The following is a 72,089-nucleotide window of genomic DNA, read 5'->3' as shown; positions in this document are numbered from 1 at the left end:
TCAATAGAATTGGGGGTTGGATTAAAAATGTTCAACTTCACTTTCATGTGGCCAAAAGAGATCTTCATTATCCCCGTCCTACAATTGATGTTGGCATTAGCAGTAGCCAAGAAGGGACGGCCAAGGATAACGGGAATTTGGCTCTTAGGATTTGGGACTGGTTCTGTGTCAATGACAACGAAATCGACTGAGAAGAAGAATTTATCAATTTTAATCAAAACATCTTCAATGATACCTCAGGGCTACTTAATTGATCGGTCGGTTAGTTACAAAACTACCGACGTCGGTTTCAAATCACATAAACCCAATTGAACATAAACCAAATAGGGGAGAAGATTCAAAAGAGCCCGATTGATGACATGATCACCTATAGTGCATAAAGTAGTGGGTGAACCGGGGTCCTTGAATTTTGGGAGGGTGTTGTGTTGTAAGATAGAGCTCACTTGCTCGGTTAGAACAACTTTTCTTTGTGCTTGGCTTTTATTTTTCCTCTTAAGGGTGTAAAGATCTTTCAAAAATTTGGCATAAGCTGAAATTTGTCGAATTGCATCCAAGAGAGGAAGATTGATTTTTACTTACCTAAACACATTAATGATTTCATTGGCTTTGCTTTGTTGTTTTTCAAAAGAGGTGGATGCTTTTAAAGTATCCAAAAATGGAGCTTTAGGCTCAAAAGATCTTTCAAAAATATTCTTTGAAGCATTTTCAACAATGGGATCTTTTACATTCAATGAAGAAGGAGTGGGTGTGAGACGGAATGGGTGTCAACACTAGGTTGCACCGGTTCACTCTCTTCATTGGACGTACCAACTTGGTTATCAATAACCTTTCCACTTCTCAAAGTGGTCACCGCATTCACATGTTCAAGTGTATGACCTTCCGAAAGGGAATTGGTCTCCACAACAAATTGTTGCTTTGGTGGGGGATTTAAAGGCATTTTTCCCTTCTCCCTCGCATTCAACGTGCTAGTTATTTGCCTGACTTGGGTTTCTAGCTTTGCAATCAATTGGGAGTGAGAGTAAAGCAATTGAGTATTTGTCTCCAAAGTACCCAAAGCGGATAAAACTTTATTTTCAAATGCGAGACTTCTTGAATTACCTTGAGAATATGATGATTGGTTTGGAAAATGAGAGTTTGAAAATTGATTTCCATTTGATGCTTGATAAAATGAACGATAACCTTGGAAACCTTGGCCTTGCATAGGGGTGAACATACTTGCTTTGGAAACCACTTTGGGGAGGGTTTGAGCTTTCCCCTTGTCTTTTCCAAGAGAAATTTGGATGATTCCTCCATCCGGGATTATAGTGAATGCCATAGGGATTATTCCACTGGTTAACAAAAGTAACATTTACTTGTTCATGGTGTTCACAATGCACATGTCCATGAGGACAATTGGAAGTAAAATGCAACACACTAGAACAAGTCATGCAAGATTCATTGGAATGATGATGATTATGGTTAGGTGAGAAAGACACTTGATGGGCTGAATTTTGGTTAATCAAAATTGATCAAACCTTTGAGATAGGGACTTCACTTCGGCAACTATATCATTAGAATTATCAACTTGATATAAGCTTAGATTCTTCTTTCCACCTACATTTCTACCATTTTTAGATGACAATGATCGATGCATTGAGTTTTCAGTCATGCTTTCATATAAGCGTCACACATCATCTTCATGCTTATTAAGATAAAAACCACCCATATAAGCATCAACCATACCTTTATGGTTGTCCGACAAACTTTCAAAGAAATATTGAACCAATTACCATTTAGGAATGTCGTGATGAGGACATTTCCTAAGAAAATCGTTCAACCATTCCCATACGTCGTGAAATATTTCCCTATCCCCTTGTGAGAATTCACAAATTGAAGTTCTCATTGCATTGGTTTTAGACACCGGATAGTACTTTATCAAGAACTCTTATTACATCTTTGCCTAAGAAGTTACAGAAAAAAGGTCTCAAATTGTTAAACCAATATTTTGCTTTATCTTTTAGGGTGAAAGGGAAGAGTTTTAACCTCAAAACCTCTTCCGGTATATCCGTGTATTTCACGACGGAACAAACTTCAAGAAATTCATCCAAATGCTTATATGGTTCTTCATTAGGTAGCCCATGATAATTGAGAAGCATTTGAATTGTTTGTGGTTTAATCTCATAATGATGTGCTCTAAATGGAGGGAGTTGAATGCATGTTGGTGCATTATACTCATTAGGCACATAATGGTCTCCTAAAGCAAGAGGAGGATTCACAACGGGGGGTGGAGGTTGTGATACCCCCTAATTTCAGAGACATGGGTTGATCAAGTCCACGCTCACAAAACCAAGGGATATCAAAATAATAAATATTTAGCAAGCACAGAATACAACAATGAATAATAACGAATAAATAAAAGGCTGAAGAAACTAATAAATAATAATTCCATTAATTAAAAATCCTACAAAGGTTACAACTCGGGAATCCAATAGTTTAAGGACCCCTTAACCAATATCCATTAATCCAAAAATCATAAGTAAAACTAAAGTCAAATAACTTAACAACATCCTACTTTGAAATAAATGAGAGTGGATGATGGATAAACCTCCAAGCTGCAAATTCTCAACCTTGAGACTTGAACTTCTACGAACCTGAAAAATAAAATAAGGTGGGTCAAAACCCATGAACAAGTTCCCTCTAACAAGCCCCTGAAAACTGATTAATAACACATCTCTAACCACAACCATCCTAATTCCAATTTTAGCCTTTAATAAATAGTGATAAATAATAATACATAAAATCACAAATAATAATTACTCCCTCTATAATCTCAAACCGTGAATTAATAAATATATATATAGATATATATATATATATACACATGACCATCCTTAACATACACCGTTTCCATCACATGGAACTCCACTTTCCCAAAATTAATCCAAATGGTTAATTAACCATTAACCGTGCTTTGGCAACTCGTCCAAGCCTCCACAAGTATAATATATATAAACTTAACCAATTGACATTCCAATTATATCCTGGCAAATAACCCATGCCTGTAATAGTATGTTCTTGTCCATACTTAGTTAATGACAACTTATTCATAACTTTGGCAAATAATCCATGCCTCCAATAGTATGTTCTTGTCCATACTTAGTTAATGATGATTTATTTATATCTCTGACAAATAATTCATGCCTCCAATACTATGTTCTCTACATACAAAATTGATAACAAAATATTTATACCTTGGCAAATAATACATGCCTCCAAATCAACCATATCCCATAAGTATAAATTAAAATCACAATAAAGCATACGATAAACAACATAGGTACAATACAAGCATACACAAAAAGATGTAAAATAATCCTCTAAGATTTTCATCCCAATTACAACATGTCAACACATGATAAATCTCATAGAACAATTTAATAAATTGTTTAAACATGTTTCCAAAACCAATAGTCGTATAAGCATTCAAAACTTCCCTTTAAATTATTGTTAAATTAATCATTCTTATTTAGATTAGTTAAAATAAGTTTAAAAATAATCCTGGGCAATTAAAACCAACATCCAGGTCGTGATCCAACTGAGCAGGCTAAGTTCCCAACTGAACAAGCTGAGTTCCCAACTTAGCAAGCTGAGTTCCCAACTGAGCAAGCTAAATTCCTAACTTAGTCGGCTGAGTTGGGTTGAAGTGTCTTCTTCGTCGCGACAGCAACATCCAACCTCTGTAACTTGTCCGTCTCACCTCCGATTTGTATAAGAACAATCCTAATTAAATTCTACGACGATCTAATACATAGTTATGCATCCATATACGTATTCTAAACATGATCTAACATGATTTCATTCAAATCAAAACAACCAAAAACATTATAATATAAATACATATATATACAACCAGTTTCCTTCCATGCTTTTAACCCTATGTCTAGGTGATTAACATGCAATTTACAGTCTAAATTATGACACCCAAGGTGTAGAACTCATGGGTTCTAAGAGGAGAGGTAGAGAAAAACTTGCCTGAAGTTTCAAAACGAAACTAACGCACCGCAAGCTCCTCAATTCTGATCTGCAACTCTGGCTTCTCTATACGTTACCGTTGTCTCCTTTCTTGGTCCAGCCTTCCCTTTGGTTCGGCTTTCCCTCTCGGTTTCTCTCTCTCTCGGCAAACCCTATTTCTGCCTCCTTCTTTCTCACGTAATAACCCTTTCTAAGGGTTACACAGTAGGTATATCTATATATATATACACATATACCTAGCCTCCTAACCCTAATCTGATAACTCCCTATATGTATCTACGTAATATACATATAAACATATATATATAAGTAATTTATATATATATATATATATAATCTTTCGAAATAAACAAGTATATATATATGATGTATATATACTTACTATAATTATCTATATATTTCAATTAATATATATATATATATATATATATATATATATATAATAAATCCCACAATAATGATAATCATATGTAATTACATCATATTATATATATATATATATATATTTATATAGGGGGATTATATATATATAGTAATATATATAGGGGGATTATATATATATAGTAATAGGGGGATTATATATATATATAGTAATATATATATATATACGTATATATATTTATATAATCCAATCCGTCTATTATGCATAATATATTTTATATAAACATTCATGCATAAATCCATGGGTCTCTAAGCCTTATAAATCCTCCAAGGCTTCCCATATAGTCCACTATCAAATCCTTTAATCCATTTCCAAGTCCAGTCCATTTAATAAAATAAATAAATCCATAAAACAACTAATTACATGCATCACATACACAAACAATCAACAAAGTCATTCCATATAACCAAAGTCAACACAACAACAAATCAATCAAAAATCAAGTATCTAACACACAGACAATCATCATTCCAATAAATCAAATAACAAAATAAATTAAATTAAACTAGTAAATTCATTTAAACCAATTTAAAGGCAATTTATTTAATTAAATATTTCCTTTAAAATCTAGGGGTATTACATTCTTCCCCCCTAACAAAAGGAATTCCGTGCTCGGAATTCACGAATCCTTGAAATGAAAACTTTTATTATTTATACCAAAATTTTCATTTCTCATTTTTCCATTTCCCTTTTCCGCGTGGAAATTACTCCATCCACACATACGTAACACATAATCTATTACATTATGAACGTGTTAAGCGAATCCGTATTTGTTGCATTTAATTGCAACCTAACCTTGCCAACTTATCTGCGTTGGTAACTATCCCCATTGTTACATCATCTGGCAACAAAAAATATAAAAATCCCGTTTACACACATGAGGTGAATATACAGTAGCGCCAAAAATAGGTTATTACCTATTTAAAACAAAATATGAGATAATTAGTGACTGAGGTAACAATCATCCCTCCTTACCAAATTACCTTATTCTAAAAAGGAAAGATAATATGGAGTAATAATGCACTTCCTATCCCTTGAACTCGAATATACGAGTTTATGCTAAATATAACCATTCCGCTTATGCTAGCAGCGCACATAAGATCTCTAAGAAGAGTATCTCACAACAATGGGTCCTTAAAATGTATATAGAACCAAAACTTCAGTAATACCCAACCATGTACATGATCAATCATCCAAATCCGTAAACCTTGTTATAACAATAATCTTTTAACGACCATTGCTATAGTCCAACTATAAGAGCTTATTTATTGCTCTCATTTTCCTTGCCATTGATGGCCCGTTCCAGTCACATCCACTTATTGTAGCGGTGGATATCCTAACTTGGTCATACTATCAACCTTTACCAATACAGAAGTAGAATCCCAATGAAATGTCAGTAATTCGCTAATAAAAGTTACGGAAGTACCTTCCCATATCCATGTTAATGTTAATAAAGTGGCAATAATGTTACCTTGTGATCCCCTCACATCCTCCTGAGTAGTTAAGACTGAGAGTTGATACCCCAGTTCTTACCACCTCCCTCATACTTGTCGATACATTCGACATCCCTGTATCTCATTACTTATCAGATTTCACTAACGAAAGTGAAATGCTTCTGAAAGTCAACATTAGATCTAGTGCGACCTCAAAATTCCCCGACAAATAATCATGAGACAAAAAGTTATAACTTCCCATATCTCTTATATCCCTCCTTGATCCATTTCATATGTATGGACGTATACCATAGGCCTTTATATTCTAGCCCCCACAATATGATACTACAGTAATTACCTTTATTTATTAGACAAAACACTACTCAAACTCCATTTCGTGGATTTATACAAAATGGTTATGGTAATTAAACTTCCAAAATCCACCAGAAAGGAAAGTCGTTCCTTTCGTCATTCCTATCCGACCGTTGCAGAGATTTATCGATTAATACCGATTTATGTCAATACTAAGTGTCAACCAACCCTTTAATTTATTATAAATTATCCAACCAAAAATCCTCCCTCACCACAATACACTCTATTTGTCATTAGAGTGATCGATCCCACATTATCATAAATTCATTTGCCAGATAATTCGAAACTACATTCCCCTTTTATTAGGGTTATACCAAAGTCTTGAATGAAAACATTAAAACCTGACTTATACAAGTAAAATGTTTTTTGAGATAATTGCATGTTCCCATCCGTTGAAATATTTATTTCAACAATCTCCTTAAAGTTAGAGTCAAAATTCATCTTTGACGCAAAAGCAACCCTAAAAAAAATTTCTCGTAATTAACGAGACATTAGTACCTAATCCTTTGTCCTTTTCGTGGACTCCTTATCTATAACGAACTATATACCAACCCTGGGAATGAAAATTTTTTTTTATTACATCCCAATCCTCCTTTATCAAAACATTTACCCAATCTCGATTTCCAATGTGCAAATATATATGGTAATGTGCCTACTATTCATGCGTAGATTGCACTAACACCCACTGGTGTAACATACTAACTGTCCATGGTTTATATAAATTACCACCATCAATCCAAAATAATCCAAATAAAAATGAATGTGATGCACTTGTACCGAAATAAACATGTCTATGTATAACATGAATAAAAACATACCCTCAATTAGTGCGAGGTGCCCATGCATCATATGGTGTAACATTATACACCCTTCCCTGATGCACCTGTTGTATTGGTTGCCCCTGTGGTGGCAGTGGTGCTGGCAAAGCTGGATAAGCCTGAGCCGACACATGCGAGAACAGTGGAGCCGATAATGATTGCTCACGTCCCTGTTGCCCATATTGTCTCGAAGCCATCCTAGGACAACATTTGGATGAATGCCCATATTCTCCACACTTATAGCAATGACCTCTAAAAAGGTCTATCTGCCCCTGTACTTGACCCTGTCCAGTCTGTGGTGCCCCAATCTGCTGTTTCTGAGTAGGAACCCCCTCTCTCTAAACCTCTGAAGTACCCTTGTGCTTCTTCCAAGATTGATGTCCCTGGAATCCGCTCGTATCCTTATTTCTGGCTCCATCGCCTTCAGCAGAGTGATTAATAAAGTCTTTATCATTCCGATTCTCATCCCTATATCGCTTGCAGTCTTTCCTAGCTTAGCAATGTTGCAAAGCTGCATCAACCACCTGTGAATATGTGGTGTATGCAGGACTTCCCAAAATAGCCTTCTTAATGGGCCAAGCTAACCCATTTAAAAAGCATGCCCTCTTCTTTACCTCTGTATTTACTTCCTCTAATGCAAATAGAGACAGGTTTGTGAATTCCTGCTCATATTCTGCAACTGTCCTATCCCCTTGCTGTAGGTTAAGGAACTCCTTTTTTCTTCACTTCTCTAACCGCAAACGAAAAATATTTGTCGTCAAAACGATCCTGGAACTGATTATATGTCAGTGTGGTCCTTTCCTCCATAGTGGTGATAGACTCCCACCACTGCAGCGCATTTCCCACCAGCTTGAAAGTGGCGAGCATCTGTTTCTAAGTTTTTGTGCACTCCACCATACGAAGATGACGCTTGATATCCTTCTTCCACTGATGTGCAGTCTTTACATCTGTAGACCCTGAAAACTCCGGTGGACTCCCTTCAATAAAGGAATTCCTCGATTTCTCCCAAGCACTAGGTTGTCCCACTGGTATAGGAGCGGGTGCCTGTGGAAGAAATTGCTGATTCTGAATTGCAGCCGCCATTGCTGCAGTAACAGCCTGAGTGATGATATGAACCATATTAGGAGAAATCTCTTGCTCTCTCCCTTGGTCATCATCCTGATCCTGCTGCTCCAGCACAACACTTTGGTGTTGCAGACGATTCTGACGCCTACGTTCTTACCTCCTCTGATACCTTCCAAAATGGTGTCCTACCATTTTCTGATAAGACAATAACGATTTTACGTTAGAACGCACTAACGGACCGAGTATAGAATACAAAGAATCCTATTACTTAGGCTCTAAGCAAAACACGCAACGCGAAAGTCACATAACGAAAGATACTCCTAAGGACACTTGAACTTGGAGTACTCTGATACCAACTGTGATACCCCCTAATTTCAGAGACATGGGTTGATCAAGTCCACGCTCACAAAACCAAGGGATATCAAAACAATTAATATTTAGTAAGCACAGAATACAAAGACGAACAATAACGAATAAATAATAATCCCATTAATTAAAAATCCTCTAAAGGTAACAACTCGGGAATCCAATAGTTTAAGGACCACTTAACCAATATCCATTAATCCAAAAATCATAAGTAAAACTAAAGTCAAATAACTTAACAACATCCTACTTTGAAATAAATAAGAGTGGATGATGGATAAACCTCCAAGCTGCGGATCCTCAACCTTGAGACTTGAACTTCTACGAACCTGAAAAATAAAATAAGGTGGGTCAAAACCCATGAACAAGTTCCCTCTAACAAGTCCCTGAAAACCGATGAATAACACATCTCTAACCACAACCATCATAATTCCAATCTTAACCTTTAATAAATAGTGATAAATAATAATACATAAAATCACCAATAATAATTACTACCTCTATAATCCCAAACCGTGAATTAATAAATATATATATAGATTTATATATATATACACACGACCATCCTTAACATACACCGTTTCCATCACATGGAACTCCACTTTCCCAAAATTAATCCAAATGGTTAATTAACCATTAACCGTTAATTAACCATTATTTCCTCCTATTCACATAACCATAACCATAGATGTTTATTTAATTATCTAATTCCTATAGCTTTATATTTATGCTTTGACAACTCGTCCAAGCCTCCAAGAGTATAATATATATACTTAACCAATTAACATTCCAGTTATATCCTGGCAAATAACCCATGCCTCTAATAGTATGTTCTTGTCCATACTTAGTTAATGACAACTTATTCATAACTTTGACAAATAATCCATGCCTCCAATAGCATATTCTTGTCCATACTTAGTTAATGATAATTTATTTATATCTCTGGCAAATAATCCATGCCTCTAATAGTATGTTCTCTACATACAAAATTGATAACAAAATATTTATACCTTGGCAAATAATCCATGCCTCCAAATCAACCATATCCCATAAGCATAAATTAAAATCACAATAAAGCATATAATAAACAACATAGGTACAATACAAGCATACACAAAAAGATGTAAAATAATCCTCTAAGATTTTCATCCCAATTACAACATGTCAACACATGATAAATCTCATAGAACAATTTAATAAATTGTTTAAACATGTTTCCAAAACCAATAGCCGTATAAGCATTCAAAACTTCCCTTTAAATTATTATTCAATTAATCATTCTTATTTAGATTAGTTAAAATAAGTTTAAAAATAATCCTGCGCAATTAAAACCAACATCCAGGTCGTGGTCCAACTTAGCAGGCTGAGTTCCCAACTTAGCAAGCTGAGTTCCTAACTTAGTCGGCTGAGTTGGGCTGAAGTGTCTTCTTCGTCGCGACAGCAACATCCAACCTCTGTAACTTGTCCGTCTCACCTCCGATTCGTATAAGAACAATCCTAATTAAATTCTAGGACGATTTAATACATAGTTCTGCATCCATATACGTATTCTAAACATGATTTAACATGATTTCATTCAAATCAAAACAACCAAAAACATTATAATATAAATACAAATACATACAACCAGTTTCCTTCCATGCTTTTAACCCTATGTCTAGGTGATTAGCATGCAATTTACAGTCTAAATTATGATACCCAAGGTATAGAACTCATAGGTTCTAAGAGGAGAGGTAGAAAAAAACTTGCCTAAAGTTTCAAAACGAAACTAACACACCGCAAGCTTCTCAATTCTGATCTGCAACTCCGGCTTCTCTTCCTTGGTCCAGCCTTCCCTTTGGTTCGGCTTTCCCTCTCGGTTTCTCTCTCTCTTGGCAAACCCTATTTCTGCCTCATTCTTTCTCACGTAATAACCCTTTCTAAGGGTTACACAGTAGATATATATATATATATATATATATATATATATTTACATATACCTAGCCTCCTAACCTTAATCTGATAACTCCCCATATGTATCTACGTAATATACATATAAACATATATATATAAGTAATTTATATATATATAATCCTCCGAAATAAATAAGTATATATATATGATGTATATATACTTACTATAATTATCTATATATTTCAATTAATATATATATATAATAAATCCCACAATAATGATAATCATATGTATTTACGTCATATATATATATAATCCCCTTATATAAATATATATATATACGTATATATATTTATATAATCCAATCCATCTATTATGCATAATATATTTTATATAAACATTCATGCATAAATCCATGGGTCTCTAAGCCTTATAAATCCTCCAAGGCTTCCCATATAGCCCACTATCAAATCCTTTAATCCATTTCCAAGTCCAGTCCATTTAATAAAATAAATAAATTCATAAAACAACTAATTACATGCATCACATACACAAACAATCAACAAAGTCATTCAATATAACCAAAGTCAACACAACAACAAATCAATCAAAAATCAAGTATCTAACACACAGACAATCATCATTCCAATAAATCAAATAACAAAATAAATAAATTTAAACCAGTAAATCCATTTAAACCCATTTAAAGGCAATTTATTTAATTAAATATTTTCTTTAAAATCTAGGAGTATTACAGAGGTGGCACAAAAAATGGCCTTGGCATTCCCATTGGAACTTGGCCTTGTGGTTGTGGAACGAAAAGTCTAGGCATGCCTAATGGTACTTGCATATTATCATGTTGTTGCACATTATGTTGAAGAATGTCTTCTTGGTCTATGTAACCAAGGTCTTCCACACGGTCCTCAAAATGGTCATCCATTAATGAAATGGATTCACTTGAATTACCCCTTTTCCCTTGGATTACGAACAATTGATTCAAGATTAAAATTTAATCGGACAGGAGTAGGATTCAAGAACCTACAACTATGCATGCATAATACAAATCAAAACAAACAACAACTCAACAAATAGCAAGTAACAAACGCTTCTCCTCCGCAACAAGTCAATCAACAACAAGCCTCCACATACATTGATCCCATACTCTCATGCTTTTTTATAACTACAAGAAATAAATTGCCTTCACGCGGGCCGACGATTTAACTAAGCAAGAGGAGTTAGAATAGCTCATAAAAGGTCCTTAAGCAACTTCAAAATATTTTTAACTTTTTGTTTTGCTTTGCTCTGTAATTTTTTATTTTTGCTTTTTTATGCTTTTCGCTTAGCTTAGCTTACTTCTTTACTTTGAAGTCCCTTTTGCTTTGCTTTCCTTGGCTCTAAGTACCTAGCCAATCAAGAACAAACATAATAAGTAATCAAAGTAAAATAAAGTAAAAACAAGATCAAAAGAGTATTAATTCCTAATTAATTCCAAATATGGCGTTGCTAATTCCCGACAACAACGCCAAAACTTGGTTGTGACTAGCCGTTATGATGTCCCAAAATTGAGAATTGTGATAGTGTGACCAAGTTTAAATTTGTAAAATGCCACTACCACTACTAACTACTACTAACGTAGTAAAAGTGAGTAGGGATTGCCCCAAGGGAAAAACAAGGTATTTTGGAATCAATGTTGGATTAGTAGGTCGAATGATCAAAAGAGGGGTTTGTTGGTTGAGTTAGACTACCATTTAAGCAAAAGTAATGCAATGTAAAACAACTAAATAAATGAGGTGTAGAGAATGAGAGAGGGTTATTGGGACATAGAGTTCACCACTAAGCCTTGCCTTACTATACATTCAATATTTGATAGATTAGGGGGATTATATGTTGTAAAAGAAGTGTGTGCCATTAATTGAAATATTAAATATGGATAGCCAAGTAAGCATACACTGTCTCATCAATTTAGTGAATAGCACAACATATCAAATTAAGCCATTAACCCTTCCATAAGCCCACAATTAATACACACACTAGAATCTAGATAAATATACTACTTGTACTCATAAGCATGGATCATCAAACAATAAGAATGGATTGTCCACCTATCTAGGAAATTAAAGCAATTACACTACAACTATGCTAATGACATGAAAATTAAACTAATTAAGCTAAGGAGTTAGCATAATCCATCAAGAAATAAGTATAATCCATCAAATAAACCACAAGAGTAATCTATTAAGCACCATGCATGCATTAACCAACACTAGATTTATAATTCCAACACATATAGACATGCGTCAAACTCATAAAATCTAGAGATAAGCACATGACCATTCATTCTAACATCTAACATACATAGACATATGAATAGAATTAAAAGATCATTTGGAAGTATTAAACTATACAAACCATGTAGAAACAAGATTTATATAAACATGAGGTCAAAACAAGAATTACAACACAAATCCCCACTAATTACAAAGTATCAAAGTCTATGAGGCATGCTTAGGGCTATCTCTAGCCCCAAGAGAATAGTCTAGCCACTCATAGTTGTTGTCATCTAACCTTCAAGGGCTCTCTTCATGGTTGAACCTAGAAAATGGAAGAACTTTCCCAAAATGTGTGTTCGCTCTCTAATCTCAAACAAATTATCTCTCTAACTAACCACCCTCTTTACTAAAACTAGTCAAATTCCTTATATAGGTAGCTCAAATGTCACACCCAATGGTCAGACCTCGTGCACTAGGACCTCTAAATGATTGCACCATGAGCACACCTTCAATTCGGCTTGAAATCTATTTTGTACGCATTTTGAGGCAGTTCGATCGATCGAAGTATGGTGGCACAATTATTTAGATAAGGACAAAGGCTGAGATATTTATGGGAAAAGGACAAAAGTGGTTATGAGGATAAAATCAAAAAGGTTCGATCGAATGAAGAAAAGGTTGGATCGATCGAATAGGAAATTTTCCTAAGGATAAGGACAAGGGTTCGATCCATCATGGCAGGGTAGGAACGATCACAATGTGATCAATCATAGCTTGGTTTGATTAATCGAAGAGGAATTTTTTACCACTTTACTTCCACTTTGCTCCTTCTTCCACTAGACTTTAGATTGCTTCTTCTAATTCTTTAATTCAGTTGATTTGACTTATTTTGGGGATAAGTGCCTGAAAAGGATAATAACATGAAATTAGACTAAAATGGAGAATGAAGATAGAATAATGTCCTAGAACACTCAAGATTAAGGGGTTTAAATGCGCACTTTTCAGTGCTTATCAATGGTGACAAGGGGTTACCTTGCCTCAACCCTTTGACACTGTTAAAGAAACCATTGAGTTCACCATTTATTGATATGGTAAAGGAAGGTGTGGTGACACAAGTTCTAACACATCTGATAAACACTTGCAGGAATCCCATCAGCATCATAGATTGGAAGAGAAAGTCCCAAGACACTGAGTCAAAGGCTTTTTTGAGGTCTATTTTTAGAGCACATATTGGAGAGGTTGTATGCCTATGATACCTGTTCAGAAGCTCCTGAGCCAGTAGAATACTATCATCAATCTGTCTTCTAAGGATAAAGGTTGATTGGGCTTGGTCTATGATTAGGGGAAGGGTAGGTTTAAGTTTGTTTGCAAGGAGCTTGGATATGCACTTATAAATGGTGGAGCAGCATGAGATTGGTCTGAAGTCGCTTGTAGTGGAAGGGTTTGGAACTTTAGGGACGAGTGATATGTAGGTATTGTTGGCCTCTTTGAGTAACTTCCCAGTAGAGAAGAATTGACTAATTTTCCTTGTAACATCCTCTCCAATTACTGCCCAAGTCTTCTTGAAGAAGTGTGTATTGTAACCATCAGGCCCTGGTGCCTTGTCACAACTGAGAGAGAACATGCAATGCTTTATCTCAGCATCAGAAGGTATGGAACAGAGTGATTCAATGAATGTTGCAGAAACAGAAGGCTGTATGAAGGATTGAAGGTACTCCAGCCCAATGCAATGGTGTGGAATCCTCCCAAGTAACTCATGGAAGTGGGAAACAATTTTATTTTTGATGCATGGTTGTTTCAGATTCAAGAAGAGTGCCAGTAGGTGTGGTAATGGAAACAATTTTGTTTCTGTTGCATCTGGAAGCAATAGATTTATAGAAGAAGGAAGTATTTGAGTCCCCTCCCTTCAGCCATTGAATTCTAGACTTCTGCCTGCAAATTTGTTCATCAGTGAGTTTGAGTGATGTGTAGGTTTCAAGAAGTTGTTTCTCTTGGTCTCTCAATGGCTGGTTATCAGGTGCATTGTCAAGGGCTAGTTGGCAAGTAGAGAGGTCTGCTTTGGCACTATGGACCTCCTTCTGAAAGGTGGAAAGTTGTCTTGCAAAATTAGATTTCAGTGGCTGCTTGAGGCTTTTCAGCTTGGACACAACTTGAACATTAGATGTCCTTCACAATGTTTGCTCCAGTGAGACTGAACTAGTGGTAGGAAATCATCATGATCACTCTAACTGTTGAAGCACGTGAATGGAACTTTCCGCTGTGGTTTGAGGCTGCCAAGATTAATAATCGTGGGGCTGTGATAAGAGATGGACAGTTTATAAAAATCTACGTTCAGAGAATGGACAGTTTAAGAAAATACAATTTTACACACCTTTAAAAAAATCATATTTATTTTGGACGAAGTTTATAAGTCATTTAAATTTTTGTGTTCCATGTGACGTGTGCATGGTTTTTAGTATTGTTTATTGCATATTTTCGTAATATCACGATTGTATGCTTTGCTGTGATTTGTCGTAACATTGTCGATCGAATTGAAGAATTTTTCTAAGGAAAGGAGTTAGAAATATATCTCTTTATATAGGTATGACAATCATACAAACTAAATTCTTACATACACAGTTAATTTATAGTTAATAACGAGGGGTGATAGATAGAAGTTTAAGTAATCATCTATTCTAAAGTTTTAATTTCAGCGTCGCCATCAGATTGCATTCTAAAGCTAGTTAGAGAATACTTTTTCAAGAATTCAAATTTAATTATGAATTCCATTTTCTTTTCTCTCTTTCATTCATATTTTTGAAAAGGTTAAGTGCACAAATTCACACCTATACCTCCACGAGATTCAAATCCTCGACCTTCTTTTTTTAAAAAGGTGGGTTTAATAATTCTTTTCTTCTGGTGATTTAAACCTTTTCTTGGACCTGTTGCTGTTGTACTCAGCATGGATAACCAAGCATTGAGTTCACGTTTACTTTTGGACTAAGTAATATGATAATAATCATATGTAAGGTTGAGTGTTCTAATTTTCCTTCATATAATAGTAAGAAAAAGAAGAAAATAAATTAGTAATAATTCTTATTTATTTATTTTTTTTAAAGTTAGATATTTAGTCATTATCCTCAAACTAAATGAACTCGCACATCAGTTTGTTTATTATAAATTTATAGTCTACATAAAATCTACTGCTGCAATGAGTGTGATGCATGCATGCATTAGCATGAGGATCCCACTCTAGCTTTTCAATTTTCCTTCACTTGTCCCTTTAATATACTTCTTTGCTGTTGTACTCGGCATGAATCACGAAGCATTGAGTTCACATTTACTTTCGGATTAAGCAAAGTAATACGATATTAACCATTCTAGTTCTCGTTCGGATAATAATTAGAAAAAGAAGAAAAGAAATTAGTGATAATTCTTTATTATTATTTTTTTTTTGAAAAACACTTGGATATTTAATGATTATACTCAAACTAAATGAACTCACAAATCATTAGTTACAGAATACGATAAAACGGTTTGCTCAATGTACGAGGTTTGTGTCATTATAGAGTATAAGAAGAGTCAAATTAATTTATATAGTCTTATCATCCATTGTAGAGAAGTGTTTTCTATTTCAAATTCCAAACTTCAAAATCGCAATAAAGCAATCTTATTAATATGTCGGAGACGCGTACTCTAAAATGAAATAAAACATCTGATGCCAAGCAAGTCTTGATAAGCAAAGACTTTAATTTTAAGAGTTAAGTTAATGTAATAAATTAAAGAAAATCCAAGTACATGAATCTAGATGTTAATTTGTCTTCAGTATAAAATTAACATTTGGATGGAGTAAGAATCAAGCAAACTTATCTTACTTTTTCTCTCATTTGGACATGTCACAACACTCTCTTACCCCTCTCTCCTTTAGTGGTGATTCTTTTCTAAAGGGTCACCTTTTTTCTTTTTTTTTTTCTTTTAAATCTGGTTTTGTTGAGCTTACTTTATATGCTGTAAGAATTTTTATTTTTACTTTTATCTTGACAAAACACATACACTTACTTTACTTTATTTTTAATGTGGCTTAAACTTTAATATTATAAGGGGCGGCTCGACCGCTAGGCGAGTTAGACGGTCGCCTAAGGCCCCGACTAATAAAAATGCTCCAAAATATTATACTTGCCAAGCATATGATATATTGTAATTGTTTCCTTATTGAACGCTAATTTTAAAAAATTTATCTGGTAAAATAACTTCTTCTTTTTTTCTTTTCTCCTTATCATCATTCACGTCTTTCATTAAACTTTAACCAATAGAGAAATTATTTATCTCCTAAAATATCTCTTTTTTTTTTTATCTCCTAAAATATCTCATTAATATTTTATTTCTTTGTCTCCTAAAATATCTCTTTAATATTTTATTATATATTTAATATTTTTTCGGGAAGTTGTAGTACAATAAATATTTAGCCGTTGTATGGGAAAGTAAAGAAACTTTCCATATTCTCTTTTTCTAGATTTTTATTTTTTATTTATTTATTTTTTATTATTCTTAATCATCACGTTCATTTTGAATTCTGATTTCTCCTCTTCCAACAAACTCAACAAGTTACTTACAAGTTACAAGTCATCTCCCTTCTCAGTCTTCTTTCATTACAATTTTACAATTTTTTTTCTTCTTGACTCAATATTCATTAATCTCGAATCTAAATTTGAATACATTTTTCTTTTATTGAAGAATTTGTAACAATATTAAATTGGGGGCTTTCTAAATCAGGTTATATTGCATCTCAAAAAATAAAAAGGTTATTTTTTAATTAATTATTATATAATAATTAATATATTATATATTATGATATGAAAAGATTATTTTTTATTTTTTGTGTAAGACTCGGATTTACATCGAGCCGCTCATCACATTATACTATATATTTTTGAAGTTGGTAGTCATGTACCTCTTAAGAAATTGCCACCACGCAATAAGAGTCGAATTACAAGCATCAAAACATTGCAGGAGAAATATAGTTCATTGCATGACGTAAATCAATCTTTATCTTCTTAGCTAATAATACTACTGGTAGGTACTTGCTAGGTTTTCCTTGACCAGTGTGAATGATCTAGGCTTTCTTGATATTAGTACTCTTTATTTATGGTACTAGTTACATCTTTTATACTACTGGTAGGTACTTGCTAGGTTTTCCTTGACCAGTGTGAATGATCTAGGCTTTCTTGATATTAGTACTCTTTATTTATAGTACTAGTTACATCTTTTAGACTTTTTAGTCTACTAACACGACAAAGCATGAAATATGAGCATCACCTAACTAAGTGGGACCTAAATTACACAATTTTTTTTAATAAATGTCATTCTTATATTTTAATCATTTTCACTTTCACGCTCCACGCGTGCTCTTGTTCAAATTCTCAATCACTATTCATTATTTAATTCTATCATTCTCAGACTTTCGCTCTCAAATTCGCTCTTACTCCTATTCCCGCTTTATGTGGTTTAGTATAAAACTTTAATAAGAGTTTGACGGATTAAAATAACATAATTCATTCGCGTTAATTCTAAAAGAAGAATTAATTTTACTAACACCTTTTTAATTTCGGTCAAATATCGCATTGAAATATCTCTCAAAAATTACATTACAAATGTTTAGTTAGTTTTTCGCTAACACTCCAAAACTTACTTTTCAAATGTATCAGGCCACTTTTTACATATAAAAAGACATTGTTACCCTTCTTTAACTCTATATTGACTTAAAAAAATGATTAAAATGACTTAAATATCCTTTACTTTGTAAGTATAATACCATAATTAGTTATTATTTTTTTTTTATGTATGTGAGCCTTGCCTTAAGTGGAAAATTATTTAAACACATGCTATGAAATATTGTTTTACATTAATAGATTTTCATTCTGTATAATTGACTCTCAAATGCTACCTTTATTTTTTGAGGTTGATGTAATTCTAATTACACCTCACTGAAGCTCATGATCTTGTGTTTTTTAACTATAATTTGACATACACTGTTTTTCCTCTAATAAATTTGGTTCTTGAAAATATCTCCCCTCATTTGTGAAATTCTGATTCCTTAGTTCTAAAAATTTGGAATGTCCATTGCTATGAATTTCTTCCTGAACAGTCATGCTCAAAATATATATTAATGACCTCTTCTAGAGAATTTGTGTGAACTGTTTCTTCCTTTGTCTTTTTCGCTAGTCAGGCTCAAATTTCATGTCGCTGCTCCACCTAAATTGTTCTCCCAAAGTGCAAGGAAGTTTCTTTACTTGACCAAAGGATCAATTGGTCCAGCTCTATTATCCCTTCTTTTTCAAAAAATAAAGGTTGGGAGTTCGAACTTCGGTGAAAGTAAGATATATTATCCCTTCTTTTTAAAAAAAAAAAAAGATCGGGAGTTCAAACTTCGGTAAAAACATGGTGTATGCGTAATTGGTTTAACTTTCAAAACAAAAACAATTTCTTTACTTGGACTTCTGCGTCTCCTCAAGGGGAGGAATTAAAATTAAATAGTGAGCCATTTCTTTCATAATAGATTTAGAAAGAATGGTGGCAAGAGTGTCGATAAGAATAAGAGTTAATTAGTACCAACTATCAAGTAAAATGAAATAAGAAAAAATATATATATGCGTCACTGAGATTGCTAGAGTTTCCACCACCACAACGGTCGCCGACTTCCACCATCACTGCCACCGCCACCTCCACCTCCACCACCATTTCCACCATCACCGACTTCCACCATCGCCATCGTCTTCCACTAGTACTACCGCCACCTCTACTACCTTCTACCACCATTGTCACCTCCACTGCCTTTCATTACCACTGCTATCACCACCCCACCACCACCACCTTTCATCATCATCATCTACACCACTGATGCCTTCCACCACTACCACCGTCACTATCACTGCCTTCCACCAACACCACTACGGCTTTCCACCTCCGCCATCACTATCCACCACCATGCCATTATAGAATAATCAATAATATTATTTTGGTTAATATAATTTATTTTTCACTAAGAAGGGTATTTTAGATAATTCAATTTGAAATTCATTCCATTCTAAATTTTAAATTGATCCAACTAAACACTAAAATAGTTATTATCATTTCATATTCTGTTCTATTCCCACTTATATTCTATTTCATTTCATTCTATTCTATTACAGCGCACCAAACACAACACTAAAAAGTCATATTGGATTACGCTTGGGTTAAAAAGTTGTAAAACTTACTTGGCAAACCTTTCCGAATTTACCAACCATTTCAGATAATGAACCCCACTATGGCCATCAACAAGGAGTGCAAGGCACTCTTGCTTGTCTGAAATGGATTCCACAACGTTCTCATCATTCAAGAGGGCAAAGAATAAGTGCTTACTCGTTTTCGTTATATTCAAGAATCTATATCTACATGTGTAATATATGATCAGAAAAAATAAGTCGAGAAATCAAACAATCAACAAATAAAGTAAGAGAATCAGGTTCTGATATAATAATAATAATAATTAATAAGAGAATCAGGAAATAAATATGGAACGAATATATAAAGAAGAAAAATTCCAAGCCAAATGAATCAACTAAGAAGCTCACAACTTTAAAAGTCTTACACCAAAGGGTCTTTGGTCCAATGGTATAATCTCTCCCTCTTCAAAGAAGAGGGGAGGGGGTCGAGCCCTGGCGTGGGCAACAAAAGTGTTGTGTGTTTGTTTTACCATCCAAAAAAAAAAAACTTTAAAAGTCTTACTTTGTTGCGAAAATTCAATTATTCATTGGATAATCATGTAGGAAAAGGCATAATTGCAAATCCCATATTAGGAAATAAATTTAATTTGATACATCGGGGATTTTAATGCTATGGAAATGGAAATCAAAATGGAATAATTTCATTTTCTTGTTGGACAATTTTGGGAATAAGAATGAGAGCGCGTGCAAAACATGAAAGCGCATCCGCTGAGAAGGATCATGTGACTTGGTTACCACTTGCATTGCACTTACCTAGCAATTACACATGTTTGCCAAACTGGGAATCCTAAGGCGACTTGCCTGTGATAAGAAGAAAGTGATGTATTCTTGTTCCTTTACAAAAAAAAGTTGTTTTCCAAGTCCACAAAAGAAGCTACAGTGAAATTTCATAAAAACGCGTTTCTAATTAAAGCTCCTATATAAAGCAAACCAAAATAACTCAGTTACATAACATACAAAATTACAAACCTTTTCTCTAATCATACGTACCACCAAAAAACAACTCACTCTAGACTCTCTCCTCCTCTCTATTCAGCCTTTCCTCCACATCTTGCTCTTGTTCTTCTTCACCTTTCATGCCACATAACTCTTCTCAACAACTTCATACAATCATGTTCAAGGACAAACATTGCTCCATTGTCAGACCCCACAACCGATTAAGATTGGCTTTCAGAGCCACATATTTCATAGTTGCTTTGTCCAAGAAGGTTCTCAAGAACACCCGATTTCTCAACAGTATCATTCATAGCCCACCCTACGTTGCAATTGATATTCAACCCATCAATGATGACGACAATAGCGATGATCATGTACCCTTTCTTGCCATCGACCGGAAGGCACTCGCCAACCTGGTTAAAGAGAGAGACATTGATGGTCTCCAACAATATGGAGGGGTGAAAGAAGTTGCAGCCGTTCTTGAAACGGACCAGAAGTTCGGTATCAGTGGCAGCAATGATGATACCAAGCACAGAATCGATGTGTTCGGTTCCAACACATACAAGAAGCCTCCTGCGAAAAGCTTCATCAGTTTTGTGCTTGAAGCATTCAAAGATGCAACAATCATCATACTTCTGGTATGTGCAGTTCTCTCTCTTGGCTTTGGAATTAAGCAGCATGGCCTCGAGGAAGGCTGGTACGACGGAGGGAGCATCATTGTTGCTGTTGTGTTGGTTGTTGCAGTCTCTGCTATCAGTAACTTCAAGCAGAACAGACAGTTTGAGGAGCTGTCAGAGGAGAGCAGTGACATCAAAGTGGAAGTGGTGAGAGATGGACGGCGACAACCCATATCGGTCTTTGAAGTTGTGGTGGGTGACATTGTGTGCTTGAACATTGGTGATCAGATTCCTGCAGACGGATTGTTCTTGGATGGTCACTCGTTGAAGGTGGACGAATCTAGCATGACAGGTGAAAGTGATCACGTTGAAGTCAATGAGGCTGCGAATCCGTTTCTGCTTTCTGGAACAAAGGTGACAGATGGCTATGGTCACATGCTTGTCACTGCAGTAGGTATGAACACGGCGTGGGGCCAGATGATGAGCTCCATCAGCGGTGACTTGGATGAGCAGACACCATTGCAAGCCCGCCTCAACAAGCTGACTTCTTACATTGGGAAGATTGGTTTGTTGGTGGCTTTTCTCGTTCTCGCGGTCTTGCTGATTCGTTACTTCACAGGACACACAAAAGACCAAAGCGGGCACCGGGAATTCAATGGCAGCAAGACCAAAGCTGATGAGATCATGAATGCCATGGTGCGTATCATTGCTGCAGCAGTGACAATAGTTGTGGTGGCAATCCCAGAGGGTTTGCCTTTGGCTGTTACTTTGACTCTGGCTTATTCGATGAAGAAAATGATGGCTGACAACGCCATGGTCAGGAAGCTCTCTGCCTGTGAGACGATGGGTTCAGCTACAACAATCTGCACAGACAAAACAGGCACGCTTACATTAAATCAGATGAAAGTCACTGAATTTTGGCAGGGAAAAGAGGAACTGAAGGAGACATCATCATCAGAACTCGCCCCTAATTTTCTTGAATTGCTACAAGAAGGTATTGGTTTAAATACAACAGGAGAAGTGTATAGACCAGTATCTACATCAACTCCTGAAATTTCTGGTAGTCCAACTGAGACTGCCATTCTCTCTTGGGCCGTGTTTGATTTGAATATGGATCTTGATGAGCTAAAGCAAGTTAATGAAATTCTCCATGTAGAAGCTTTCAATTCAGAGAAGAAACGAAGTGGAGTGCTGGTGAGTAGAAAAGGTGGAAAGACAATTCATACACACTGGAAGGGAGCTGCGGAGATGATTCTGGCAATGTGCTCAAATTATTACGTAAAAAGTGGGATGATCTTGGCAATGGATGATTCAGAGAGAGTGCAGTTTGAAACAATTATTAAAGACATGGCAGCTAAAAGCCTGCGATGCATCGCTTTTGCATGCAAAAAGGTCGCAGCAGAAAGTTTACAGGGCAATGGAAAGCTCGAAGAAAGAGGACTGACATTATTGGGGCTGGTGGGTTTGAAGGACCCATGCCGGCCAGGTGTTGGAGCAGCAGTACAGTCATGCAGGGATGCTGGAATTGACATCAAAATGATCACTGGAGACAATATGTTCACTGCAAAAGCTATAGCTATTGAATGTGGTATTCTCAAACCCTATGAAGATTCAAATGATGCAGTAGTAGAAGGTGTAAATTTCAGAAATTACTCACAAGAAGAGAGAATGTTAAAGGTCGAGTCTATCCGTGTAATGGCCAGATCATCCCCGTTTGACAAGCTTCTGATGGTGCAGTGTTTGAAGCAGAAAGGGCATGTGGTAGCAGTCACAGGCGATGGAAACAACGATGCACCTGCCCTCAAAGAAGCAGATATTGGGCTCTCCATGGGGATCCAAGGCACAGAAGTGGCAAAAGAGAGCTCAGATATAATCATCTTGGATGATAATTTCTCCACTTTGGTGACGGTTCTGAGGTGGGGCAGGTGCGTGTACAACAACATTCAAAAGTTCATCCAATTTCAACTCACAGTCAATGTCGCTGCCCTAGTCATCAACTTCGTTGCTGCACTATCATCTGGTGAAGTCCCACTTACTGCAGTCCAGCTGTTGTGGGTGAATCTCATAATGGATACTTTGGGGGCTTTAGCCTTGGCCACTGAGCAACCCACAAATGATCTCATGAAAAAGCCACCTGTCGGTCGAACTGAACCACTTATAACAAGAGTCATGTGGAGGAACTTAATTGCTCAGGCATTGTATCAAGTCACTGTTCTACTGATCTTAGAGTTCAAGGGAAGCTCTATCTTTCATGTGACCGATAGGGTTAAGGACACCCTCATTTTCAATAGTTTTGTTCTCTGCCAAGTTTTTAATGAGTTTAATGCAAGGAAGCTGGAGAAGAAGAACGTATTTAAGGGAATACTGAAGAACAAACTATTTCTAGGGATTGTTGGGATGACAGTAGTTCTTCAAGTGGTTATGGTGGAGCTTCTTAAGAGGTTTGCTAATACAGAGAAGCTGAATTGGGGTCAATGGGGTGCATGCATTGGAATTGGTGCATTTTCATGGCCGATTGGTTGGGCCGTCAAGTACATTCCAGTCTCCAGCGAACACTTTCTCAGCCTTCCAACATATAGAGCTTCTGCATCCTGAAACAAACAACCATGATCAGATGTCAGCATCAAAATTCAGTAGACAATCTTTACTGCTTTAAAGTTTCTGGTTTCCTCGGTCTATGAATAGTTGCACTTGCGCGTTTTCCAAATTTCAGTTCTTTAAATATTGATCAAGCTAAATGATAATACATCTTTAGCACTTGAATAGAAGCTTTCTCTGAGAAGCAATTTCCTTTTTATTAATTTTCTTGCTTCAGTGTCTTGATATTTCAAAAACACGTGAGGAGTTAACTATCTCATGTTAACAATTTATAATGCAAGTTCTACAGGACATCAATGTTGAAGTGATTTCGCAGACAATAGAAGGGTCCATCATTTCCCATGATTTTTCATTTTTTTTATCTTTTAAATCTACATGGTTCCTCCAAACTAAAAAGAAATCCACAGAGGAAAAATATTAGTATAATAAGGAACTAAATAGTGAAATTATCCTACACATTTATTTGAAATTCATGTGAAGGATTAAATAGATATAGTCTGCTTAGTACGTTGATAAATACAGGATTTTCCAAAACCAATCCCTCCCTCCCTCACTCTTTTTTATAGACGATGATGCATATTTCTAGAAGTTTAAAATTACTTTACACGTAGATGATCTCTCTTAACAAAAGGGATACCTAGAATAGGCTGGGCAACTGTCTACATCATCCTTCATTCTTTATGCAAAAATATTAGCCAGAGCTAATAATGTGGGTCATAATGGATGTACTATCTAAAATTTCCAGAACCAATTTTCTATGTTCCCACGAGAAAATTTCATTTTCAATGTCATATGTAGTAATTTAAAAGGTCTATTCCTTGCTTCTTTACCGAATAGACTAATGGTGAGCCTAATAATTCAACTGATTACCAAAGGGCCTCTAGCCCAATGGTATAACCTCCCTGTCCTCAAAGAGGAGGGGAGGGCTTCAAGCCCCAGCGTACCTTAATACAACAAGATCATCATTCTTCCTTCAATTTGCTTAAACAAAAGGGAATATATATGTGCAAAATTGGAAACAATAGCTAGAAAATCAAAATATACAAACACTTAAAAGACCGAAGAAAGCATCGTAATTACAAAGAGTACAGTCAAAAATACCATCAATGATAGGACAAAGCATGCTGCATAATCTTCTAGCCATACTCCTGATCCAAGAGGTTGTAAAACCAGAGAAGCGTCATAAGGTGTTGTATTCGGTTAAACGCATTTTATTATTCTGCATTATATAGCCTCTAAAATTGATACTATGCTACATAAAATCATATTCCCTTTCAGATTTTGGCTTCAACGACTCCAAATTTGAGTAGGCTAGTTCTTATATTTTATTTAGTTATTTATTTTTGGTAAATGAGTAAGCTAGTTCTTTTGTTTTCACAATCATAATTTTAAGCAAGCATAGCTGCAAACTGTTACCACCAAGGGATGTAGTCCAGTGGTATCTCCTCTACTTCTCAAAGTGGAGGTTGAGGGTTCAAATCCCATAGGGGCATCCACAGTGTCTGAGTTACTTGCCAAAATAATATATATAGATTTATATATATATATAGCTGCAAACTGTTCAGGGTTCAGATGTTCAACCCTCCTTGCATTCATTTGAATCAATTAGTGTTGTTCTTTCCCTGCAATAGCCCAAATTAGTTGGTATGGCAAAAGTAATAATAACAACATTAAACTGAACGAAAAATTAAAAAAAAAAAAAAAATGCTTCAAAAAATGGTTACGATCTAAAAAAATTGATTTGAAAATTATGGTGTATAAACAGGGGTACATATTGTCAATGCTGACAGAGTGCCCAAGAAAGAATTCCCTAGAATCAACTATAGATATATATAATGCATGTTATATGGCATCTTATTTTTGCCAGATTTTGTATCGTTCCCTTCTATTTTTGGAGCTTCTAAGTTTCCCTGCATTTCTGAGTTCCTATGAAATTTAGTTGCGTCAAACTCATATATATATTACGAATATTATTATATTATTAAAAGAAGGGTGCAATACAAGATATGAAAACTCATAATTTTTTTATTTTTTATTTTGATAAGTAACTCAGCAGTCCATTGCTTATGTAGAGAAGAAAGAGTGGTGATGTTGAACAACAAAGAAGCTCGCATTACAGCAACAAGAGGTACATCTCCTCCTCGAGAAAGTACTGAATACCCTGGGGGTATGGTACCCTGGGGCACTGGCAGCCCTTGGATCATGGATGTGGTGATAGGCCCCACCACATCCAAGGGCTAGGATGACCCCGGAATACGCCGCCTTATTGATTGCACCATTCACATAGACACAAAAGACATGGATGTGGAGTCTGGTGCCCGTGTAGACACATTGCACTCAAGTGCTAGAGTAGCATCCAACATATAATAACAAAATCATCATGTAAAAGCATTTAATGGTTGAAGCCAGTAAACTATTGTGTTTATAAGGTTTCATAGAGAAAGAAGCTTATGTAAATTGGTGCAACAGTAGTACAAACCACATTAACAACAATTACCCTACATCTTCCATTATGACTTCATTTTATTTCAGATTTATCTTTTTGAAGATCAACTCATTTAAAAACTTAAGATGCTAGAATGGATTTAACTCAAGTATTTATATCATTAAAATGTCTTGTTACATGTGGCCAAACTTCTCCAGAAGTGAGCCAAGATGTGCATGAATTACAATATAAGAAACACATACACTTCTACAAGGTGCCTTGTTTGTGTCCAACACCATGTTGGACCCCGACACTAATGGACACTCCTAGACATGCGTCCGACACTTCATGATCGTGTCCAAAATTTAAAAATATTTTTTATTATTTTGGACAGTTGGTCAACAAATCTTGAACACTTCACCAACACATCTCAAACACTTGAACACATTTCAGACACTTGACCAACACATATATTATATAAAACAAACACATGACAGCCTGAAGACAATATTATGAACATACATCAAGGTGTCAAACCTCTTTTTCTTTTAAAAAATGACATTAAACACGTCACTATAATGAACAAAAACATAACTATATTGACAAGATAGGCGAATAATATGATATGCAATATAATTATTATTTTTATATTCGAATTAGTTTCGTCTTCTAACATGTATAACTTTAGTATAAATGAATTAAAATTCTATACTCAATAGATATAGATATATATATATATATATTTATATTAGTCGTGTCCAAGCTGTATCCGTGTCTTACTTTTTAAAAATTTAACGTATCAATGTCTCCGTGTCGTATTGTATCCATGCTTCTTAGATTACAATTAAGGCGATAAGATTTGAACTCAAGCTCTTCCTGCTTTAATATCATGTCAACATCTAATATTCTAAAAGCTTAAGCAACTAAAGGATGTTAAGTAATTATGTTATCAACATGATCCCTTATGTGTAGTCAAACTTCCCTCCAAGGGAGCCTAACATACGTTCGCATTGACTATCACCACACATGGATGATCCACACTTGCGGGGCTGCACGTGAATTATTATTTGTTATGAACAACTCGTCCGAAAATATAAAACTATCAAAGATGGTGTAACTTAAGTACTTGTATTATCAACACATCTAAACTTAATGAACCATCAATCTAGAAGTTAGAATATTTATTCTAATTCAAATTACACAGTAGCAGCTGCAGCCCGTGCTTGACCCTAAGCTTTGATTTAAGACTCCCATCAATCAGCATGAAACCACACAAACATTGAAGTCAACCACATTCAAATGCCCATAACACTATAATAAATTCAAAAATTAATTTCTTCATAGTTCCATATAAAGAAAAACATATAACACAATTGGAACTAATTACATATTGTTTTGCGTGCTTTAACCATGAACAAATCAGATAGTATAGGAAATATCCCTTGTTGCCAAAGAGCCAGGTTCTATAGCTATTTGCTTCACCATTATTCTATAATAGCTCAAATTATTGGATAAGTAACAGCTTTCAGATTATTGGACCCAGTTCTATAACTTCATTTACTCCAGCTTCCTTTGTCATTCTAGAACTTATCTTTATTTTTTCAAACATTTGGGGGATCACTTGTAAGTTTCACAACGAACGGATTCGTTTCTATAGATATAGCTTGAAAAATAAACTTCTTGTTCGGGGCATTGATGTGTCTTTTACCAAACTTAATTAATTTCTCATAGCAGGATATCCCATGTAACTTCAAGAATTCAATTGTATAAACCAATGGTCACATTCACATATTCTGTTTGACAGTAAATTCAATTTTTTTCCCACCCTAAAAAAGTTGCACATATTTGATCTTTCAATCCATATCAGCTTAGTGGTTTTTCCCTACCTTCATATAAATATATTTTCCAGAGAGAAGTCATGTTCAAATGTTAATTATGCAACTTCAAGTTGAAAAAAATAAAAACAAACAAGCAAACACAATTTTTTTTTTTTTTTTTTTTGATAAGTAAAACCCAATTCACAATAAATTAAAAGAATTTTTTTATTTTTTTATCATGACAAGAAACAGAAAATTTTTTTTTTTAAATTTATAATAAATTAAAAGAATTGAATACTATCGAAACAATATTTTTTGGAAAGCTGCAAAACAATATTTCATTATAAAGAACAATACCTTATTCAGCCAACAGCACTTGAAAAAAATAAAATAAAAGCGATTAATAAAGTGACACTTGTGTTAAACAAATGAGCAATTAACAAAAGGAAATGGCAGAATCAATGTTTTAAGTGTGTGCGCAAAGAGACCCACATGAATGTGTGTATATACACATATACATATACAAAATAGAGAGAGAAAGTAATTGTACCACCGTTCGAAAGCTCCTTGACAGTGCGGAGTGCGGACCCAGAAAACTGATATTACTGTACGGCCTGAAAATTGAGTACTTGCTGTGCATGTCTAGGGTTGAGGGGGACAAGACACACATACATCATTGGGCGGACCCCAAAATTAGCCCACCCAATCAAGCCCAAGTCAACTCAGCCCACCATAGTAATATAAAGGCCCAAGCCCAGAGCCGGCCCTGACCCAATCATTTCAGCCTTCCCCAATCGCCTCCATCTATATTCTCGTTCTCTCTCTCTCTCTCTCTCTCTCTCTCTCACTCTCTCTCTGCAACTACAAACTTCAAAACCCATATCTTTCAGTTTCCATCGCCCGCTGTTCCAGTTCGGGTTCGCCGTTCGCAAGCTTCAGCCGCTGTCTCTCAACTCTCAAGCTTGCCCCACTCTCTCTCTCTCTCTGCAACTGCTAACTTGTATGTATGGGTTTTGTTTTAATTTTTTTTTCTAAATCAACTAATCAAGCTCTGTAATTCTTGTTTTGCAAACTAAATCCGATTTGGTGAAAAAAATTATGATTTTTTTATATATATAATTTTTATTTTATTTTATGAAAGACTAATTGGTAAGTTTGGGTTGAACTTGAGTCTTACCCACTCATTTTCGTGGCCGCGCCTTTTCGTGACACGAGTGTCCACTAGTAGAAGGCCACGACACACATGTTCCGGGGCCAAATAAACGACAAGTCTCGTATATATATAGCATATACGGCAACGGAACATGTATCTTCGAATGGCGAATCTGAGAAGAGCTCTGTTGTCTTCCATTCCCCGGATCCTTAATTCCACCGCCGTGTCTGGCCGGAGCTCCGTCACCACCTCTCCTCCGATCAGTTGCCAGACTCTTTACAGGCAAAGTTTCATCTATATAATAATAATAATTATATAAATGCCTGTTTGCCTGGGTAAGATTTTGTTTGATTGCTATTAATTTGCCTTGTTCTTTTGTTTCAGGCCTTTTGGTGGTTCTCTCTCGCGATTCTATTCTTCTAATCAATCGCTAGATATGGATCTTTCCAATGAAGAAAGCAAAAGGCGCTTATGTAACAGGTACTTAATCATTATGCATTTAAAGGGTCCAATTTGTGTATTTATATGTAAATTATTCAACTGATGATAGTTGATGTTTGTTTCTCTCTCTGCATATATATATATATATAATATAATATGTATTTGTTGTTTAGGCTGTTATACAGGAGCAAACAAAGAGGGTTTTTGGAGCTGGACCTAGTTTTGGGGAAATGGGTGGAGGATCATATCCATTCTATGGATGAAAATGGAATAAAGGCACTTGTTGATGTGCTTGACCAGGTATCGTTTTCTTATTGCACATTCATATCTTTGCCACTCCAACTCTGTTTCTTAAAATATTGGATTATAATTCAGTACTTGTTTCTAAGTTCAATTGGATCATGTTCGTAGTGATCTTGCTAATTTTCAATGATCTTTATGTTTCTCCATCTTTTGTTTGAGAATTATATCCTTATTTAAGGTTGAGAACCAGTGTGAAGAATTATTTGTCTAGAATAAGAGGTTGAACATAGCGACTCCGAATCTGTATGCTATCATCTATAGATGTTGTTGTATTAATGTAGAAATAATGAAATCCTTAAAATACATTATGATTTAACTCCTAAATGAATCTTTAACATTATAGGAGCACAAATAATGCCAAAACAATGTACAGATTCTGCCAAAATTATCTTACCCAATTTTAATCTCTTATTTTTTTCATTGTAAATTTGGTAAAAGGCATAGATGAAATTTATTAAAAATGAATTTGTTTTTATTTATTTATTATTTTATGGACTATTTGGATTCTAAAGTTTTGTGGCATGGGAATTATATTCATTAATTTTTCGATTCCATTATTTCCTTTTCTTCAAGAAACATGTATCATTAGCAGTGTTGTTCATTTTGTGAAACTTATTTATTTCTCAATTTAGTTTCATTATCTATTCCTATCCAATATATATCTTTCAGGTAGTATTTGGAACCCACCCACCATACTATGTTATTCTTAGAGGCACCATGTTTTATTAAAATTGAAGATATTTTATACTATTTATTAATTCAGAATGATGGTTGCTACCTAAGTAGAGAAAGAAACTGCTTTAGAAAAGCTTCATCGAAAAAATCTTAAAAGAAGTTGTGCCACCGGCATTCTACCTTTGTGAAGCATCTCCTTTATGCTTCGACCAAACCGTATAAACCACCATGTTTTGGGGACTATTATCTCTCATCTTGAACCACATAATTGTTTTTTTTTTCCTTTACGTTTTTTAATAAGTAATAAAATTTCATTGAAAGGCGCTCCTAAGGAGAACGCATCCCAAAACACAAGGGCCAACATGACCCACTATACTTTCAACCTATCCACAAAACTCAATATATCCCTCGAAGATTTGCAATGCTCACCTTGTTCCCAAAAAAACAAGGAGTTAAGAATAAGGAATTTGAGCACCCATATTCGAACCTTCTCTCCATCAAAGGAATGTTTGTACCGCTCTTGTCACAAGTATCTCGGACTTGCCTCCTCACTATATAACCTCTCCAAGCCTTGTTTAAGCACTTTGGGGACATTGGCATGACCCACCGAACGCTGAAGAGAACAAAAATCTGAAACTATATTGGAAGTATATTAGATGTATGCTTCAAAATTAATGAAGTTTCCGTATCAAACAAAACATGAAATGGGGTATGGGCTATGTCCCACACATCTTCTATTGGGCATAATACCACCCAAAGTGTCTGACTATGGATAGAAAAGCAGATTCGTGATTTCAATATAAGTGTTTTGGATTACATTCCTTAATTGTTTGACATTAGATGTATGCTTCAAGGAATGTAGTACCTTATTTCATGATCTTTATTGAATGCATAATCCACTTTTAGCCACCATATATATGAAGAGAAATTGTATACTGATAGTAATCAGTGCCCAAAATTTTAAACCTGACAAATCTTACAAAAAGTTCTGCAGCTACCATGCCTTACCCAATTTCATATAACATAGTATTAGACTGTGCTATATATTTTATATGTTTTTAGCATATTTTGCTTTTATTAGAATAAATAGCGAGTCCTAGCATATAGTTTCAATTATTTGTTAATGTCAATCTAAAGAACCTCATTTTTCGTTATTCTATAAATTCAATTTCTTCTTATAAATAGGCTTTTCTAGTAAGGATTTTGTTTGTTATGAGTGTCTCTATACAACATGAGTCAAACAAATTAATATGAATAAATAAAATAAGTTAAATGGATATACGTGTGTGTGTATATATATATATATATTCCCTTTCTGGAAGTTAAAGGAAACACACGCCCATACCCACACCATTCCCCTTGTGGGGCTCGTACTCTCAACCTCCCATGGGAAGGAGAGATCATACCATCCAGGCTAGATGCCCGGTACAATTGTATGGTTTTGGTCAGTATCTATGATTTGGATTCTTGAATATCTCAAAATTTAGGAAATGACCACTCGGGAAATAAGGACGAAAAACTGGTCATGTGTGTGTAAACACATCTGATCTTATCAGAAATGGTGCAGTAGTATTGTAACTCAATAAACAAGGCAAACAAATATGTAACTAATCTGAACTCTAAATACATCCTTGGGCTTGATGACATACGTACCCATGGCCCTATAATGTACCCTGAAGCAATTGATAATTATCCATTATGAAAATAATATATTAAAATTGTTTATAACTATCTATTGTAAAAGTGGAACAAAAAATGGCAATACTAACTAATACTGCAACACAGGCAGAACTTTGATTATCTTTCCTTCAAGTGTACAAGAAATCCTTCCAACTTGATATAAAAAGAATAAAGAGGACAATGCCACCTATCCACTCATAGGGGATTTTATTACAGATATCTTCAAAGAAAAAACGGTTGCCTTCTGTTGACGTTTGAGAGATTAGAGAACAACCCCAAATGGCATCCAGCCACGCCAACCGCCGTCTTATTTGTAATAGCAAATAAGTAGTAGTTTAGTCAGCTAGCCTCTTCAATTACTTCTAGACTTAATTTAGACATTTATAAGCGTTTATAAGAGGGTTATAAAAATTCACTGCATCATTTCACTAAATCTTATCAAACTGAAGTTTTGGAGTTTTGCTAACTGGAAACTCTCTTTACCTTCGATAAAGGTATAGTGCTGGTCTACCCTTTTGGTAAATGAAAACATAAAGAATTGATTTGAGAGAGAATGAGAGTGAGTTGAGCATGGCATAATTAATCGTACTTGCTCTATATTTATCTTTGGTAAGGCTATATCCTAAACCATCTCAGCAATGATTCTACCATTTTGATGATTAGAAACATAATGAAGTTAACTATATGAAAAGGAAACAGAGTCAAGGATATGGTCAAAACCTTATTAGCTTTGTCATCGTGAATAATTGATTGAAAGAAAAGGAATTTAAGTAAGAAGTGAAGTTTTCTGTTCATCTTTAATAGGGATGTGACCTAAATAATACTAACTTTGGCCTCACCCTTTAAACAATTGAGGTAGTTTGACTATAGGACTGTATATTTTGGATGCACAAGCTAAAAAATAAAAAAATAAAAAACAGGAAAGAACTGTTCAAAAGGTCTTTACATGTGCTCTCCTATTCTCGACAATACGCCAAAGTTGACCAAAACAACATCCGTTTGGTATGAAATATATGTCAATACTTGTGCTCAAATTTGGACACGGTCATCCACTACATGTTATGAAAGAAGAAGAAAAGCTCAAGTTTGATGACAGGAAAGGGTTTTGTACTTCTAATATAAATGAACTTTCCCCTTTTAACCTCATCCTATTTAATTAAAATTATAATTCAGTATACTTTTAAAGAACAACAATATCACTTGTTACACTATTTTTTTTTTTTGGGTAATTGATAATTTTATAAACCAAACGAAAACCATATTATGTTATTTACTATTAGCATGACAGGTTATGTATCTAAATGTTTAGGATGTGTCCATGTGCCCCTATCTAACTTTTGGACACATTTTAAACCTAGTCCACGTATCTTAAGATTTAGGGTACAGGAAGGTTGGGCACTTCGATGTATACTTGCATCTAGGGGTGGCGATCTTTGTTAATTGGTCATGTTCATGTTGTATTGAGATAAGAGTATTCTGTTATACGGGTCTTCCTGATCATGATTAATTTATTATTCGGGTCAATGTTATTAAAGGCTCAAGGCGCACCAAGGCGCTAAAGGTCCTTTGGAGCCTAGGCGCGTGCTTGAGTGAAGTGAGGCGCACAATTGAAATTTTAAACTGCCATAATAACATTTATATCTCACAAGTCATATCAATATTTTCTAAAAATTAATATCCAATATAAAAAGTAAATCCATCAACTATATAAGCATTCAAGAACCATAAAATATAGCACAAATTTGTTTTCTTGAAAGGCAAAACAGAGTACAAAAATATATAAATCTATTTAAAAAACTGTTAACAAGAAAAGAAAAAAAAATAGAGCCAAAAAAGAAAAAGAAAAAAGAAGTAGATGAAGACAGAGAAGTAGATGAGAAAAGATAGAAAGTGTTAAAGAAGAAAAAGGAGAAAAAAAAATAGGGCCCAAAAAAAAAAAAAAAAAAAAGACAGAGAGGAGAACTAGACGGAGAGAAAGAAGTAAACAAAGATGAGAAGAGAAGAGTAGAGGAGAAGAGAGAGAAGAAGAAGAAATAATTGACATGACTTCGTCATTCATCTCTGCCACTAGCTTCGTCGTTGCTCTCACAGTCTCACTCTTTCTATGTTCGGTCTTGGACTTTCTTATTTGTTTATTCTTTTGAACAAAAGATCCTTCTCTGATATGCTTAGGCTTTCTTATTTGTTTTTGAAGTTGCCAAAAGTACCCTTTTTGGCTTAAGAGATGGAACAATCATTTTTAAAAAAAAAACAAAAACAGCGAGGTGCGCCTAGGCGCACTGAGACAAATAGGACGAGGCGCAACCGAGGCGCGTGCCTAGTAAACATCAGTGAACCTGGGATGACAACAGGCGTTAGACCTGCGCCTCGAGCCTAAGCGCACGCCTAGGCTCGCCTTTTACAACACTGATTCAGGTCAAGCACCCTTTACATAAACACAATCCATTTATTAAATAGATAAAACAAAACGACCCTACTGATCTTGCTATATGCATCATGTGGAAAGTGCTTGGTGTCCCGAGTGTTAAACTTCAAGATGTCATAGTTCAATGTTTTTTCATTGTTCTTCTAGTGTAATTTTTTGGTAGCTCAATGCTGCTTGTATTGTAGTAGGGCTATGCCCTTGCTGCAAGCTGTTCTTGCACTATTAGTGCTTCTTCTGTTGTTTTGTTTTGCAGCAAGGGGCCCTTGCAGTTTGGCCTTGTATTTATTTTTTTTGATTTGTATAATAAAATTTCATTCAGGGAAAAAAAAAAATGACCCATTTATTGAACAAATAAAAAGATTGTCTCGTGTAACCTGTGTAATAATAGGTCGTGTAACCTAGAACATGACATACTCTATTTTTTTTTTAATAAGTAGAGCATGAGACTCTTTTAGCAACCTGTTTATTGTTTTTCTTAATTTTTAAATACAAAAATAACAAAAACTAATTAAAATATAGAATTAAAATTATGGATCACTATTTATCTTAATAAACTACACAATTAATCTCGAGTTTCACTATATTAACATACTAATCTAAATAAATTACCTATTATACAGGTTGAAATGATTTCAGGTCAATTAATTGAATGGGGTCAAATTGGGAAAAGCAGGTTGAGTTCCCGAATCCAAACACTACCGGTTTATGTTAATGGGTTAACCAGGCTGACACAATTATGATATAAGCCTTATTGAGGTTAATATAAACCTGCTAATTTAGTCATGTTGATTTCTGCACTAGTATACGTACCTAAGTATGGGTTAGCATTGCTAGATAGCAAGTGTTTTTTCTTTTCTATAAAACATGTATTTTTGAAGTTTATAATTTTGCAAAATAGTGGAAATTGGAGGATATCGTGGGTCTGTTGGAGATGCTGTACCGCCAGGAGGTGGATGGTGATGTGGTTGACTCTCGCGTGTGGGTGCTCTCTTCTCAAGGGAGATCTGATGTGCATTCTTTCTAAAGAGCCCTCTCAGATGCCCTGGCGGTTGCTTTCCCTTGAAAGTTGTGTGGCGCACAAAAACTCCCCTCTAGGTGGCTTTTGTTGCTTGGACAACAATTCTAGGGAGGATCCTGACCCTGGACAATTTGCGGAGGAGACATATTATTGTCAATTGGTGTTGCATGTGCAAGAGGGATGAGGAGTTGGTTGATCACCTTTTGCTGCATTGCCCTGTGGCTAGGGATCGCTGGGCCTTCCTTTCGCTTTGTTCGGCATGCAGTGGGTTATGCCTTGGTCTTCGTTAGGATTGGTTGAGGCTTGGATGCGGTGCATAGTGGGTCCCCAAGCCCGTGACTATTGGAGAGTGGCACCCTTGTGTGTGTGGTGGTGCTTATGGAGGGAAAGGAATAGGAGTCCTTTGATGGGGAGGATAATCCTATTTGGGCGCTGAAATTCTCTATTCTTAGTTCTCTTTTTTGTTGGGTTTCTGGGAGATATTGTAAATCCATCGGGGAGATATTCCCTTTCTCTTGCCACTCTCTCTTCTTTACTGGCTCCCTCTTGAAAGATTTCCGTAAAAAAGAGCATTGCTTGAAGAGTTTCATTGTCTCTTGGCTAAGCAAGGTAAAGAGGTTCTGCTTGGGAGTTGTTTCGTTCTTGCTCTGGATGGATCATTCGTAGCCTCTTCATAGTTGGCGGGATCTTGCTCTTCTAGGATTCCTCCTTTCTTCTTATCGGTTATTAGGCTTTCGTCTTTGTGGAAGATGGATGTGATACTCAATCAAACCTGGTACCGTCAAGCACTGGATAGTGATTTTTTGGACATATTGAGAGGCTGAAGCCTGAGGGGCCTATGAACGCTCTCTAATACAATCTTACTTATTTATTAAAAAAAAATAAAAATAAAAATAAAAAAATATAAAAGAAGAAGAAGTCAAACACAATGAAACACTTTTTAGAAAAACATCTTCTTTTTTCCTTTCTAAGGTTAGTGGATGGTTTTGCTCACTTTAAGGCGAACTTGGGGTGATTTTGGTATTCCTTAAGATTATGACAATATCGAGATGGAGAAAGCGCCAAAACTATAATGCATTCACAAAACTTATATCCTCGTCATCATCACTTAACAACACCACCATGGATGCTCACAGTGTGATAGTTTTAACTATAATGCATACACAACTTTTAGAAAGAAAAAAAAAGGAAGTAGAAGGAAGGATCATGAAAACAGATATTAAGAGCAGGAATTGATCTTTCTGAAGCAATAAAATTTTAAAAATGAATGAAAGAGTGCATTCTCCTTCCCATCTTCCTCTTTCTTCTCCTCTTCACTTGTGTTTTAGGGGATGTGGACTGAGAACTATGGGCTTGAGCTTGTAAATAGAGAATGTGTGTAAATGTGTGTTGCTAATGCGTTGGAGGAGTGTTTGTAGTTGATGGAGAGACTTCTAGGAATATTTTGATTCTTTGGAGGGTAAAAGGGTGTGATATATCATATCTAAAGTAAAATGATTGTGTAACTGTGGGCTGGGTTGAAGGTAAAAGTGGAAAATAAACACATGCCAGATTCATTTTCCTTTATTCATACGTGGAAAAGTTGGAAATGTTGAAGTCTGTACTAATGGGCTGGACCAATTTGATTTTGGTCTAGATGCAAGCTGTGAACTTTACGGGTTATATCTTTAGCCGTTTGGAGACAAACTACAGTCTATCCAGGTAAAAAATTGCCTTGGACACAAAATGTGTTGTATGCAAGAAAGCATGTCTGCTTCCATGCAGATCATATATTAAATTCAAATGCAACATAGTTGCATCTAAGTGAAATTCTTTTGGATGCAACTATATCAATTTCCTATTGAACTCATCTACCGTTGAATCGAACTAAAAGTTGTTTTGAGTCTGACTATTGAGAGTGAAAAGCAAAGCCCAATGCCATCTTAGTGTGTGATTTTGACTCTGTTACCTCGTCTTTTAACGTGATAAAATGGGTGCTATAGAATCACTTTCTTGGAGAACAATGTATGATTCGGAGCTGGAGTCTGTGGATGCCTTCTTTGAGGTCTTATACGGGGCGAGAGGAAGGATGAAATGAGGTGGATCCTGTGCAATAATAGCCAGTTTGGAATGAGATGTTTTACAGTGTTTTAATGGTGTAGATAGGCGATAATTTGTTTGTAAAAGGATATTTAGAAAGTTAATCTTTTTTGTTTTCTATTCGTTTCTTTGTTTGCCCCCCTAATGGCTAGTGTTCCTGGAGACTAATCTATGGATAAATTGAGGAACAAGGGAGTGTAGATTACAAATTAGTTTTGTGTTTGAAAGAAAGCTGAAGAGACCTTTAAGTATCTCCTTCATTACTAGGTGAAATGAGATCTGCAGTACATAATTTTTATTCATTTTTTTGGGTTTGCATTACGTTATGCCACGGTCTGTAAAGAATTTCTTGAATGCTGAACAAATGGATTCACTGATAAAAGTTTCTTTTCTTTTCAATGGGAATGATGGGCTACATAATGAGTAGTCTTTGCTACCAATAAAAACCTCCAACAAGAATGAAGGCGTGATATGAGCATAATGAGCCCATGTCTGTTGTGTGACTACTAAGAAACTTTACCAACTAAATAGAGAGTGTGGAAAGAGCAGGGTATGCATTCTTTTTGAGGTTGAGAAGATGATTATATATAGGATTAAATAGTGCATCTTCTATTGATTGATTAGATATATTTATATACAAGGTTACAATTGAGTGTCCTGAATTAAGGATCACAATCAAATCTCCTAAAAAGATCAATGATGTTAGATTCCAGTTCTTAGGACATTTCTTGGGCTGGATATTGGGTGTCACTTCTCAATCCTCATCGCTATACTATTCTCTTTGAATACTGGGGTCTTTGAATACTGCGGCGAACATGTCACACTGCAAATTAGATTGGTTTTAAACTGGTCATGCATGTTGAAGGATAAGAAACTACCCCATTTTACTATTAATCAAACTTTTGAAATGTCACTGAGATCAATTATGTTGTGCTGCGTGGATTTTTTTTCCCGGTTGCTGGTCTGTGAGGTTGAAATTGGACTCTGTTCTTATTGGTTTCATGTGGAAAGACACGACTTTGCAATTATTTCTGCTTACCTTTTTAGGCTTAACTATTGAAATGACTTTCTAATTGGAGTATTTTAGGAATTTGTTTGCCTTTTTTAGCACCTTGGTTCTGGGCTACATGTCATGGCTCAGTTTTAGAAATTGGACTATTTTCTTATTCAGATATGTTGATTGTTTGCAGGAAAACCCAAATCTCTGGAAGTGGTTAAGTGGCCAGGAGCAGCCCCCTGATGCATTAAGCATGAATCCTGTAAGACGGCATGATCTAAAAGAAAAAATTGCAATTTTACTCCTTTAGTTGTGTTTAGAAACTCTTTCAGTTGCATTCTCAAGTTCTTTTATTATGCTGCGGCATAGGTGTTCTCTGCAATGCATGAGAAGGTTATGAAGAATCTCAATAGCCATTCTGCTCCGGAGACACGGGCGACACCCGGGCAACCATGGGTAAGAGGGTGGGATGATATCAAGAGAAGCCGAGACAGCCCTATTTCCGGAAACCAGTAACCATACCATACCATTTCTTCCCAAAGTAGAAGGTGGTTTCAGAGAATTGCCTTCTTTTGTACCGAGTATAGAATAAATATAATGCATTCATGTGTAAATTATTGTTCTTTGCATGAGTAATGATCATAATTTAAATGAGTGTGAGTGACTATGAAATAAGGGAGAGTTTCCTCTAGATCCATATATTGCTAATATTAAATTTGGCTTTAATATGAGCACTGTCGCATAAATACTTCATGTCAGCATTGTATTTCTATTGATATTATTTCATATACTGTATTGAATTTGATATTTTGCAGATATTTCCATTAATCAGAAAATATCAACATACCTTCCCATTATTATGCTTTACAGTATCTACCAAGATTTCAAAATGATGGAGAACATGAAAGTGGTGTCTTATGTAATACGCCCTTTTTGGTAACCTAACTTTATAAGAGGGTAGTATAGAGAAATGATAAACATGGTGAATGATTTTCATGACAAAGTATCATGAATGACGTGACATATGAGTTGGCTTTTTAAGAGGGAAAATAGGAGAAAGAGAAACTACAAAATATTGTGATTAATAAATATGTGTGTGTGTGTGTCTATATATATATATATATAAAAGTGAAGATCAAGTGGAGTAAGTGTCCAACCACAAGCTATGGTGTAATGTCATGATTAATAATAATAAAAAAAGCTTCCCAACATCTATTCACAATTTTTGTTAGGGATTATGGATACTATGTTGCATAGAATTGGAATCTTCATGGATTCCATTATTGTATGATTGTTTGAGAGAGAGAAAAAGTTAAGCCGATGATTTAGAAAAAGAAAATAAAATAAAATACCAAAGAAGTAACTGAATGATTTTGGGAAAAATAAAATAAATAAAATAAGAGGTATAGGTAAGTTGGGTGGAAGGGAGAAAATAAAATAGATAAGTGGGATGGAAGGGAGAAAATAACGTGATAGTTGGGACCTACAAGAGTTGATCAAAATGAACTTTGGTACTCAAAAAAATAAAAACAAAATGAACTTTGGTACTCAAAAAAATAAAAACGTTGTCGTAGTATCATTCATGATGGAAATTTAGAATTTTGTTTCATGTTGTGTATTATTGTTTTTCGAGTGATAGAAAATGAATTTTCAAATATACCTTTATGTGATGGGTCCACATATTTTTATAACTTTTTAGTCAAGGAGGATAAATTACGGATATTTAAAAAATAGTACATTAAATCTTGAATTGATACAATTATTTTGGAAGTCAAAAAATAGAAATGTGAACGATTTTTATGGGCCGGGGAGTATGTAAATACCCCAAAAAAAAAAAAAGGAAAAAGGAATATGACTATTAATTTAAAAAAAAAAAAAAATGATTGACAAAACACAATGCATTCGTAAGATGCATGTGGTGGACCATAGAGTGGGTGCTTATGAAGACTTGGGTGAGTGTAGCATTGTTGGAAGAAGAATAAGATAGGAGATATAAAGCAAACCTCACAATCCTCATCCTCAATCTCTCTCTCTCTGAATTTTCCTTCAACAAGAATGGCCTCAACATCCAAACCCAACTGTTTCTCTCTCCTCTCTCTTCTCTTTGCACTCTCTCTCTCCTTCCCCTCGATTGCCTCAACCGACCCAATTCCAGCAGCATGGCCACACCAATTCCACTCCCTCATCTTCATGAACAACAGTGGAACCCTCCAAATGGTAGACCTCTGGTACGACTGGACCGGAGGCCGGAACTTCAACATAATCCAGTACCAACTGGGTAAGCTTCTGTACGACCTGGAATGGGACAATGGCACCTCCTATATATACACCCTGGACTCTAACCGGGAATGCAGGGTCTTGAATTTCTCTGTGGGGATTCTCAGACCCAACTGGCTTCAAGGTGCGAACTACCTTGGCCAGCAGTACAGGGATGGCTTTCTTTGCAATGTGTGGGAGAAGGTCGACTTCATTTGGTACTATGAGGATGTCATCACCAAAAGACCTGTTTCATGGATATTCTATACAGGTGTGTGTGTGTTTTGTGTGTTTTTGTGTGTGTGATTTCTTTATACTATATTTTGGTTTGGTCTGTCAACTTCCAAAAAAAAATATTTGGTTTGGTCTGTTACAAGCAATGGGTTGTTCTGTATTTGCCCTTTTCAATTCCCAATTTTTAGTTGTCATCCTAGTTGCCAATAGCAGGGTAGGTTTCACCTTTTTAGGTGACAGTGGTTGCAATTGCCTGAGGCCTCATGTAGAGAAAAAAAATAAAAATAAAAATAAGATGTAAGAGTGCATCTACTACTGTTTAGAGAGAAATTGAAGGAGAAAAATAAATGATGGGAGAAAATGTAGGAAAAAACAAGCAATAAATGAAACACCTTACTTTTATTTTGGGTACATAAGCCCTTTAAGTTTTAAAAAATGAACAAATAAGGATTTAATTAGTATAATATGTCAAGAAATCACATTAAAGTAATCTTGTGCGTTGCACATGCTTATATTCCTAAATTGGTCTTTTGATCTCTCCAGAATGTCCTTATACCGTTTTACATATAAACACAATTTCCCTCTCTTTTTGTTAGCGTGCTTTTGTCATTTTACATTTATTTTGTTTTTCACTTTTTTTTTTTTAAATTCATAAGGGTACTTTAGTCTTTTATTGGATCCACTGAGCATGGACAGCAAACCCTTATTCACGTCAAAAATAAAAATTACAGACTTATAAGAACTGATAGAGAGTTATTTATCTTATTTACATATCACAACAGTGTTTATGGCTCGTGATTTATCTTAACATATTAAATCTTTCAATGATAAGTTTAGCACCTTTTATATTATTATTATTATTATTATATAGTCAGTCTCTTGCTAGAAAAAGGATGAGACTTTTGTCTCCGATTATATGTCATTTCATCAATATACTCTTGGACAAATTAAATAGAAAAATATGATATATGTAACTAATTCCAAATAATTGAAAAAAGTTTGTTGAATTAAGTAGTTCAGTTGATTTGTTATCTATATTTACATATGAAATGTTTCAATTTGTAAAAAAAATTAATAAAGATGTTAAATTCAGCTTCTAATGCTTGAATGAATTTGATTATGATTTTGAAAGACATTGAACTGCAGGATATACAGCACATGTAATGACATTTGAAGTGGGAAGAGTGCTTGAGAATCCGAAATGGCAAGCTCCTGTGTACTGTTTTGAGGAGGCCTACAAGGAGAAGAATTGTTTGGTTGAATCTGCGGCCAACGCTGGTCCTCATGGGGGTTTAATGAGGAGAAAGTATTAAATATACTTGGGGGTATGGCACAGTACGAGCTATTAAATCATGGATGTGATGGTGGGCCCCACCACATTCAAGGGTATGGATTATCACGGAATATCATACCCCTAGGTATTTAATATTTTCTAGTTAAATGAAAAGTGTTATGGATACCTCAAAGAGGTTTTAAATGCAGCTAGAATTGTTCTTAATGTAGTCATGGATAAATCTTAAGACTATTATTATCTAAGGCTCCGATTTGTTTAGAGTGCAAGTAGAAAATTAGACTTTGATGTGGGTAATAATATGTCTTACGGAAAATTTTATGCTTTTAGGCGCAATAAAGAATGTACTTTATATTAATTAAGAGATGAACTGGATCTAAGATAAGGTAAACAAATTATGAGAGCTATCATAACAATTTGCCCATGATCGCTGTTATGGCGAATGACTCTTAAGTATGAGAGAGATATAGACTCTTGTATTGATTAATAGCTGTTTTGATTTATTCGGCCAGACCCATAGAGTCTAATGACAGGTACTTTGAGTTACTATTTATTAATAGTTTCGGAATGTACTCACAAGATTTGTATCAACGCTATCACATTTCTTTTTATTTGATTAATTTGATCACGAGAAATTCAAGGCCTCCGTGGTTTTGACAAAATGATTTTGTATATATTTATTTATTAAATAGATTATTTTATCAAATAATTCTTTACGTGATCAAATTGGAAATAATCAAAGAGTCTAAACAAATGGATTTACCAAGGGTTGTGTAGCGTAATGGTATCTCTTCACATTCTAATGTAGAAGATTGAGGGTTCAAGTCTCCATATTAGTAAAAAGTGGGTGAGTGAGTGTGTGTCTTACCTTGAATAAATAAATAAATAGATTAATTAAGCGGTCTGAATTGATGGCTATTATTATTCGATAGTTAAATTCAGGGATGGACCCGATATTATGTGAGGGGGGCAATGTTAATTTTTTAATACATAAAAAAATAAATAAATAAATTTAAAAACTCTTCTGGTTTTTCTTCTTTAGGAGTTGTATCCTAATCTGAGATAAGAGATTTTCTTCCAAATCTTCCTTTGTTGTTTAATGCCTCAAGCTTCTTTTGGTTTTGACATTGGAGTAAGGATTATTAGCCATATAGTGCCTAATTTACCACAATCATAGCAGATTTGGTTATGTGGCTGAGTCCTCTTCTTGAATCTGAATTTCTTAGCTAAGTAAGCTACTTCATCTTCTTCAAGATCATCATCTTCAGACTTCTGTTTAGTTTCTTCAATCACTTATTTGGCCTTAAAGGGTTACTTCTTTTTTGTGATAGTTTGGAACTCTAATTCTCATCTAATAAACTACGAGTGAGGCTTGGAAATCACCAATCTTCATTTGGGACATATCTTTGTCTTCACGGATAGTGACTTTTGTATTGAACCTTGGAGTTAAGGACTTGAGTATCTTCTTGCAAGCATTTGAGTCATTCACATCTTCACCAAAAGCCTTGATGTTGTTGACAACTTCATTTATTCTGAACAAATAGTCTGAGACAACTTCCCTTTCTTCCATCTTATAGCTTTCATATTAAACTTTCAGTAGCTGTATCTTGTTTTCCTTTATCACATTGTTGCCTTCATGAGCAGCTTTGAGAGAGTCCCACATTTCCATAGCTATTTTACAGTTTTTTATTCTCATGAACTCTTATTACTTGAGAGCATAGAAGAGATCATGTTTTGCTCTTCCGTCATTTGCCAAAGTTGTTTTATCACCAGCTGAAGGATTATCTAGATTGAGAACAACCACACCAATAACAGTGGCAAGCTAGACATTATAGAATTGGGACATGCGAAATGTTTCCATCCTTGTTTTCCATGAATCATAGTTGGAACCATCAAAGTCAGGTGCTTTATTAGTAACTTGACCTTCATTCATCGTACAGGATTTTCTGCTGGTTGGTTAAAACCTCAATAGGCAAACCAAAGCTCTGATACCAATTGATGAACTAAGAGGGGGGGGGGGCGATGGGGGTGGATTGGTTTTCTTACTTAACTTCTTTTCACACTTAGAATGTTTTCAATACACACACAACGCTCAAACATTCAACCACAAGTACACCTGGATGTTACAAGGAAAATCTCTCTCAACTATAGATCAAAAATCTTGGTTCTTGGCCACAGCCAATGTAATCTCCACTAGTTATAATCAAGTAGTTACACATCCAGCTGTCTTATTCTCTACACACACCTTTGTTCAAGATGAAACCTTAGTTTTCACAGCCTCTACACACACACCAGCTCCACTTGGTGCTCAACAACACTCCCTCTATCCTAAGCCCCCCTGCTCCTATGAGCTCTCACAGCTCACCTAATACATATAAAATGATGTATTACAACTATACTCAAGCTATTACATAAGATAAAAGTGAAAATACAGCTTAAAGTATCAACAACAGTAACTACACATCATTATGCAGAATCTGTGGAAAAAGAGCAAAATTGGAATTTCGTACTATTACAGACCTTAAGATGGTTCCCTCAACATTATATCACCATTATATACTTGCTCAAATGATATTCTTAATGGTTCAAGCAAGGTGTATCACAATTACAACTCAATAGGGCTTATCTCAGCTAAAATACTAGTTTAAGAGGGTTCATAAGACCAAAACCTGTTATATATGGTCACTTTGCTGGCCAAAACTCAACTTGCACAGCCTCAAATCATATATATAAGCATGCTTAGATAATAAGGATTCAACTCACAACAATATATCATGTGTATGTGTTTAAATCAGAAGGCTAAACCAGAAAATAAGATGGAGGTTTTAGACATCAAAATGAATTACAACAAGAATATGTGCATGAACAATGATTCTGCAGTTGTCAAATAGTAAAACAAACTTGCCTTAACCTCCGGACACCACTGAATTAACCTCAAGCTTGGAATGAACCTCTGAACCCGCCCTTTGCACTAGAAAAATAGCAACACATAACCTTGTTCATCTTCATCAAGTACTCACTTACACTATATGGATTACTAAAATGATTTGGGTTCACAAATTAGTCTCACAATTGTTCTTAGTGTCTCGAGTGTTTGTCACAATATAGGTCACAAGGATGCTCACAAAGGTGCTCACTCAAAAGCTTAAAGAGCCACAGTTTTATTTTTAATAGTTGATACTCATTCACACACATGTCTCCATGGAGGCTTAAACCCTTGACCTCTATTTGGGAAGTAAGGGCCTGAAAGACATAGTTTTATAACAGGACATAGTGAACCTTGAGCTCAAATACCTACCCTAATAAGGAAAATACACATGGCATCATCTGTCAATGATTGGTCAAAGAATATTCTCACATTCCCTCAGCAAAAATACCAAAATACCCCTTACACAACTCACTGTTTTGTCCACCAGTAAGCATACTATTTGATAGCTTGTATATATATGTATACAACAATATATATCAAGCTTAATCACTAAAAAATGCATAACAAGTCTCAATTTTCTCACACTAGGACCACAGAACACGTGTCACACATTTGTTCATCAATTGTAATGTCCAATTAATATACCCCCGTGAAAGACACTTGTCAATATACACAAAATCATGTAGCTGCAGTTGTGATCACTTAATTAAAGTGCATTTATGAGCAATGCAATACAATGTAGTATCCTAAACGGATGTATAATGACAAAATACATATGAGAAAAGACTTAATTGCCAATGACTCTGTAGCCAAATATCACTTTCTGTAATAGTCCTGTAAACCTTAATTTTCCTGTGATGAGCACTGTTAACAGAATGTACCTTTATCAAGCTATCTCAAGTGATATCGATCTCATGAATTTAAAATGATAATGCTACCCCTGCAAGCCTCTATAATGTACTGAGTATACTAAAGCCACATGAAACTCACATAAATAGACCTGTGACTACTTTTTGACATTTAAAAGGGTAAATCCTAATTCAAAGATGAGACCAACAAAAATAATTAAGTGAAGCATAACAGGTGAATAATTGGAGTGTGATTATCATATCTTAATAATCGGATAAAGAAAAAGTTGACTTAAAGAACATATGTCGAGTAAGAAAAGAAGAAATAAAGAAAAATTGAAAGAGAAACTTGTTGGAAATGGGGGCATTAAAAACATAAACTTTGTATGAGATTTAGAATAGATTCAGCTAAGAATTTTTTGCAGATCTCTAAACGAGCGCGTTTCTCTCTGCAAGGAGATGAACGTGGTATATTTACTTTCTCAAATCCGTTTTCGGGTGAATGAGAAATTAGCTCTAAAGTGCGGTTGTTTGATAAGCCTAAATGGGTATGAAAAATGTGGGAAGTGTTTGCCCCACACGGAAAAAATGTTGAAACCAATTGAAATTTAAATAAGCCAAATTTGGGATTTGGGCTTGGGCTTGGGCTTGGGCTTAAGCTTGGGCCTAATTGTAAAATCCGATTATTCTTTTTACTAAATAGAATTTTGGATTGGGCCTTTATTTTTGGGCTAGGCTTATTTAAATGGGTGGTTGGCTTCTAAATTTAAATTAAAAGTTAGTTTTTTAAAAAAGGTTGCATCTATTTCCAAAGGGTTGCATCTGTTTTCCAAAGAGTTGCATCTGTTTCTAAAGGGTTGCAACTGGTGTTGAACTAACATTACCCATGGTTGCACCCATACCCGAAAAGGCACTTTGCTTCATATAAATACCCCCATTTGGGATCATTTGCTATCACACCAATTCAGAAAATCATTCTTCTCTTTCTAAATTATCTTCTTCCTTCTTTCTTCTTTTATAATTGTATGTGCGTTCGAGCTCTAGTCTGTGGGTTTGAGCCTTAGTCAGTGTGTTCGAGTCCAACTTCGAGTCAGAGAGTACTACACCAAGCCGGTTCACCTATTCATTTGGTTTGCAGTGTTATTACCGAAGGAAGACAGTCGTTGTATCCTGGGAGATAGACGCCACTGAGTCCGTTAGCATCATAGCGGGGCGAATCTGTCTTAAAAACATAGAATCAAATTCTAGTCTTGACTTTTAATCAGGTTCCTTTATTTATAGTTTTTTATTTTATTATATTAAACTATATATTATAAGTAATTATATATATAGATTATTATTTTATAATACTTATATATATATATAAACATTATATTTTTACATATTATTTAAATAAATAGTACTATAGTATATGGTATACTTAGATAATATTTTGGACAACAATCTTAAGACAAATTCCACTTTATTATAGTATTAATTATTTAATTATTATTGTTGTTGTTATAATTATTGTAATTTGACTCGTGGTTTGTATATTTAATATAATTAGACGAATGACAAGTATAAGTACTACTATGCCTAATGTTCCCGTCAATCATGAGGAGAGGCCCGAAAAATTTAATGGGGCTGAGTTTAAAATGTGGTAATAAAAAATGATATTCTACCTTACAACTTTGAATCTAAGTAAGTACCCAACTGAGACTACCCCAGTATTAGAAGAGGGTGAGACTGACATTACAAAGTTAGGAGTTGTTGATGCATGGAAGCATGGAGACTTCCTATGCAAGAACTACATCCTCAATGGATTGGACAACACTTTATATAATGTGTAACAGTCTAATGAATACTGTTAAAGAGCTTTGGGAGTCATTAGACAAGAAGTATAAAACAGAGGATGCTGGCTTGAAGAAGTTCGTGGTCGGACGATTTCTGGATTTCAAAATGATAGACTCAAAGACAGTCATGAGCCAAGTGCAAGAGCTCCAACTAATCCTACATGAGATACATGCTGAGAAGATGACTTTGAGTGAATGTAGCTTCAATCATTGAGAAGCTGCCACCTACTTGGAAAGATTTCAAAATTTACTTGAAGCATAAACGCAAGAAATAGGGCTTGAAGACCTGATTGTTAGGCTGAGAATTGAAGAAGATAACTGTACATCTGAAAAGAAAGCCGAAAATTCTTCAATGGTGTCAAAGGCAAATGTAGGGGAATTTGACAGAAAAATAAGAAGAGGAAGCACTTTGGAGAAGGTCCCAGCCAAGGAAACTATAAGAGGTTCACTGAGAAGTGCTTCATATGCGGCAAGCTAGGACACCGAGTTAAAGACTGTCGTAGCCGCAAAGCACAATATAATCCCAAGAAAAAGACCACTGAGGTGCACATTGCTGAGGAAGATAAGTTGACAGCTGATGCGTCAGAGCTAAATCTTTCAGCTGTGGTTTCTGAAATCAACCTTGTGAGTAACAATAGAGAATAGTGGGTGGACACAGGGGCTACTCGTCATGTTTGCTCAGAAAAAAAGATGTTCACTAGCTATAAAGCTATAGATCGTGGAAAACAACTCTACATGGGGAACTCTTCTACTGCAAAGGTTGAAGGACAAGGAAAAATTAAGCTGTTGATGACCTCAGAGAAAGAGATCACTCTGAATAATGTGCTGCGTATACCAGACATCAGGAAGAACTTGGTCTCTGGATCACTCCTACGTAAGAATTGGTTCAAGCTGGTCTTTGTATCTGATAAATTTGTGCTTACTAAGAATGGGGTGTATGTGGGCAAAGGGTACCTTAGTGATGGATTATTCAAATTCAATGTAATGACTCTTGTACCCAAAGCTATTAATAATAATAAAGCGAATACTTCTACTTATATGATAGAGTCATCTGGTGTGTGGCATGGTAGGTTAGAACATGTTAATTATGATACGATTCATAGATTAATTAATATTCTATACCTAAATTTAGTATTGATTTAAATAAAAAATGTCAAACATGCGTAGAAGCAAAACTGATTAGAACCTCATTTCACTCTATCGAGCGAAGTACTGAACCTCTAACATTAATTCACAGTAATATTTGTGACTTTAAATCTGTACGAACCAGAGGTGGGAAAAAATATTTTGTTACTTTTATTGATGATTGCACAAGATACTATTATGTATACTTGTTAAGAAGTAAAGATGAAACCATGAAAATGTTTAAACATTACAAGAATGAGGTTGAGAATCAACTTGGCAAAAAGATAAAGGTATTTAGAAGTGATAGAGGTGGTGAATACGAAGCACCATTTGCTGACATTTACTTAAAACATGGTATTATTCACCAAACTACCGCTCCTTATTCACCTCAACAGAATGACGTTGTTGAACGCAAAAACCGTACCTTAAAAGAAATGATGAATGCTATGTTGATAAGTTCTGGTTCAACCCAGAATTTGTGGGGAGAAACTTTGCTTTCTGCTAATTATGTTCTCAACAAAATACCTCAAAAGAAAACAAATATGACACCTTATGAATTATGGAAAGGTCAAAAACCATCCTATAAATTCTTAAAAGTGGGGGGGGGGGGGGGGGGGGGGGGTGGTGTCTAGCTAAGGTTACGGTTCCTACTCCTAAGAAAGTTAAGATAGGACCAAAAACCTTTGATGGTATTTTCATAGGCTATGCACAGAATAGTAGTGCATATCGTTTCCTTTTGTATAAATCAGACATTTCTGATATCCATGTAAATACAATTATTGAGTCAAGGAATGCTTATTTTTTTTTAGGATATATTTCCATGTAAAAATCCTCTGAAAAGAAATCATGATATTTCTAATAGCAATATACAAGAGAAAATAGACCAAGAGTCTATAGATAATGAAAATAAGGAAGAACCTAGACGTTGTAAAAGAGCTAGAATGTCTAAGTCATTTGGTCCTGATTTTCTGACATATATATTGGAGAATGAGCCACAAAGCTGTAAGGAAGTTATGTCTTCTCCTGAAGCTTCTTTATGGAAAGAAGCTATAAATAGTGAAATTGAATACATCATGCAAAATCATACTTGGGAGCTAATGGATCTTCTTCGTGGTACTAAACTTTTAGGGTATAAGTGAATTTTCAAGAGGAAGATGAAGCCTGATGGTTCAATTGATAAATATAAAGCCCGGCTTGTTGCTAAGGAATACAGGTAAAAGGAAGGCTTGGATTATTTTGATATATATTCACCAGTCACATGAATAACATCCATTAGATTGTTACTAGCTATTGCAGCATTACAAAATTTAGAAATACATCAAATGGATGTTAAGACTGCCTTCTTGAATGGTGAATTAGAGGAGGAAATCTATATGGAACAACTTGAAGGTTTTATAGTTCCAGGAAAAGAAAAGAAGGTGTGCAAGCTTGTAAAATCCTTATATGGATTGAAACAAACACCTAAACATGGCATGAAAAATTTGACAAAGTGATGTTGTCAAATGGTTTTAAAATTAATGAGTGTGATAAATGTGTTTATGTGAAAAACACTTTAAATGGATATGTCATTGTGTGCCTATATGTGGATGATATGCTAATAATAGGTAGTAATGATGTTATAATCAAAACTACTAAAAAGATGTTGACCAAAAATTTCGATATAAAAGATTTAGGCATAGCTGATGTCATACTAGAAATCAAGATTTCTAGAATATCAGATAGTTTAGTATTATCTCAATCTCACTATATTAAGAAAATATTAGAAAAGTTTAATAAGGAAGATAGTAATCTTGTAAAGACTCCTGTTAATGTAAATCTCTATTTATCAAAAAATACTGGTCCTAACTTATCACAACTTGAGTATTTTCACATTATAGGAAGCTTAATGTATTTGATGAATTGCACATGACCAGACATAGCATACTTAGTTAATAAATTGAGTATATATACAAGTAATCTAGGAAAGAACTATTGGACTGCAATAATCAGGGTTCTAAGGTATTTAAGATATATTATAAGTTATGGATTACATTATTCTAGATATCCAGCAGTACTTGAAGGATACATTTATCCTAATTGGATATCAGATACGAAAGATTCTAAATCCACAAGTGGCTATATCTTTACTATTGGAGGAGGTGTCATATCTTGAAAATCTTCAAAACAAACTTCTATTACCAAATCCACTATGGAATCTGAATTTCTTGCTTTGGATAAAACTGGTGAAGAAGTTGAGTGGCTTAGTAATTTCTTAGAAGATATTCCAAATTGACCTAAATTTGTGTCCGTTATATGTATACATTGCGATAGTCAATTAGCAATTAGAAGGGTACAAAGTAATATGTATAACGGTAAGTCTCGACATATACGTCGACGACATAATACCGTTAGACAATTGCTCTCAAGGGGGATAATAGATTATAACAGGTCAAAAGATAATTTAGCGGATCCGTTTACAAAAAGTTTGACAAGAGAGCAAGTGTATAGTTCATCGAGGGGAATGTGATTAAAGACGAAAGCTAACGAGTCATCTTAATAGAAACCCAACCTAGTTGACTGGAGATCCTAAGATCTAGGTTCAAAGGGACAACAAAAATTTTGAATGGCTCACCAGAAGTACTGGGAAGATTTAATCTTCTACCCATTTCTATGATGAGACAGTGCTACCTACAACGATGAGTAGGATAAGCTATGCTTTTAATGACTCTTATACCTTAAAAATTCAAGTGGGGTATAGTAGGACACTCTTAATAAGAAGTCACCTATATGAGTGTGAAGTGGGGCCGCTTCTATGAGAACTTCTAAGGCTAAGTTTTCTAGAGCGCTCATGAAATACCAGGAGTTGTTTAGGGCCATATGAACACAACCGTGAGAACCGACTTTGTGCTAGAAGGAACTGTGTGTTTGCTATTGTCTTGGTTTACATCAACGGCTGAACAGTTCAAGACATCATGTTCACTGGTTAGCCAATAAATCCGATAGTTATACACCAGGGAAGGTTCAAGGCCAAAAGTTACTTATCCCGATGCAGTAACTTTCCAGTAGTACTCTCTTTAGTGTCTGTATCTTCTTCATTTGCATTTTACGTAAATTTCCATTCATGTGGGGGATTGTTGGAAACGGGGGTATTAAAAACATAAATTTTGGATGACATTTGGAATAGATTCAACTAAGAATTTTTTGCGGATCTCTAGATAAGTGCGTTTCTCTCCGTAAGGAGATGAACGTGGTATATTTACTTTCTCAAATCCGTTTCCGAGTGAATGAGAAATTAGCTCCAAAATGTGGTGTTTTGATAAGCCTAAATGGGTATGCAAAATGTGGGAAGTGTTTGTCCCACACGGAAAAAATGTTGAAACCAATTGAAATTTAAAGAAGCCAAATTTGGGATTTGGGCTTGGGCTTAGGCTTAAGCCTAATTGTAAAGTCTGATTATTCTTTTTACTAAATGGAATTTTGGATTGGGCCTTTATTTTTAGGTTGGGCTTATTTAAATGGGTGGTTGGTTTTTGAATTTAAATTAAAAGTTAGTTTTTTTTTTTTTTTTTTAAAGGGTTGTATCTATTTCCAAAGGGTTGCATCTGTTTTCCAAAGAATTGCATCTGTTTCTAAAGGGTTGCAACTGGTGCTGAACCAACATGACCCATGGTTGCACCCATACCCAAAAAGGCATTTTGCTTCCTATAAATACCCCCCTTTGGGGTCATTTGCTATCACACCAATTCAGAAAATCATTCTTCTCTTTCTGAATTTTCTTCTTCCTTCTTTCTTTTTTTATAATTGTCTGTGGGTTTGAGCTCTAGTCTGTGGGTTCGAGCCTTAGTCAGTGAGTTCGAGTCCGACTTCGAGTCAGAGAGTACTACACCGAGCTGGTTCGCCTATTTCTTTGGTTTGCAGTGCTACCACCGAAGGAGAAACAAGTCGTTGTATCATAGGAGATAGACGCCACTAAGTCCGTTAAGACCATAGTGGGGCGAATCTGTCTTAAGGACATAGAATCAAATTTTAGCCTCGATTTTTAATCAGGTTCCTTTATTTATAGTTTTTTAGTTTATTATATTAAACTATATATTATAAGTAATTATATATATAGATTATTATTTTATAATAATTATATATATATATATATATATATATATATATATATATAAATATTATATTTTTACATAATATTTAAATAAATAGTACTATAGTATATGATATATTTAGACCATATTTTGGACAACAAAACTTACTAAAACTGCATAAAGAAAAATGAAAAGAGAAACATATTAAAACTGCATTTCTATAATATGTAATTTAAAGGTTAGAATTTATAGTCGGATAAATGGAAGTGCCTGATTGACCAGGCACCACATACACTCCCATATACTTTTTATTATTATTATTATTATTATTTTTTATTAACATCACTCCTATATACATTCAGTCATTCACAAATACTCGTATTCAATTCCACATTTTAATATACCAAAAGGGTAAAGTGAAAAAAAAAAAAAAAAAAAAAAACTTGCTATACAAAAAAGAGTATAAAAAATACCCCTACTATTTAATATGTGCATGTAAACCCTTAACATTTAGTACCAAAAGGAAAAAAGAATCCTAACATTTGAAAATTTACAGCAAATTGCCTCTTGATCGTTAATTTTGACCCATTTTTTTTTTGTTATACAAAAATTCCAAATACTGTTAAGAAAAATGAAAATCAATATTAGAAAAAATTGAAACAAATTTTTTTATATCACTTTAAGGGCATTTTAGTTTTCAAATTAAGAAAATGTTCTCATTTGCACAATTTGAAAAAAATGGAGGATTTTTAAAAAATGCTCTTATTTACCTATACAAAAATCAAAATAACAAGAATAAGTGGATATATTTTTTCGAAAATACTATTATATAAATAGTTGTTGTTGGGCTTATGGGTCTCCAACCAAAAAGTAGTGGAGTGACTCTTTTCTTGTATAAGTTTGGATTTTCTTGTTCATTAGTTATGTGGGACTTGTTTAACTATCTAACAATCCAATTCTCCTCTTGAACGAAGCTCACTCCGATAGATAAAATGTCACCGGTTTTACTGTCTTTCCACTAGCTAAAGGATCTTGAGTTCATATGCGGTTCTTTGGAACCTTATTTTATTTTCTCTCTTCAATTATGTGTATCAATCTTATAATATACGTACCATTTAAATTAAGAATATGATCTGAAAACGAGGCCCAAATCTCTGTCAATGCTGCAATGCCTGTAGTTCTTTAAAACCTTACTTTAATACCAGTTAGTTGAACTACCGACATAAATAAAGTAAAAAGAAAGGGCTGGAGTAGTACATATGTTAAAATATTTTTATTTTGACAATACTCTCTTGATTTTTGACAAGAGTCTCTTCAAATTTTTAACAATAAACTGAAGGGAAGGGAAGGAAACCGAATGTGACAGGGCCGTGGGCCCCATCAACATTTCTCACGTTCGGTTAGAGAAGAGAGAAAAAAAGAAAAACGGAGGAGAAAGCTAGAGCTGAACAGCCTTGACTTTGAGTTGGAGCCTGCTGGGTTTGGAGATGGACTTGTCATCAAACTGGAGTGCTCCTCCCTGATTCCCACAATTTTTTTCCGTTTCTTTTTTCGTTTTTTAAAATATAAAGTTACACCAAGAACATCTTTCAACATCAACATATTGACGACCAAACCAAAACCAAACCTCCTCTTCTTTCTCCTCCCTGTTTCTTGAAGCAATTTAGCCCTTTCTCTCTCCCTCCACCCTGTAAACCCCAAATTTAAAATTCCTTAGTAAAGGCTCAAAACCCAACTCGAAGGATAGATCTATCAACAACTACCTTATTCTAATGACGTCCCAACTATCTGTATTAGCTTTCAATTAAAAGTAAGGTCCTTCATTGGGTCTCTTCGTCTTTGGGGCTTTTCTTTAGGTTCTTTGAAATCTTGGATTCGCTCTGGTGAAAACATATAGAGGAGGAGGGTGTGAGAGAGAGAGAGAATACAAAAGAAAATGAGAAACTGGAGTTGGGTTTTTGTTCTACTTGTTTGTTCTGCTTCTGTGCTGAGGATTGGTGCTGTGGAGCTTGGCCGTGGTCATCAAACCGAGCGAATTTCAGGTCTGATACATTTGGCGTTTCATTTATATATCAATTTTACTTTTCTGGGTTTTTCTTTTTATTTGTTCTTATCTTTTTTCGGTAAATAATGAGCATCATTTAGGTTTCTTTTGGGGTTAATTGCTTTAATTTTTTTTAATTTTTTTATAAGTTAATTGGATTTAAATTTTAGTTGGGTTCATTTGGTTCTTTAGGTGATATGGGATTTAGATATGTTGCCTTTTATGGGATACTGATCTGGGCACCCAAGGGGTATCTTGTTGGTTGAACATCATTTAGGTATATTTTGGGTTAATTGCTTCTAATTTTTATTTTATTTTTGATAAGTTAATTGGTTTTAAATTTTAGTTGGGTTCATTTGGTTTTTTAGGTGATATGGGATTTAGATTTGTTGCCTTTTATGGGATGCTGATTTGGACACCTAAAGGGGTATCCTTTAGTTCTGATTTATGGGTGATGATAGGAGTTAAATTGGTCAAATTACAGTGCTGAGTATTGGGTTTTCAAGTTCAACAGTCAAATTTCAGTGTTTTCTAAAATGTACTTGGCTTTTTGTCTACACTAAACTGGAGGGTATTTTGGTTCATAGAAATTTGTAATGTTACTGCATTAACATGATTTGGATACCTTTTTTGGCGGTTTGCTGGGGTGGAATTGGATATATCATTGAAATACTGCATGTTTCTAGGGCTGTTTTCTTAGTAAGTAATTGATGAATACTCTTGGAGCTTAGATTATATTCTTGGCTTTGTTCCAAATTTTGATTTTACTTATCAGGGGTTGGACGCTCTGGTTCTAATGTATTTAATTTGTCAACCACCACTAGCAATTTCTTTTATTGATCATAAAGTTTAGAACTCAGAGGTTTTTTTAAATTCCAGTTGGGAAATGGGGAACTCTGGATGAGGCGTGGTAAAGGACAAAAAAGTAGCAAATGTTGTGAAGAAAAATGCAAAATGGCTGCTATTACAATGGCATAACATGTTGTAATTTAAATATCTTGGAACCAATTATAACCCGAGGATCCATTTAATCATTCTCCAGAATCATGGAAATTATTGTGTATTTTTTAATATCATTCAGTTAGAAGTCCAATCTAGCAGAGAATGAAGTTATGCAATCTGATCAGTATCTTTAAAAAAAAAATTGTTTAAAAGAATTAGACAATGTCGAAGGTGCACAATATTGACCAAGCCCTAGTGATCTTTGGACCCTAAAATCACTTATTTGTGTTTGTGAGATCATGTTTGAGTGAGTGGGAGTGTTTGTAAGATTGGGTGGTTACCATGCCTGCTAAAATACAAACGGCATTGTTTAATAAGGGCAACGTTGTCTTTTCCCATAGCTGCTAACGACCAGTCATGGAAATGGACTTACGTGGAAATGTTTTGGCAATAGAAGGGGTAATATGCATCAAACGTTAATAGAAGGGGGTGATATGCAAAAAGTTATATAACATGGGGATCATATGCAATTATCCCCTTAAAGAATGGCAAAAAAAGTAAGAAACTAGAGGATTTAGAGAAATGCAAAAAATTGAAATATGGACCTAAAAGGATGGGTGCTAAAGCTAAGCAAAATGCATTAAATTGGCTTCTATGAAAAATTAGTAACAAAAGAGGGTGAAAAGGTTATTTACAAATTAGGAAAAAATAAAGAGAGGTTGATTAGAGATATGAATCAACTTAGGAGTACTAAAGATATAGAACAAGATATGAAAAATTGCGATGGATGATAGGATGTTATTAGAAGAGATAAGATTAGTAATGATGGAGTAATGGAAAATCTAGGAATAACATCAATTGATGACAGCTTAGAGAAAGTTGACTTAAGTGGGATGGTCATATACAATGTGATCTGAAGATGCATCGGTTAGAAGATAAAGAGTGGTTCGCTTATAAGGTAAGTGACAAAGAGGATGGCCAAAACTTACATGGGATGAAGTAATTACAAATGGTTTTTAAAAATTAAATATTAGAGGAGACATGGCGTATATTAGGTGTGGCAATACTTGATACGATATCTTAACATGACTCAAAAATGACAAATGATAAGTGGATTTGGATTTTGCTTAATTGTGTTCGCAATTTTGTCAACTTGAATTTACATGCCAATTAAACGTGTTTTGTTTGTTTTTGACCAACTAACCTATTTATAACCCGAGTAGACTTGTTTAACTAAATTTGTCGTGTTTGTGTTTGAAATGACCTTAATAGTATGAGATTTTAATTAAACGTGTCTTGCAGTGTCGTGTCAGGTCTTAACTCATTTATTAAACTAGTTACATTAGTGGTGTTGTGTTACCTATCTAATAGTTGTGTTGTGTTCATGTCAAGGTTATTTGACACGAATAATAATTGTGTCTTGCTCATGTGGACCCATATAACAAGGTACCCATGTCATGACACAAAATTAGTACGACATAGAAACACGAATTGCCACCCCTCCTAATATATATAGGAAATAATAGAAAAAGAGAATTCATGTGACCGACCCCATCCATATGGGATAAAAGGCAAGAATGATGATTTTGATTGCCTAAGTACCTAGTTGATATTGTAAAGCATAATTTTCAATCATGTTGATAGTATGTGATGTTTTTAAATGATTAAGATGACATGGACAATCATGTGTAAGTTAACACACCTCTATGGAGTGCATGTGGGTTTTATGTCCCGATAATTATTAATTTTTAGAAAATATTTATTTATTTATTTGTTTGTCGTTTTTGGCTCACTTTAATATTCAAGTCTTCATAGGAAATTTGGATTCTTTTTGAGATATAAATAGTTCTTGGTAGAGTGGAGGTTTTTGAAGTATTGTTTTTTGGGTATAACATGGGTTGTTGTCAAAAGATTTTGATATATTATTTTCTTTGTTTGCCAACCCCATTACTTAGGAAAAAAAATAAAAATTTTGTTTGCCAACCCCATTCTATTGAAAATGTGCATGCATAATATGGTTTGCAAAACTCTCTTACTAAATTTATACCTCTTTTTAGTTGTATATATGATTCTAATTGCTACCTTCAGATATTATCCTATTTTTAAGCTTTATGAAGCATGAACTCTTCCTAGGAGGAGCAGTGTCTCTGTCCTCGCACCGTGTTAGACATAACATGCTACAAACATGTTGGACACATTGCACAATGTGTCAAAAATATTTTCTAAAGGAAATTAATATTATGCACGTGTTCTAAAACAAAGCAAGCGTGATAATATGGAAAAGGAAATAGTTTTGAAAACAAAATGATAAAATAGAGCACTATAGTAATCTACATAAAATACATATGCACATATATAAAGGGTAAATTGCATAAAACACCCCTGAACTGTTCTCTCTCAAGAAACCCCCTTGAACTATTATATAAGCAGTTAACCCCCTAAATATCCTATTCTATTCAAAATCCCTCACGTTGTTAAACTTCGGTTGCAATAACGGCAATTCACTTTCTGCAAGTCACGCGATCAAACTATTTTAAAAATGACATTATTGCCCTTATAACCATTGGGCATACCCATATTTAATAGTTTAACCCGTTTTAACCCCCAATCCTTGGCACCTTCGTTTGGCCAAACAAACCCTAACAAAATTTTCTTACTGCGTCCTTATTCAGAGAGAGAGAGAGAGTGGAAGTGGGGGTGAGAGGAAGTGGGCAGGTCTGAATCAGAAACAATAAAATCATCATCATCATCATCCTTGCCTTTATCCCATATGGATGAGGTTGGCCACATGAATTCTCTTTTTCCGCCTTCTCTTAAATTTCAAGTTTTTTAAAATCTTTTTAATAATTTCATCCCACGTAAGCTTTGGTTGGCCTCTTTGTCGCTTACCTTCTAAACAAACAACTCTTCCTCTTTTAATAGGTGCATCATCGGGTCTACATTGAATATGACCATACCACCTAAAGTGTACTTTCCCTAATATTTTCATTTATAGGCGCTATACCTAATGTTCCCCTTACATGTTTATTATTAATCTTATCTTTTGTAGTGATCCCTATCATCCAAGGTAACATCCTCATTTCCGCTACATGAATGTGTTGTATTTGTGTCTTTTTCAATGCCCAACACTACACTCCATACAATATTGCCAGACTAATAACCATTCTATAGAATTTTTCTTGTAATTTATTTGGTATTCGTTTATCACAAAGTTGATGCTGGTGCTGGTCGAGAGAGAGAGAGAGAGACAGTGGAGACGGTGGCCGTCAATGGATGGAGGTGGTTATAGGGAAGAAGAAGAATCGTGTATTTATATATGTAATCTGTAGTATGAATAATATCAATGTCTTTTAACTATATGAATTGTCGTCATCTCATTGGAGATTTATTTTATTTTATTTTATTTGTATATTTATCATTCAGGAGGCCAGTTTCTACTTTAGGGGTGTTACCTGCAAACAGCTAATAGGTCAGAGGGGTTTATTGCAACTAACCCATATATGTATATGATACTGTTTTTTCTTTATTTGGGGGCAAGAAGGGACTTAAATCCCTGATAGGTTGGGAGGCCAACTGGATTCTACTAGGCTATTACATATATGATATTTGGTGAGATTCACCTTTAGAATTATGCAATTATTACCATAGAAATTTGAACAAATCAATAGAAATAGCATATTTGTCCCATGTCAAGTACATACATATAATGTTATTATATATTTATGTAGTGTCTTGTTCTCACAAAGTTGTCATCCTGCTTCTTGAAAATATTTGTCATTGAATGTGTCATGTACGTGTACTTGCTACAAAAGCTTATCCCAAACATGCTCTCCCACACCCACCCAACCTTTTCCTCCCCTCTATGTTACGTGGACTCGGGTACGGGTGTCGGACACGGGTATGTATCCATGAGTCGGACGTGTCAAATCTCCAAATAGAAGGACACACGGACACGGCTAAATATTCATTTTATTAATTATTTTATTTTATTTTCTAGAGTAAAGTAATGTTTTTATTTAATATAATGTTCAATATAGGCATTTAACTCATTTTAAAGTAATAATATAATGTAATTGAATGATTGCATATGCTTTTTAAGTACATGTCCAACCAAAAGTGTCGGACACATATCCCATACCCATGTCTGAGGCACATGTGTCCGACACGGGTACTTCACTACTTTTGAAGAGTCCATGTAATAGAGCCTCCCCTCCCCTCCCCTCCCCTCCCCTCTAGGGTAAAAAAAAAAAAGGAATAGAAATTTTTTTTTTCTTTTTTCTTCTGAGAGTGTTTTCAGACCTGTTATTTCTAGCACATAAAACAGAGTTTCTGTTAGGCTGCGAACAGTTTCCAAAGTCAAAATGGGTTCAGTATTGGGTCTAGGGATATAGTTTGTAACTAACACTAGCCAGAGTTCAAAATCTTATATTGACACAGTAGACATCAATTATGCTGGAGTAGGTAGTATTAGAACAATTTAAGGAATGGAAGTGAATGTCCTACAGTCACTTTTGTTTGTTTATTGGACAATATGATTTAGAAAACTAGGAACCAAAACTAGGGGTCATTGTTTGGATAATGTTAAAAGTTGTTGTCAAGCATAAACTCAAAACTTAGAGTCTGATGGTAGCTATTTTGTTAACTTAAAGTCGGAGGTTAATTCTGTACCTAGTTTCCCCCTCCCGACACCCATATCAGTACGTACACTGAGTAATGGCCATTTAGGAGTTAGAACCAGGAATTATAAAGATTAATTGTTGAAACCTGAGAGTTCCCACTGTTGTTATGTCAGAGGTAGCTTCAAATGAGAATAATACAAGAAGTGATGAGACTTTTTGGTCTTGAGCAATAAAAATGATGACTTCACTTGGAAGGGGTAATGTGGTTCAAAGTTGAAAGTGCTCAAAAAAGGGGAAGTCTGTCATGATTGTTGGCGGGACATGATGAGATTAATAGAAGATATGGCTTTAGATGGAGCAGATTAGAGCGGTCAAATAGTTTTTTTCCTTGGTAGAGCGGTCAAATAGTTGGGATTAGAGCTTCCTAGAGTTGAGTTGGTAATATTCCGATGTTTTCTTAACTCGCTCATTTTGGGTTTGTTTGTAATAAGTATTTGAAGAATTTGTTAGTGAAAGTATAAAAAATAGTTTTTCCGAAAGTGAATGATATCATTCATATGGGTGCATATTTTCATTTGCGATTGAATCCCAGAAACATTGTTTCTGATTTGAATCATCATCTGATATAGATGCAGAATTTTTTTAATGCTCTTATTTCCTAATATCTTTTTGTAACACTATGCACACTTATTCGCAATGGAGGTAGTGCTGTGATACTACATAATAGCATCAAGATTTCAGGCAAGCTTGTTAGAAAGCGAACAAGCAGTTGTGCGGAGTAGCCAACCTAACTAGTCACTAGGTATCTCAATCATTGATAGAAAGAAGATGGTATGAGCTTACTCAGTTTTGGGAACCTCCTTGTTACCGGACCAACTCTTTTATGCTACAGTAGTTTTTTTTGTTTTTTTTTTGGGATATGTTAAATAGTCCTTTATTTTTATTCTCATTTTTTTTTACATGCTAACCTAAGCTAAATCCCGAGTGGAAACCCAAATTTAAAGTTGGTGTCCTGCTTTTTGAATTCTAGTGAATCTAGTGCAATGTTTTATTCTGTTGCTAACTAAAATGTGCTATCAAGGCTTATCAAACTATGTACTAAATACGTTGTCTTTCAATATTGGTTAATTAATGCTATTTGGGCCTGCTTAATCAATTTTTCATTTTTGTGAATAATTTAGGTAGTGCTGGTGATGTCTTGGAAGATGATCCAGTGGGAAGGTTGAAAGTTTTTGTTTATGAGCTTCCTAGCAAATACAACAAAAAGATTCTGCAGAAGGACCCCAGATGCCTTACCCACATGTTTGCTGCCGAGATCTTTATGCATCGGTTCCTCTTATCAAGCCCTGTTCGAACGCTCAATCCTGACGAAGCTGATTGGTTCTATACTCCTGTATACACCACTTGTGACCTGACACCAAATGGCCTCCCTCTACCCTTCAAATCTCCACGAATGATGAGGAGTGCAATACAACTTATTTCTTCTAATTGGCCTTATTGGAATAGGACAGAAGGGGCTGATCACTTCTTCATAGTGCCACATGATTTTGGGGCATGCTTTCACTATCAAGTAAGAAGTTTCAGTGTCTCTCTTCTGTTCCATCAATTTTCCTTGAACAAACTTCTTTTTGGCCATTCGAAATGAACCATGGACAATTTTCTAAGTAAACTTTCAAAAATTTGTGCTTTTTCGCATCAACCCTTCTGATTTCAATCTTTCAGGAAGAATCAAAATGTGTATCTGTATTATTTTTAGGGTGTCATATTTTGTTGGTGAAATTTTTTTTCTAGCTTCAACTCTTATTTGATATCTCCATTTATGTTAATTATTGCAGGAAGAAAAAGCTATTGAGAGAGGGATTCTTCATTTGCTTCAGCGTGCTACCTTGGTTCAGACTTTTGGACAACGGAATCATGTTTGCTTGAAGGATGGCTCAATCACAATTCCCCCTTATGCTCCTCCACAGAAGATGCAAGCCCATTTGATCCCTCCAAATACTCCTCGGTCCATCTTTGTTTACTTCCGAGGTTTGTTTTATGACGTGGGAAACGACCCAGAAGGTGGTTATTATGCAAGGTATGTCTCACTAAACGTGCATGGTAAAGGTGGGCCATTCGAATGTTTTAGCGACACAACCCCCCCTCCCCTTTTTGTGTTTGTGTGTGTAGCTCCTGACTTGACAAAAATTTCCTTTAGTTTAATAATAAAGAAAATTATATTTATTCTAAAAATTAACCATCTGACTTTTGCTAATAAAAAATGTAATGCCAATTGAAAGTATACAAACGTTCACATTCATAGAACAGAGTAAGTTCTTCTTGAAAGCTATGAAAACTCAAGAGCCAAAGAACAAAGATAATGGCTAAACAAAAGCTAATAATGGTATTCTATTCAAATGCCTTGTCAAAGCTACTGGAAGATCTAATTTCTAAGATTTGTCTAGTGATCCTTCATATGACAAAATTAAGCCAAGGGATATTCATCTAAATTTGTCAATTTCACAGAGGGGCACGAGCGTCAGTGTGGGAGAACTTTAAGGACAATCCACTTTTCGACATCTCCACAGAGCATCCAACAACTTACTACGAAGATATGCAACGAGCTATATTTTGTTTGTGCCCACTTGGTTGGGCTCCATGGAGTCCAAGATTGGTTGAAGCGGTGGTATTTGGGTGCATCCCTGTTATAATAGCCGACGACATTGTTCTACCATTTGCTGATGCTATCCCATGGGAAGAAATCGGGGTGTTTGTGGACGAAAAAGATGTTCCCAATCTAGACACCATTCTCACATCAATTCCACCAGAAGTTATATTAAGGAAGCAGAGATTGCTTGGCAACCCTTCAATGAAACAGGCAATGTTGTTCCCACAACCAGCTCAGCCAGGGGATACTTTCCATCAAATTTTGAATGGACTTGCACGTAAGTTGCCGCATGACGGCCGTGTTTTCTTGAAGCAAGGTGAGAAAATGTTAAACTGGACAGCAGGCCCCGTGGGGGACCTGAAACCTTGGTAGCTGTTGTGCATTTGTCCATTCATTCTTGCCTACAAATCTTGCTGCTGTGATCAAGGTGCCAAATTTTACACCCAAAATGTTGTATTAGATTAAAATCTTCATATATATTTTTTATTTTTATTTTTTTGATGAACATGGGGGACCGTGTTGTAGTCTGATTCAGGGGTTGTAGTTTGATCTCAAGTTCTTGATAATTGGTCCATTAGTTATTGTAAGATCCACCTGTACGGGCATGAAGCAATTTTTTAAGCAAAATAATTACTGTATTTCTGTTGGGTTTTGTTAAGTGCATTTAGTAAAAAAAAAATTCCCCTGATAAATTAGTGCATTTTAAAACTATGATTTTGCTATATGATGAATCTAAAATTTGATTCGTTACTGGTTTGATATTGTTGTGGGTTCTTGAGAAATTGGTTATGATTGATCTTCTTTTTGTTAGGAAGTGAGTATGACGTATCTGTCTGTAATGCTCGGTTATTCAGTGTGGATATCGAATTGATGAACTTGACGCGAGTAGCGCAGTGAGGAAGTTGTTATGCTGGTTAAGTTGTAAATAGAACTTTTCTAATTTTGTGATTGATTAATTATTTACTATGAAACACCGACACGTGAAAAATGTATCCCTGTTACAAGTATTCGACACGTGAAAAACGTATCCCTATTATTATTATTATTATTATTATTATTATTATTTTTGGATCAGACAAGGCCAGGACAAGCCGAAGGACACGTTGGTCAAGCTTCAAAAAACAAAATGAGAGAAAGAAGAAGATGATATATATGTATGTGTGTGTATATATATATGTGTGTGTGTGTCTCCATTCTCTATAACAGTCTTGGCTCGGATCATTTGCACATCGTTGGAGGACTTGAAAACGTGAAAGGCAGAGAAAGATCAGATGGAGCAGATCATGAGACATAGAGGAAAAGGAAGAGAGACTGCGATTGAAAAAGAAGGCGAAGAGATAGCAGAACCCCCTATGTTCGACCTGATCGAACACAACTCTCTCTCTCTCTCTGATGCGGTCGAAATTGTACAGATTCTATATAATGGACCTAGAAGGTCTTAGATGCTTCAAAACTTAGCTTGCCCTATGGGCGGTCGAAATTGTCCAGATTCTATAGAATGGACCTATATGGCCATACTTATTGGATCATTTCTTTTGGGCCTATTGACTACTGTAATTGGCTTACTAAAGCTTGTCTACTTGCATGAGTTTTCAACCTAGGCTAAAGCCCTCGTAATTATTTACATTATTATAAATAATTGATTAATCTTTTAAAAATAAAAAATAAATAAAGAAATATGAGATGTATGGTGGGACTAATTTAAATAGGTTACATTTATGAATATAAATGAGAAATTGAGAAAAGAATAATTTCTTTTATATAATAAAAAATTATATTATTATTTTATTGCCGTGTTCGTGTCCCGTTTTTTTTGAAATTTGCCATATCGCAGTATCCGTGTCGTATCGTACCCGCTTTGAGAGACTACATCGAGTTTTTGAGCGTGGAAATCCTTTTTGGAAAATATCCAACCAAGCAAGATGAAAATTACGGAGACTTTTGCCGTCTCGAGTCACTAGTATTGAAGTGATCCGCTAGTGTTGGAACAAAGTACAATAGACTTCGACTTTGGCTCACATTGACTCCGACTTTGGCTCACATTGACTCCGCTCTACCATGCATCAATCGTTTCTTTGGCTTTGCGAAACCACTGTTCAAATGTTCTAGCCTTCAGGCTTTACTCTTTGATCCTTATATAATGGTTGCTGGTAGATCACCGAACACTTCTCGAATGCTTGGTCCTTTTGAAGTGCAATCGAAACTTTCCTCTACCTTCAAATATGAATTTTGTGAAGTCTAGAAGAAAATCCCGCTGAACTGACCAATCAGTATAAGATCATCACCTTAAATCATTCTTGTGTTTAAGTGCGTGTTATCAAAGGTAGACGAATGAAATGTTTTAAAAATTGTACAAGACTTCCCACTCTAGGGTTAGAGATAGATTATTTATTTATATACTAGACAGTCTTTATAATGTGTGTAAAAATGTTTTAAAAATTGTACAAGACTTCCCTTGGTATTTTGATAAAAATAAAAAATTAAAAAGTTACCAAAAATTAAAATTCCACATGTTTAGAAAAACAAGAAACGGTTCTATTTAGAACTCATCTGGTTATTGATTGAAATAGAGCATACCATCGACGAAAAACTTGTTTATTCTCCCTTAAAATAAAATAAAATAAAATAAAATAAAATAAAATAATACTCCACATTTTTCCACACAAATGGTAAAAGAAACAAAGATAAAAAGAAATTACATGGTTTAAAACTTAAAAGGATAAGAAAAGCACAAAAGGTAGTGGGGGAGGGAGAACTTGTGTGGGGAGCATGGCAGCCACGATTCCATTTCCACACACTACTACTCTAGAACCTACATTCACTGTAGTTATCTGTCTACCAACTCTTTTATCTTCTCTTCTCACTTCCAAACTAGAGAGAGAGAGAGACACTAGGAAGAAGAAAATGACCCTCCAGTCACCCACTGGGCTTCAGGCCACCAAGTCCATGCCATCACCAGTAGCTTCTCCTCTGTCAGTCTCAGGAAACGTTGGCCTCCGTCCAACGTCCGATCGTTTCGCTCTTAAATCATCCTTCTTTTCCCCATCTCTTCACCTGTTGCTTCCTCCCCATCAGCAGCAGAAGCCTCTTGCTTCTGCTGCACCCAAATTCTCCATGCGCCTTGCTTCCAAGCAGTCTTACATCTGTCGCGATTGCGGGTACTATTTACAATTTTTCTAATTATCTCTCTGTTTTGTGAATTTTCTAATTTAATGCTAGCTCTTTTATGATGCAGGTTTATTTACAGCGACAGGACTCCCTTTGAGAAATTGCCTGACAACTACTTCTGTCCTGGTATATCTTATTCATATACATTCATTACTCAATTAATTTGACTTGTTTCCGATTTTCTTCAGTGTGTATATAATTGTGTGTATGTATTTTGTATATATATATATGTGTGTGTGTTTATATGGGTAATTGCATACATATTCATGTACAATTTTGCTTCTCCTGTAGCTCATACAACACCCAATTGTTCATTTCCATAAATTTGATTTGTTTCCCATTTACTCTTGTTGCAGTATATCTGTTCCAGTCGATTAGGAGAATTAGAGATACGTTTTACGAAAATGTTGTGACTTTTGGCCTTGCATCCCAATAATTTCCTAACTTGTATCCAACGTTCTCACCGGCTGGAACAGATACACTGTAGGGGTAGGAGAGGATTTTGACTCCAGTATGTATATCATTGTGTGTACACACACACACATATATATATGTGTGTGTGTGTGTTTGTATGAGTGTGTGTATATATATATATGTTGGTAATTGGACATGTATAATTCTGCCTCTCCCTGTGGTTCAAACGTTTTACATATTCTTTGTAGTTTGTAGTGCTCCTAAACGAAGATTTAGGGCATACCAGCCTACTGTGACAAAAAATGTTAACGACACAGCTGTGAGAAAGGCACGAAAAGAACAGATAAAGAGAGATGAGGCAATTGGGTGAGCAGTTCTTTCAAATATATATATTTATATATATGTGTGTGTATATATATTATTTAACTATATCGATCCCTAATGTGAATTGTACTTGTGCAGGCGAGCATTGCCAATTGCAGCTGCTGTAGGAGTTGTAGCACTTGCTGGACTATACTTCTACCTCAACAACATCTACTAGGTTGAATGATATGATAGGAACTATCATATACTTACTATTCTTGTGATTCCATTTCATTCGTGTAACCTCTCTATTCAAATCAAATATATGTTTTGTATCCTCTCCGCATAGAGTTAAAATCTCAATTTTACCCCTTTATTTCTGAGTTAAAACAGAAAGTTCCCAATTCATGGAAAAGGAAAAAAAGGACTATTAAGGTTCAGGGTAAATTACACAGACACTCCTTGAGGCTCTTTCACTCATATTTCAAAGAGTGATTATGGATTTCACTTACACCCCAAATTTCAATTTTTAGTGATGTCAGAGTACTCTTAGGTGTAAAATGTCTAGTACCCTTTTGATTTGGTATTGACTTTGTTTCATATATAAAATAACTTAACTACCCAACAAACCCTTTGAAATGACCAAAATGTCCTATAATTTAATCACCAAATCACAAATTGAATCTGGTAGGCACAAAGAAATGCACGGCGGTAAGCAAAGCCTGTGATAAGTCGACAATAATTGGTGGTCAACGATTCAACGAGGCTGATAGCAAGCTAGGTTGTGCTCGGAGAACTTCTGTCGGATTTCTAGGAAATAAATTAGGAAATTCAATTTTTGAAAATAAAATATAAAACTACTATTTTAGATTTAAGAGTTTCTGTTTCTTGTTTTCTAGCCTAGAGTTTTGTTGATTTGATTTGCTGATTTTGTGGGCTTCCTGATTTGGTGGCTTTCCTCTACTATTTATCTTGTAATCGTCTCTCTTGAAAGATAAGAAGACTGAATATTTTTCTTCTTAAAAAAACCTTCATGGTCTTGTGCTTTTTTTCTATTCTCTGATGATGTTGTATAAGTCGGCGATGACTAGCGCCCAAGGAAATCCTACCGCCTCTTCCGGTACTTCCAAAACCATTCCGCCCAATCCAACTATTTCTCCCACAAATATTCTGCCCAATCCCACACCTGTATTTGCTGATTACTATTCTCAGAATTTAGTCCTTTATCTCACGGTTACAAAACTCAATGGGCACAATTATCTCGAGTGGGCTCGGTCGTAAAATTGGCGATCGATGGCAGAGGCAAAATTAGGCATTTGACTGGCGAAATATCGAAACCTACTGCTGGTGACCCTAATCTGAAAAAATGGCAGTCTGAAAATTATCTTGTTATTGCTTTGCTCATCAATTCCATGGAACCTACCATTGGAAAACCTCACCTATTTCTTTCCACTACTTAAGATGTCTGGGAGGCCGTTCGAGATCTTTATTCGGACTTGGAGAATTCTTCTCAAATATTTGAGTTGAAAACTCGACTCTGGAAATCCAAACAGAATGATCGCGATGTTACTATTTATTATAACGAATTGGTAACTTTATGGCAGGAACTTGATCAGTGTTATGATGATGTTTGGGAGAACGCTCGCCACAAGAAAAGAGAGGAAAATGACAGGGTTTACATGTTTTTAGCCGGCCTTAATCGGAGTTTGGACGAGGTCCGAGGCCGCATTCTCGACAGAAAACCAGTGCCCTTTATTTGGGAAGTTTTTTCTGAAGTTAGACGTGAGGAGTCAAGGAGAAAAATCATGATGCGCAACACCAAACATGGTTTCAATCTAGAACCTGAAAGCTCTGCTCTTGTGTTAAGAGGTGTTGATTCTGACGACGACGGGCGAAAGAAATCGTGGTGCAAGCATTGCAAAAAACCATGGCATATGAAGGAGACGTGTTGGAAGCTTCATGGTAAACCAGTAAATTGGAAGCCAACATCCAAACGTGACGATCGCGCCTACCAAGCCACTACTGAAGAGACTCAGGAGCCTTCTACCAACTCGGATGCAGTCTCTTTCACCAAGGAGCAATTAGAGCACCTGTATAAATTGTTTTCTCCAAAACTGTCCTTAACTTCGTCTTATTCTTTGGTACAGAAGGGTAACTTTCTTGCTACTGCATTTTTTGGTGTTATTCCTAACCCTGTTCATTCTTGGATAATTGATTCTGGCGCAACTGATCATATGACCAGTTGTTCCAAATTATTCTCATCCTATAGTTCGTGTGCAGGCAATAAAAAAGTCAAAATTGTAGATGGTTCACTCTCAGTAATTGCCGGGATATGAACTATCAAACTCACTCCTTTGTTAACCCTCTATGATGTGTTCCACGTTCCCAATTTGTCTTGCAATTTGTTGTCCATCAGTAAAATTACCTCTGATCATCAGTGTCAAGCTAATTTCTACTGTTCTTATTGCGAGTTTCAGGAATTGGACATGGGGAGGATGATTGGCAGTGCTAAGGAAAAAGATAAACTCTATTATTTTGACGATGGACCTGACTCGAGTAGACGATGTCAAAGTACTTCCTTAAATTTTGTTTCTGTTTCCAAAGATAATGATATTATGTTATGGTATTATATGTTAGGCCATCCTAGTTTTCAATATTTAAAATACTTGTTTCCCAATTTATTTTGGAATAAAAGTCCATCCTTCTTTCAATGTGATGTTTGTCAGTTTGCTAAACATCATCGTGCATCTTTTTCCCCCCAACCCTACAAACCAACTACGCTATTTACTGTGATTCATAGTGATATCTGGGGCCCACGTAGAACATCTACGCATTTTGGAAAAAAATGGTTTGTGACCTTTATTGATGATAACACGAGATTAAGTTGGGTTTATTTGATAAAGGAAAATTTTGAATTGGGAATAATTTAAAAATTTTTTTACACCATGGTACAAACACAATTTCAAAAAAATATTCAAATATTGCGGAGTGATAATGGTCGAGAATATTTCAAACACATTTTGGGCCAATTTTTTTTTCTTGAAAAAGGAATTGTTCATCAAAGTTCTTGTGTCGACACTCCATAACAAAATGGTTTGGCTGAAAGAAAAAACAAACGCTTATTGAAAGTAGCTCGGTCATTGCTTTTTACCAATCAGGTACCTAAATATCTTTGGGGTGAAGCCCTTCTTACTGCTAAAATTAAACGCCTAATAAGGTTTTAAGCTTTAAAACAACTTTGATGTTTTTCATAAGTTTTATCTAAGAAATCGGCTTTCTTCTTCTTTACCACTAAAGATATTTGGTTGTACCGCATTTGTTCATATTTATAGTCATAATCGAGGAAAACTTGAACCCGGAGCCACAAAATGTGTGTTTGTTGGTTATGCTCCCACTCAAAAGGGGTATAAATGTTTTGAACCCATTTTTAAAAAAATGTTTGTTACCATGGATGTTACTTTTTTTGAATTACATCCCTATTTCACGCTTCATCTTCAAGGGGGGAACCAAAACAAAGATTTAGCTGTTTTTCATGATTTTTTCCAAACGGAAATTGAAGACTCAAAAAATGATCCTTCTCCAATTTTGATTATTCAACCTGAAAACCAAAGCTTTATTATACCAAGAGAAAGTGAGTCGAGTTTTTTAGATACTGAAAAGGCAGGTCTTCATACAGTGCCATGATGTTCATGATCCTATAACGACTAACAAAGGAGAAATAGGAAAAAGAAACCCAGCGTTGGTACCATTTGACATTGTCTACTCGGGACAGAGGACAACTCGAGAGAAAGGGTTTTCTAATCCTTTACACTGCTTAGAATCCATAAACCCTCCAGCTAATGTCCTCACCGAGCCCATTTCATCTTCGAGTTCTGAGTCCTTTAGTTCTGAACCCGAGTCTAATTCCAATCATGAGTTCGATGATTCTGAACTTCCCATTGCTGTACGGAAGGGTGTGAGGTCTTGCACCCAGCATCTATTGTCCAATTATATGTCATATAAACATCTCTTACCTGTTTTTCGTGCTTTTACCTCACAATTGTCTTGTATGGAGATTCATAATACTGTGCAGGATGCTCTGAAAGTTCATGAGTGGAAGGAGGCTGTCTTCGAGGAGATGAGAGCTCTTGAAAAAAATGGCACGTGGGAGTTAGTTAATCTACCAAGAGGAAAGTCAATTGTAGGGTGCAAATGGGTGTTTATAGTTAAGAATAAATCCGATGGCTCTCTAGAACGGTATAAAGCTTGATTGGTTGCCAAGGGATTCACTCAGACCTATGGCATTGATTACTTGG

The 72,089-nt window shown here is 35.2% G+C and overlaps 5 protein-coding genes and 1 non-coding gene across 6 annotated transcripts; all 6 read left to right on the top strand.

Annotated features, from left to right (window-relative positions):
• The first annotated feature begins 1,778 nt into the window (after window positions 1-1,778).
• LOC132287567 (small nucleolar RNA R71) lies at window positions 1,779-1,885 on the top strand. The gene has a single exon (XR_009473069.1). It is a non-coding gene; the product is annotated as a small nucleolar RNA R71 (small nucleolar RNA).
• An 18,985-nt stretch (window positions 1,886-20,870) lies between these two features.
• On the top strand, window positions 20,871-24,256 carry LOC132285812 (putative calcium-transporting ATPase 13, plasma membrane-type). Its single transcript, XM_059788039.1, has one exon. It carries the CDS (start codon window positions 20,985-20,987, stop codon window positions 24,054-24,056), a length of 3,072 nt encoding a protein of 1,023 aa, XP_059644022.1. The 5' UTR covers window positions 20,871-20,984; the 3' UTR covers window positions 24,057-24,256.
• Window positions 24,257-29,145: 4,889 nt separating this feature from the next.
• Window positions 29,146-39,929, top strand: LOC132283338 (succinate dehydrogenase assembly factor 2, mitochondrial). Its single transcript, XM_059785277.1, has 5 exons — window positions 29,146-29,736; window positions 29,839-29,934; window positions 30,069-30,195; window positions 39,266-39,334; window positions 39,442-39,929. Exons 1-5 carry the CDS (start codon window positions 29,606-29,608, stop codon window positions 39,586-39,588), a joined length of 570 nt encoding a protein of 189 aa, XP_059641260.1. The 5' UTR covers window positions 29,146-29,605; the 3' UTR covers window positions 39,589-39,929.
• Window positions 39,930-41,043: 1,114 nt separating this feature from the next.
• LOC132283337 (uncharacterized protein At4g14100-like) lies at window positions 41,044-43,114 on the top strand. Its single transcript, XM_059785276.1, has 2 exons — window positions 41,044-41,599; window positions 42,709-43,114. Exons 1-2 carry the CDS (start codon window positions 41,128-41,130, stop codon window positions 42,873-42,875), a joined length of 639 nt encoding a protein of 212 aa, XP_059641259.1. The 5' UTR covers window positions 41,044-41,127; the 3' UTR covers window positions 42,876-43,114.
• An 11,952-nt stretch (window positions 43,115-55,066) lies between these two features.
• LOC132283047 (probable beta-1,4-xylosyltransferase IRX10L) lies at window positions 55,067-64,547 on the top strand. Its single transcript, XM_059784927.1, has 4 exons — window positions 55,067-55,699; window positions 62,444-62,832; window positions 63,098-63,339; window positions 63,768-64,547. The coding sequence occupies exons 1-4, from the start codon at window positions 55,594-55,596 to the stop codon at window positions 64,279-64,281; spliced, it is 1,251 nt and encodes a 416-aa protein (XP_059640910.1). The 5' UTR covers window positions 55,067-55,593; the 3' UTR covers window positions 64,282-64,547.
• A 2,159-nt stretch (window positions 64,548-66,706) lies between these two features.
• Window positions 66,707-70,434, top strand: LOC132284136 (uncharacterized). The gene is made up of 5 exons (XM_059786207.1): window positions 66,707-67,067; window positions 67,145-67,203; window positions 67,740-67,857; window positions 67,954-68,032; window positions 70,272-70,434. Exons 1-4 carry the CDS (start codon window positions 66,814-66,816, stop codon window positions 68,030-68,032), a joined length of 510 nt encoding a protein of 169 aa, XP_059642190.1. The 5' UTR covers window positions 66,707-66,813; the 3' UTR covers window positions 70,272-70,434.
• The last annotated feature ends 1,655 nt before the right edge of the window (window positions 70,435-72,089 follow it).

This window comes from Cornus florida, unplaced genomic scaffold (assembly GCF_030987335.1).
Source record: "Cornus florida cultivar Cherokee Brave unplaced genomic scaffold, ASM3098733v1 CherokeeBrave_3.0.0_Hap2_Chr11, whole genome shotgun sequence".
NCBI classification, from domain to species: domain Eukaryota; kingdom Viridiplantae; phylum Streptophyta; class Magnoliopsida; order Cornales; family Cornaceae; genus Cornus; species Cornus florida.
Note: the sequence above shows the minus strand (reverse complement) of the source record. Positions and strands in the feature narration are given on the sequence as shown.

Coding starts and splice junctions, on each gene's coding strand:
- LOC132283338 (XM_059785277.1), top strand. CDS start 29,606: ATGTATCTTCGAATGGCGAATCTGAGAAGAGCTCTGTTGTCTTCCATT. Junction 29,737..29,838: donor AGTTGCCAGACTCTTTACAG/GCAAAGTTTCAT, acceptor CTTTTGTTTCAG/GCCTTTTGGTGGTTCTCTCT. Junction 39,335..39,441: donor ATGCATTAAGCATGAATCCT/GTAAGACGGCAT, acceptor GCTGCGGCATAG/GTGTTCTCTGCAATGCATGA.
- LOC132283047 (XM_059784927.1), top strand. CDS start 55,594: ATGAGAAACTGGAGTTGGGTTTTTGTTCTACTTGTTTGTTCTGCTTCT. Junction 62,833..63,097: donor GGGCATGCTTTCACTATCAA/GTAAGAAGTTTC, acceptor TAATTATTGCAG/GAAGAAAAAGCTATTGAGAG. Junction 63,340..63,767: donor GAAGGTGGTTATTATGCAAG/GTATGTCTCACT, acceptor TCAATTTCACAG/AGGGGCACGAGCGTCAGTGT.
- LOC132284136 (XM_059786207.1), top strand. CDS start 66,814: ATGACCCTCCAGTCACCCACTGGGCTTCAGGCCACCAAGTCCATGCCA. Junction 67,204..67,739: donor TGACAACTACTTCTGTCCTG/GTATATCTTATT, acceptor TATTCTTTGTAG/TTTGTAGTGCTCCTAAACGA. Junction 67,858..67,953: donor AAGAGAGATGAGGCAATTGG/GTGAGCAGTTCT, acceptor GTACTTGTGCAG/GCGAGCATTGCCAATTGCAG.
- LOC132283337 (XM_059785276.1), top strand. CDS start 41,128: ATGGCCTCAACATCCAAACCCAACTGTTTCTCTCTCCTCTCTCTTCTC. Junction 41,600..42,708: donor TTCATGGATATTCTATACAG/GTGTGTGTGTGT, acceptor ATTGAACTGCAG/GATATACAGCACATGTAATG.
- LOC132285812 (XM_059788039.1), top strand. CDS start 20,985: ATGCCACATAACTCTTCTCAACAACTTCATACAATCATGTTCAAGGAC.